The 72,089-nt window shown below is 43.9% G+C and overlaps 1 protein-coding gene across 1 annotated transcript; it reads left to right on the forward strand.

Moving 5' to 3' along the window:
* The first annotated feature begins 9,258 nt into the window (after positions 1–9,258).
* Positions 9,259–57,158, forward strand: LOC122940650 (lysosomal acid lipase/cholesteryl ester hydrolase-like). Its single transcript, XM_044297335.1, has 10 exons — positions 9,259–9,375; positions 11,702–11,843; positions 38,511–38,625; positions 43,580–43,778; positions 47,954–48,063; positions 48,640–48,776; positions 50,162–50,308; positions 50,541–50,612; positions 55,133–55,201; positions 55,439–57,158. Exons 2-10 carry the CDS (start codon positions 11,712–11,714, stop codon positions 55,670–55,672), a joined length of 1,215 nt encoding a protein of 404 aa, XP_044153270.1. The 5' UTR covers positions 9,259–9,375; positions 11,702–11,711; the 3' UTR covers positions 55,673–57,158.
* Positions 57,159–72,089: the final 14,931 nt, after the last annotated feature.

Here is a 72,089-nt window from a genome sequence, read left to right on the forward strand (position 1 = left end):
CGATGTGGATTAATAAATCATTGCCGGGATTTTATTTTTGATTTTTTTTTATATATATATATATATACAAAGTGTTTGCCAAAGCATAGGAACGCCGCCTCCTCCTCAGCTCGTATGCCTCGGCAAACGTATCTGTCACTGCAGAGGAGAAAATCCCGTCTTGCAGCGCCGCATACACCGACTTGCGTGTAATCTGACAGCAGCGCAATGCTTCTGTCAGAATGCACATCGGTGCTGCAGCTGGTCGATCGGTTGGTCCACCTGGAAGGTAAAAAGACAAAAAAAGAAAAAACCAGGCCGCAACGCAATAATTTTATTAACTTTGCAACAGAACATGTAACTTTAACTTTTTGAACTGAACATTAACGTGTTTGCTTACTGGTGTGTTTTTTTTATTTTATTTTATTTTTACCTTTATAGAACAAACCTCTCCTTCCCCATGGGTCAATGTGCAAAGCGCAAATCGCCCAAAGATGTGGACGAAGTGCGTTATGCACTTTGTCCCATGTGAAAGGAGACGTTTGCAGCAGCAGTGAGTGAATGGGCCCTAATAGCCCTGTGTGCCTATCCTGGTGAGATGATCCCTATGCTAATAGTGTACCTGTGAGTGGTACTTCCGGAAACACTCTCCAAAGCATAGGGCAGGGTGGTCAGGACAGTCAGGACAGAAATAGCGGGTGTCACGCCTTATTCCACTCCTGCTACAGACACAACATCTTTTTCGGGGTGACGGTTGGGTTGAGGTACCAGGAACGACATTGGGGAAATGTCGCTCGTGTAGACGGCTAACTACACTGGTGGATGGGGCCACGGAACCTCCTGGGTACAGGAGGTTCTCGATGATCTCTTCCTGAAATTTGAGGAAGGATCCAGTTCTCCCAGCCTTACTGTAGAGAACAAAACTATTGTACAGAGCCAATTGAATTAAATATACAGACACCTTCTTATACCAGCGTCTGGTTCTGCGGGAAACTAAATACGGAGACAACATCTGGTCATTGAAGTCCACCCCTCCCATGTGGATGTTATAGTCGTGGACTGAGAGGGGCTTTTCAATGACACGGGTTGCTCGCTCAATTTGTATTGTCGTGTCTGCGTGAATGGAGGAGAGAATGTAAACGTCACGCTTGTCTCTCCATTTCACCGCGAGCAGTTCTTCGTTACACAGTGCGGCCCTCTGCCCCCTTGCAAGACGGGTGCTAACGAGCCGTTGGGGGAAGCCCGCGCGACTAGTTCGCGCGGTACCACAGGCGCCAATCCGTTCTAGAAACAAATGCCTAAAGAGGGCCACACTTGTGTAAAAATTGTCCACATAAAGATGGTACCCCTTGCCGAATAAGGGTGACACCAAGTCCCAAACTGTCTTCCCACTGCTCCCCAGGTAGTCAGGGCAACCGACCGGCTCCAGGGTCTGATCTTTTCCCTCATAGACACGAAATTTGTGGGTATAGCCTGTGGCCCTTTCACAGAGCTTATACAATTTGACCCCATACCGGGCGCGCTTGCTTGGGATGTATTGTTTGAAGCCAAGGTGCCTGGTAAAATGTATTAGGGACTCGTCTATGCAGATGTTTTGCTCTGGGGTATAAATATCTGCAAATTTCAGGTTGAAATGGTCTATGAGGGGCTGAATTTTGTGGAGCCAGGTCAAAAGCAGGGTGGCCCCTGGGACGGGAGGCGGTGTTGTCACTAAAGTGCAGGAAACGCAGGATGACCTCAAATCGTGTCCTGGACATAGCAGCAGAGAACATGGGCATGTGATGAATCGGGTTCGTGGACCAATATGACCGCAATTCATGCTTTTTTGTCAGGCCCATGTTGAGGAAGAGGCCCAGAAAAGTTTTAATTTCGGAAACTTTTACTGGTTTCCACCGGAAAGGCTGGGCATAATAGCTTCCCGGGTTAGCGGTTATAAATTGTGTGGCATACTGATTTGTTTCTGCCACAACTAAGTCTAAAAGCTCCGCAGTCAAGAACAGCTCAAAAAATCCCAGGGCCGAACCGATCTGAGCTGTCTCAACCCGAACTCCAGACTGGGCGGTGAAAGGGAAAACTACAGGTGCGGCTGAAGTTGGGGACTGCCAATCAGGGTTTGCCAGCACCTCTGGGATTCTAGGGGCTCTACGGGCACGTCTTTGCGGTGGCTGCGACGGGGTCACTACTGCACGTGCCACCGTACCAGCTTCAACTGCCCTTCTGGTGCTCGCTACTTCACCAGGTTGTACGGCAGTGCTGGTACTAGGTCCAGGAAGGGCTGGGCTGCTGGTGTATGCCTCACCACGTAATCCGACAGCACCAGCCCCACTCTGCTGCTCTTGAAGCGGATCCTGCGCAACCTGCGGTCTAGCGACACGGGGCCGGGTACGCCTGGTTCTATCAGGGACCTCAGCCTCCTCGTCCGAACTTTGGGTCAGAGAGCCACTGCTTTCTACAGGTTCGTATTCTGACCCGCTGGATTCATCAGATGAGGGTTCCCACTCCTCATCCGACTGGGTCAGAAGCCTGTAGGCCTCTTCAGAAGAATACACCCTGTTAGACATGTGGGCAACTAAATTTAGGGGTATTCCCTGAGACTACCCAAGAAAAAAAAAGCAAACCTGTCTTACAAAGGGGAGCCTAGCGAAGTACCGGAGGCCGCTGCGGTTGATAAAAAATATCAAAACTGATTTTTTTATCGCCGCAGTGCGTGTAAATTAAATGTGCAGCGATCCCCAAAAAAATTTTTTTTTGTCACTGCGGTGGGGCGGGTGTGGGCGAGCGATCAGACCTGATCGGGCAAACACTGCGTTTTGGGTGGAGGGAGAACTAAAGTGACACTAGTACTATTATAGATCTGACCGTGATCAGTTTTGATCACTTCCAGATACTATAAAAGTACAAATGCTGATTAGCGATACGCTAATCAGCGAATAACGGACTGCGGTGCGGTGGGCTGGGCGCTAACCGATCCCTAAACTACCTAACCAAGGGGCCTAAACTATACTGAAACCTAACGGTCAATACCAGTGGAAAAAAAAAGTGACAGTTTGCACTGATCACTTTTTTCTTTTCACTTGTGATTGACAGGGGCGATCAAAGGGGTGATCAAAGGGTTAATTGGGGTGCAGGGGGGTGATCTGGGGCTAAAGTGTGATGTTTGGTGTACTCACTGTGAAGCCTGCTCCTCTGCTGGATCCAACCGACGAAAAGAACCAGCAGAGGAGCAGGCAGCCATATAACAGATCATATTTACAAATATGATCTGCTATCTGGCACTTTGATTGGATTTTTTAAAAATCAGCAACCTGCCAGCCAATATCACGGCTGGCAGGTTGCTGACGAAATACTCCTGTGCGAAATGCCGGCGCGAACTGCGCATGCGCGCGCGCATATTCGCGTCTCGCGAGATGACGCGTATATGCGTGACTCTGCGCAGCGCTGCCACCTCCGGACCGCACATCTGCGTTAGGCGGTCCGGAGGTGGTTAAAGGAGCTGTCCAAAATGAAAAATAGGATCTGATTGGTTGCTATGGGCAACTAAGCCAGTTCTACTTTACGCCAGTTTGATAAATGACCCCCACTGTGTTTACAAAACAAACCTTGTACTGAATCTGGGGTTTCTGAAGCAGAGCAGCAGGGGCAAAGAGGCCAAACACACTACATTGCAGCAGTATTAGAGTACTTTCACACTTGCGGGAGAGGAGTCTGGCAGGCAGTTCCGTCGCTGGAACTTCCTGCCCGATCCGTCAAAACGTATGCAAACTGATGGCATTTGTCAGACGGATCAGAATCCTGATCCGTCTGACAAATGCATTGAAATGCCGGATCCGTCTCTCTGGTGTCATCCGAAAAAAACGGATCCGGCATTTATTTTTTTCACATTTTATGCGGTCTGAGCATGCGCAGACCGCAAAAACAGATCCGTTTTGGTGGAACACTCGGGGATGGATCCGACATTAATGCATTTCAATGGGAAAAAATGGCAAGTGTTCCGGAATTCTGGACAGAGAAAATACTGCAGCATGCGGGACTGAGCTGATGCATCCTGAACGGATTGCTCTCCATTCAGAATGCATTAGGATAAAACTAGGACGGAACTCAATACCGGAAAACTTTAACACAAGTGTGAAAATACCCTAAGTTTTGTCATCTTGGATTGGTTTATTAATTGCAATTATTGTTATATGTGTATAAGTCTCTCTCTATGTAATATTTATTTATTTTTGTTCCACTGTAACTCCAGGCCATTCAATCATAATTAGGCCTCATGCACACGAACGTATTTAGTTTCTGTGTCGTTCCGTTTTTTTTTGTAAAGATAGGATGCGGACCCATTTATTTCAACCGTGTGCTGTCCGCATCAGTATGTCTGTTCCGTAGCCCCGCAAAAGAAATAGAACATGTCCTATTCTTGTCCGTTTTAGGCATCTGCGCTGTACATGTATGATCAGCAAAAAAACTGACCGCAAAACACATACGGTCGTGTGCATGTAGCCTATACTGTAATATAAATTTTCCGCACTATACAATATATCTTTTTTTTTTTTACACGTTCACTCTTGTGTCTCATTTATTGCATCCAACCTCGAATCAGACCCAGTGAGAGGGTGTATTGTATGTTGTATATATTTAACACCTTCAGGACCCTGCCATTTTTCACCTTAAGGACAGGCCATTTTTTGCTAATCTGACATGTGTCATTTTATGTGGTGAGAACTTTAAAACGCTTTTACTTATCCAGGCTATTCTGAGACAGTTTTCTCATCACATATTGTACTTTATGACAGTCGTAATATTGAGTAAAATTTTTTTTTTTTTTTTATCTTTTTCTTTTTTGTAAATTTGGCAAATTTCAATTTCTCTACTTTTATATCAGATAGTAATACTTCCAAAAATGGTAATTACTTTACATTCCCCATATGTCTACTACATGTTTAGATAATTTTCTGAATGCCATTTTATTTTTTGGGGACGTTAGAAGGCTTAGAAGTTTAGAAGCAAATCATGAAATTTTTTTGAAAAAATCCAAAACCCACTTTTTAAGGATTAGTTCAGCTCTGAAGTCACTTTGTGAGGCTTACATATCGGCCGATATTAAAGATTTTGCACATTATCGGCATCGGCAGCTAACCTTGCCGATAATGCGTATAAAGCGAATACTAGTGAGCACTTATGGAAGCGCTCTCTACTATGCATTGGGTGCTGGGAGCAGGGAAGAAGCGCAGCAAGCGCTTCAGATACTCACCCTCCCTGGTCTTCTTTGATGGGGCCCGCGCTGCATTGTCCTGACTCCGTACAGCGTCAGGATGTAGTGCGCGCACTATGACCTGACAGTGCAGCGCGGGCCAGAGAACACAGGGGAGCGCAATACCGGACCCGGAGATGAAGAGGAGTTTATTTATTTTAGTCATCTGAGGTCTGATAGGGGTTAAAGTCTGATCTGACGTTTGATAGGGGTTAAAGTCTGATCTGACGTCTGATAGGGGTTAATAAAGTCAGTGAGAAGGGGGGGATAGTGTGGAAATTGGCATTTGGCACTAGTATATTATAAATGTAAATTATAAATTGACTACCAACTAAGCGCTGTATTAATAATTTACCGTAAATTTATAATATACTAGTGCCAAATGCAAATTTTCACCACCTCAGTGACTACCAACTAATTATAATATATATTATAATATATAAAATATTGGTATAAATTATCGGCTATCGGACTGAAAGTTCACCGATTATCGGCTCTAAATAAATCTATAAATCGGTCGATCCCTAATATAAACCACCCAAAAATGACCGCATTTTAGAAACTACACCCCTCAAGGTATTCAAAACTGATTTTGAAAACTTTGTTAACCCTTTAGGTGTTCCACAAGAATTAATGGAAAATGGAGATGAAATTTCAAAATTTTACTTTTTTGGCAGATTTTTATTGGCCCGATTCTGTAGTTTACAGAAACACCCCATATGTGGTCGTATACTACGGTACGGGCACACGGCATTGCACAGAAGGAAAGGAACGCCATGTGGTTTTTAGAAAGCCGATTTCACTGGGATAATTTTAAGCTTCCATGTCACATTTGAAGACCCCCTGATGCACCCCTAGAGTAGAAACTCCCAAAAAATTACCCCATTTTAGAAATTACACCCTTCAAGGTATACAAAACAGATCTTACAAACTTTGTTAACCCTTTAGGTGTTTCACATTTAGTGGAAAATAGAGGATGAAATTTCTGAATTTAACTTTTTGGGCAGATTTTCAATTTTAATCCATTTTTTCCAGTTACAAAGCAAGGGTTAACAGCTAAACAAAACTCAATATTTATGGCCCTGATTCTGTAGTATACAGAAACACCCCATATGTGGTCGTAAACTGCTGTACGGGCACACGGCATTGCGCAGAAGGAAAGGAACACCATACGGTTTTTGGACGGCTGATTTTGCTGGACTTTTTCTTGACACCATGTCCCACTTGGAGCGCCCCTGATGCACCACTAGAGTAGAAATTTCAAAAAAGTGACAACATTTTGGAAACTACGGGATAAGGTGGCAGTTTTGTTGGTACTATTTTAGGGTACATATGATTTTTGGTTGCTCTATATTACACTTTTTGTGAGGCAAGGTAACAAGAAATAGCTGTTTTGGCAGTTTTTATTTTTTGTTATTTACAACATTCATCTGACAGGTTAGATCATGTGGTATTTTTATAGAGAAGGTTGTTACGGATGTGACAATACCAAAAATGATTATAGTTTGAATAAAAATGAGTTTTTTTAGCGTTTCCATCAGAAAGCCGTAGTTTTATTTATTGTTTGGGTGACTGTCTTGTGCAGGGGCTCATTTTTTTCGGGATGAGATGACGGTTTGATTAGTACTATTATAGGGTGCATAGGACATTTTGATCCCTTGCTATTACACTTTTTGTGATGTAAGGTGACAAAAAAGGCTTTCACATCCTTTTTATTAGATTTTTTTTTACGGTATTCACTTGAGGGGTTAGGTCCTGTGATATTATTATAGAGCAGGTTATTATGGACGCGGTGATACCTAATATGTCTACTTTTTTTTATTTATGTAAGTTTTACACAATGATTTAATTTTTGAAACAAAAAAAATAATAATCATGTTTTAGTGTCTCCATAGTCTGAGAGCCATAGTTTTTTCAGTTTTTGGGCGATTGTCTTAGGTAGGGTATGATTTTTGCGGGATGAGATGGTTTGATTAGCACTATTTTGGGGTGCATATGACTTTTTTTTATCGCTTGCCATTACACTTTTTGTGATGTAAGGTGGCAATGAAATGGCTTTTTTGACACTGTTGTTATTTTTATTTTTTTTAATATGGTCACCTGAGAGGTTAGGTCATGTGGTTTATAGAGCAGGTTGTTACAGATGCGGCAATACCGAATACGTATACTTTTTTTTATTTATTTAAAGGGAACATGTCACCGGGATTTTGTGCATAGAGCTGAGGACATGGGTTGCTAGATGGCCGCTAGCACATCCGCAATACCCAGTCCCCATAGCTCTGTGTGCTTTTATTGTGTAAAAAAAACGATTTGATACATATGCAAATTAACCTGAGATGAGTCCTATCCCTGACTCATCTCAGGTTAATTTGCATATGTATCAAATCAGTTTTTTTACCTGGAAGGACATCGCATGTGCCACGGTCAGCGCTGACCGTGGCACATCAAGGGTTAATGCGCCGGCATCGGGGATTTCACCGATGCCGGCGCATACAGCATGGGTCCGGCTATCAGTGACTGCCGGACCCCTGCTGCGGATCGGGTGGGCGCATCTCCTGCACCCGCCCGATCACAGCGCCGTACATGTACACTGTACCTTAAGTCACAGACATCTGCGCTGTACACGTACGGTGCAGGTCCTCTATGGGTTAATATATATTTATATATAATCATTTCTTACACTGGGGTCCTGGATTCGAATCCGTGTTTGCGTGGGTTTCCTCCCAAAGACATACTGATAAGGACCTTAGATGTGAGCCGCATTGGGGACTGTTGGATGATAATGTCTGTAAAGCGATGCAGGATAAAGTAGCGCTATATAAGTACATAAAATAAATGTATAAAATATCAGTTAAAACATATGAAATTTACTTATTGTAAAAAAGAATTTGTAAGTCCCAAAACGTAAAATACAAACTTGGTATCGCACAGCACGAATCATAATCATAGAAAAAAAAATAATACATAAAATCTGAATTGGAATTGCTTGTTCTGTGCAATATACACACAACAGTGAAAAACTGACGTGTGATGGATGTTTTTTTTTTTTTACAGCCATCACATGTCCATTTTAGGCTACTTTCACACTAGCGTTTTGTCTGGATCCGGCAGGGTTCAGCAAAAACGCTTCCGTTACTGATAATACAATCGTCTGCATCCGTTATGAACGGATCCGGTTGTATTATCTGTAAAATAGCCAAGACGGATCAGTCATGGACTCCATTGAAAGTCAATGGGAGATGGATCAGTTTTCTATTGTGGAAGAAAAAACGGATCCGCCACCATTGACTTGCATTGTGGGTTATCAGTCTTGCTCCCTATTCCATGTCGGAAAGCAAAACTGTAGCATGCTCTCCGGTATGGGAACGCAACCAAACGGAACAGAATGCATTCTGGTGCCCTCCGTTCAGTTCCGTTCCGTTTTGTCCCCATTGACAATGAATGGGAACAAAACGGAAGTGTTTTTTTTTCCGGTATTCAGACCCTATGATGGATCTCAATACTGGAAAATATTAACGCTAGTGTGGAAGTAGCCTTAACACCAATGGTAGTCTACGGGGTTATTCACACTTTTTTTTTTTTTTTTACAGCCAGTGGATAACGGACGTGAACATAACTGTTTTTCACTGACTGACTGCCCCCACACAATCGAATGGGTCCGTTTTTTACATCAGTTTCACAGAAAGGCATGAGTGGAAAAAAATAAATAAAAAAAAGTCAGCCTAATGCTAATATACACGCCTCCACATACAACTTGTCCAGTAAAAAAAAAACAAAAAAAAAAACCCTAGTACAAAAATAAAGAACAAAAAAAAGTGTTAGGATCCTTGAAGCCTAAAACTGTGTGTAGCTGCACAAAGCAGGACGCCCGGTGTGAGCTCAGCCGTCACAACACCCAACGTCACGTGACCCGGGTCGCCGCTCATTAACAGAATTTATGACACTGTTGTGACACAAAGGACACCGATTGGACCTTTCTCCTACAGGGCTCTCTGATTGGTCGGTTCGGCAGGTACATTCAGACCCCGCCTTTTCAGGGAGGAGTCTATGGGTTGAACTGAGCAGCGGCGCGCGAGGAGAGGCTGAAGTCCTGTCTTTATCAGTGTCCTGGTGGAAGTGCTGCTTCTGTTGCTGCTGCGCCCCCCAGCCTGGTACGTACGAAGCACTGCTTCTGTGTAGTGAGTGATGTATGGATAATGCATAGAGCTCTCCAGCCATTTTTATTGTATTACTTGCATCTTCTGTCTTTTTACTAACAGCTTTGTTGAATTTTTCTGCCATAGTACTTTGGGGATGTGCACAACAATTTGGGGGACACAGTTTTGCTGTTTCTGTAGCAGTCCTCAAAATACTGGATCTATTAATAGAGACCCCAGAAAATGGGTTGTTTTCTAAATACAGTGCATACTGCGAGCATTGATCTGTTATGCAAGTTATATAAAGTGCGTTAGGCACAGTCAATTATACAAAGCGCGTTCTACGTGATCAGCGCAGCTGCAGGGGAAGCTTGTCCACAGTTACATTATCAGTCATGTGACCCTGAAAGTATTACAAACCACTCTCTGTGCCCAGGCATGTGGCCACTTCAGAGGGTGGGGTCACACTGACAGATCAAGGAATCAGTGAGGACTGCATTTCTGTCAGTCACATGCAGTGTAACGCATGGGGGATTCAGTGTTGGGCCCCTTCTGTAATCCATGGTGGACAGTTACCGTAAAGAACTTTCCTCTCTCTACTAGACACCCCTTCTGTTACCGGCGCAGTTCTTAGACTTAGGAAGGAACCCTTAGGGCTGTTTCACACGAGCGGATGCCGTGCGTGGCATCCGCTCCGTGAAAGAGTGCCAAGACCCGAAGCAGACTGCAGAGGCACAGAGCATTAACATGACTGATAATGCTCCGTGCCTCTCTGTGATCTCTTTACTACGAAATCACAGTGACAACTTTATCTCACAGAGAGGCACGGAGCGTTATCAGTCATGTTAATGCTCCGTGCCTCTGCAGTATGCATCGGGTCTTGGCACTTTCACGGAGCGGATGCCACGCACGGCATCCGCTCGTGTGAAACAGCCCTTAGAAGAAAAAAATAATAAGATGTGTTGAAGGAGCTTTCAATTAAAGCATTTAAGATACATTCTGTTGCTCCAAATCAAGGAACCCCAAGGGGTTAAAATCCACACGCGGTAGAGACAGACACAGGTGGGTCAAAGACAATTTCTCTATTACAGTAAGTTTAAGCATCTTATATATCTTCAGGGAGGGGGGGGCGCATTCCTCCACTGAGGCCCATGCATTGTTTCCTTGGCTAAAAAGTTAAGAAAAGAGATAACACTTGGCATCTGCACATTGTGCACTATCCTACTTAGGTATGTGAACTAATGTAAATATCTGTGTGCCAGCGCCATATTGTAATGGCTTCTCACTAATATCAATACTGCATACGTCCTATGTGACACCTCAAGGAGGAGCTTTTATAGGCACTAGAGAGATATATATTATTTATAAATAATCGCTCACTGTAGCACTGTCCACTCACATTGGAGAGCGTCACAGCCAGGGAGGTTTTTTTTTCTCTCTGGTTGTGACGCTCTCCAGTATGATTGGACAGTGCTACAGCCAGGGAGAAGGAGACGCCCACAGAGAAAGACTCAGTCTCCACCTCATTGCTTCGATGCTCAGTATTTGCATACTGAGCAGCGCCATTTTAACAAAACAGGCAGGGTGGCAAGTACAGGTACTTAACTTAATTAATAAAATCCTTCGAAAGGTCCTCTTTAAAAAGGGATCTATAGTTTGTTTTAACTGATCTATCCTCTGGATAGATCATCAGAATCTGACCGGCGGGGGTCCAACACCCAGGACCCCCGCCGATCAGCTGTTTGAGAAGGCAGCGGCACGGCCTTCTCACCGTTTACCGCCGGCCCAGTGACATCACAATGGCCTGGGCGGGGCTAAGCTCCATTCAAGTGAACAGAGCTTAGCCACGCTCAGGCCATTGCTACAAGTCGTGACATCACTGGGCCTGCGGTAAACAGCGAGAAGGCCACGGCACTCCTGGAGCGCCGCTGCCTTCTCAAACAGCTGACCGGCGGGGGTCCCGGGTGTTGGACCCACACCGGTCAGATGCTGATGATCTATCCACAGGATAGCTCAGTTAAAACAAACTATAGAACCCCTTAAGCATTCTTCTACAGTCCATACATCATTCTTGACACTTGTGTGGAGGAGAGGAACCTCTACAGCCTCTTCCCCCCTCCTTTCTCTCTTCAGTGTTGAATTAAACAGGCAGCTTGAAGCAAAGGGGTTAGGGAATGCACTTGTGATATGGAAGAGGCAGTTTCAAGCAGCTATCTAGAAATCATCTGGTTATGTAGTTCTTGGAACATAATGATATTCACATCTCTATCAGATGAAATGTCATCTTGTGTAAGTTCTTTGGTCAGTCCGAGACTATAACGTGTCCATTTCTATTGTTCAGCGGTCCCAGGATGTGGTTGTTGTCTGCAGTAACCATATTGATCTGTGGCCTTGCCACACAGTCACTGGATGTGTCACAGAAATCTAGACGAGATCTTCAGAACATCCGATACACTGGAGACCCTGAAGACAACATGAATATAGTAAGTGACATATGCCATGCACCTTATAAGTGTAATAAGGTTAGGTACTTCTCAGTTATACAGGCATCTGTGCTGGTGGCTGCCATCAAAGAGTGATGGAACAGCCAATGAAGGCCCGAGTGGCGATGTACATAGGTTATCACATTCAAAGAACTTCGTTCTACACAGATGTGGGTATTATGGTAGATGTCCTGAAAATAAGTCCTTTCCCTTTTCGTGCCATCAGTTCGGACTGGGAGATTAAAGTGGCCCCGTTTTGTTGTCAGGTCCACATTGATGGAAGGCAGTGGTAGCAATACCATATTGTGGCACATTATACCATCCCAACAGAGCCAAATACCACAGTCCATCACAAAATACTGCCAGCAGCACAAAACACATCCCCAAAAACTTCTACTGGCCAGCTGTGAGGAGGGACAATGTCATTATCTCCAGTGGTTGATCAGGTGCACTAGAGACAACAAATGCACGTTCCTTTCATACAGTTGCAAGAAAAAGTATGTGAACCCTTTGGAATGATATGGATTTCTGCACAAATTGGTCATAAAATGTGATCTGATCTTCATCTAAGTCACAATAGACAATCACAGTCTGCTTAAACTAATAACAAAGAATTAAATGTTACCATTTTTTATTGAACACCATGTAAACATTCACAGTGCAGGTGGAAAAAGTATGTGAACCCCTAGACTAATGACATCTCCAAAAGCTAATTGGAGTGAGGTGTCAGCCAACTGGAGTCCAATCAATGAGATTGAGGTGTTAGTTACAGCTGCCCTAAAGAAAAAAAAAAAAAACACCAGTTCTGGGTTTGCTTTTCACAAGAAGCACAGGAACATGTGGGGTTTGACAAAGGCCTCATTGAGTAGGCTGAAACGTTGCCTGGGGAATAAAATTTGGGGTCATCACCCTTTCATGCATATTTGGAGTGCTGCCTCATTCTTTAGACAAAGCCACAGGAAGATATCCACTCCAATGGTTTACCCTGACACAGAGACATGATGACAATATGTAATATATTAAAAACACATCCTAATTAGTGTTGAGCGAACTTGTGTTTTAAGTTCAGCGTCTAAAATTTGGGTTCAGGTTATCGAAGTATCCCGTTATGGATTCTAAATTCCGTTATGGTCCGTGGTAGCGGAATCCATAACGGGATACTTCGATAACCCGAACTTTAGGCACCGAACTTAAAACACAAGTTCGCTCAACACTAACACATCCTCCTCTTTGTCATATGCTCCCCAGTGTCCCTCGATGAATGTCGATCTTTGAAAAAACTTTTCTACGAAAAGTCCTGAATCCATAAAACAAAACAGATGGAAAACAGAAAGTCAATCTTGACACGTAGATTTTTTATAGGCAAAAATCAATCTTAAAAACAAATCTCGACTCAGATTCTTTTCTTCTGGAAGTGACTGGTTGCGTTGGTCGCCGGCTGGTTTGGAATCCTCTGCATCTGGTCCATGCTTTGGTCTCCAGGGCATCTCGTCTGTTCAGACTTCGGTAACTCTAGATTAGACATCAGGAACATCTTGTATAGAAGAAATGGAAACAAAAAAACGTAATTAGACTTACCGGTAATTTTGTTTCCTTGAATCCACCATGACAGCTACCATGGAGAGATGACCCTTGACCTCTATAGGGGCAGGAACACAGTTTAAAAGGCCACCACCCACTCTCACCCTCAGTGTTTATAGATTACCAAAGTGGGTGCAGCCTAATGAATATTATAATAGCATATTCAAACCAGTGACTTTTTTTTATTAAAAAAAAAAAAAAAAGTGTATTACTTCATACTCTGATAAAGTTTACTTAGGGTGGGAATATCTGAGCAGTCATGGTGGCTTCAAGGAAACAAAATTACTGGTAATTGTTATTACGGTTTTCCTGATCATCCACCATGACGGCTACCATGGAGAACTACAAGATTACTACTACGTACATCAAGGAGATGGAATTGAGATTTTTCTGGCTGAAGGACATCTACAGGAAAGGATGGTAAAATAATTTCTTTATCTCTGTGGAAGTTTGATACGACCTTGGGGAGAAAACAGGGATCTAATTTTAGAACTATCCTATCTGGAAAGACTGAGAGGTAAGGTTCTTTACATGAGAAGGCCTGGATTTCCCCTAGGCGTCTGGCTGATGTTATGGCGATCAGAAAATCAGCTTTGTATAATTTGATGAGATGTCTGACAAAGGAGTGAATGGGGGTTTTGTTAGTCCTCTTAATACCAGATTTAAGTCCCATTGTGGTACTTTATTCGTAAGGGATGGTCTTATTCTGGAAGCCGCTCTCATGAATCATTTAATCCACCTGTGGTTTGATAGGTCGGAATCATAGAATGCTGCTAGGGCCAATATTTGCACCTTTAATGTGTTAGGTTTAAGCACCTTTAATGTGTTTAAGTTTAAGAAAATCTAGAATTTTCTGGATGCAGAGTGGTGATTTGTTAGTGGTTATCCCCTAGGCAGGAACAGTACCTTATCCATATTTTCATATATATGGCCGTGGTTACTTTTTTATGGCATTGATAACTTTCCCTCAGAGACCTTTACTTTTCAGAATTTCACCCTCAGGATCCAGGCTGACAGACGGAACAGGCTGGGGTTCTGATGATTGATTGGGCCCTGTGACAGCAGGTTCGGATGTTATGGGATTTTCCAAGGTTCCTCTAAGGCTAGGTCTTTCAGGATGGAGAACCAGCTTCCTTTTGGCCAGAACAGGACCACCAGTATTACTGTTGGATCCCTCTAGATTTTTTTTATGTACCCTGGGGATTATGGACCAGGGAGTAAAAGCGTATGCCAAGTTCCATGGCCACCTGGTTGAGTACACATCGATTGCCCACGGTCGGTCTCTGGGATTCAGGGAGCAGAAGCGTTTGACGCGAACAAATCTGCAGAGTTCCCCACTTTTTGCAAATTTTTAGGAAAGCATCCTGGCACAGGGACCACTCTCCCTGATCTATAGTTTTTCTGCTCAGGTAGTCTGCGTCCTTTAAGTGGACCGCCGTTATTGATAGGACATGTTCTTCTGCCCACTGGAAAATTAGTCTGCCAATCGGATTAAACCTTGGGGTTTTAAGTAGGCTACTGTTGTCGTATTGTCCGAAAATACTTTTAGGTGTTTCTTTAGAAGTTGGCTCTGGGCTACTTTTAAGGTTTCCCACACTGTACGCAGTTCTCAGTAATTTGAAGATTTCATACTTACTGCGTCTGACCATTTGCCTTGTCAATTTGAGGAGTCTACTTTGGCACCCCACTGCTTGCATCAGTTATGATTTGGACCTCTGGGGTTGTTTCCCAGGCTACGTGATTTAACAAGTTTTTCCTTACCTTACACCAGTTTAGATCTAATTTTACGTGGTGTAGAATTAATATTCTCCTGCCCAGTGAGGACTGCTTCCTGTCCCAATTTCTTAAGATCCAAGCCTGCATTGTTCTGGAGTGGGCTTGGGCCCAGGCCACCGTAGTGATACAGGATGTCATGGATCCTAAAATGCTCATGGCTTCTCTTATCGATCACTTTTTCTGAGCCTGAAGTTTCTGTACCCTCTCCCTGAAATCCACCAGCTTTTCTAGGGGGAGGGATGATGACTGGGTCAGAGTCCAAAAGTACTCCTAGAAATTTTATTTGGGTATTTGGAGTTAAACATGATTTTTTGACATTTCTTTTAAGACTTAGTTGGTTATATTGTGTGTTTTTGTTGACGAGTCTCCTATTATGAGAAAGTCGTCTAGGTAGGGAACATGTTTTACTTTTAGTCTGATAAAAGCGGTAATTTCTACTACAATTTTCGTAAATACCCTGGGGGCGGAGAAGATGCCAAAGGGTAAAGCTGTAAACTGAAAGTGATTTATTGCGCTTTTTTTGTCTTTCAGGGCGAATCTTAAGTAGGCCTGAGACTGTTGATATATGGGGACGTGATAATATGCATCTTTTAGGTCTATGGACATCATGTATGGACCTTTTTTGATTAGTGGAATGATGGAGGAAATGGACTCCATTTTGAATTTCCTGTATAAGGTGTTGATTTAATCCTTTTAGATTTCTTATAGTACGGGAGGATCTGTCTGGTTTTTGGACCAGAAATAAACTTGATTAAAAACCCCTCCCTCTTTCTGGGGTGGGGACCTCAGTTATTACGCCTGCTGATTTTAAATCTAGGACTCCTTGCCAGATTTTTTTTGCAATGTTTAGAGGTTGTGTGTAGTTGAAACCTTCTTGGGGGGGGGAGGGGAATTGAGGAAAGTTCTATACGATATCATTTCTGGATTAAGTTTATGACCCAAGGATTCTGGGTTACTTCCTGCCAGGGTAACAAAAAAAAAAACGCAATTAGACTTACCGGTAATTACGTTTCCTTGAATCCACCATGACGGCCCACATTGAGATTGACCCTTGACCTCTGTAGGGGCAGGAACACAGAGTTTAAGAACCCCCCACCCCTCCACCTCCTCAGTGCTTTACAGTTACCCGAAAAGGTGGAACAAAAGTAAAAAGGATATTGATTCATACCCTTAAACTCCTATTTATCTTAAAGTATGTATATATGAAAAAAATAAATATATATATATATACACATACATATATACATACATATACATATATACATACATATACATACACACACACATATATACACACATATATATATACATACACCTTTTTTTCTTTTTTTGGGAAGGGGAATAGTATGGGCCGTCATGGTGGATTCAAGGAAACGGAATTACCGGTAAGTCTAATTGCGTTTTTTCCATTTCATCCACCATGACGGCCCACATTGAGATATAACAGATAGCCAAGAGGGTGGGGATAACGCCTGCAAAACCTTCCGGCCGAAAAGAGCTTCATTCGAATCCGGAAGATTAAGACGATGATGTTTTACAAAAGGTATTAGCGCTTGACCAGGTTGCAGCTTTGCAAATCTGGTCCAGCGAGACTCCTCCTTTCTCAGCCCAAGAGGAGGCAGTGGCCCTAGTAGAGTGGGCCTTAACATTATCAGGACTGGGTTTGTTCCGAGTCCTGTAACAGCATTCAATGGTGGATCTGATCCATCTGGCTATGGAAGACCTAGCTAGTTTCTTTCCCTTATTTTTCCCCGAAAACTGAATGAGGAGATGGTTATCAACCCTAAAATCTTTGGTAGAATCCAGGTAATGGATAACTGTATCCCTGACATCTAAGAGATGTAAATTAACGCTAGACCCTGAAAATTCAGATTTGGGGATAGAGGCTAAGAAGATCTCCTGTTCTCGATGAAAGGGGGGAGACTACTTTTGGGAGAAAACCTGGATCGAGAGTTAAACAGATGTGATCTTTGCTGATCTGGAGGTAGGGTTCTCTACAAGAAAGGGCCTAGATCTCTCCAATACATCTGGCTGAGGTGATAGCAATCAGAAAGGCAGTTTTCAGGGAAAGGTGTTTTAAAGAGATTTCTGATAATGGTACAAAGGGAGGTTTTGTTAGGCCCTCTAGGACGATGTTAAGGTCCCAAGTAGGAGCTTTGGATTTCAGAGAGGGTCTCAACCTTGAAACCGCTCTAAAGAACCTCCTGATCCATCTGTGATTAGCTAGGCTGCAGTCATAGAAAGAGCTGAGAGCAGAAACCTGGACTTTCAGAGTACTAGGTCTTAGGCCCAACTCCAAGCCGCACTGCAGAAAGTCCAAGATCCTATTGATGGGAGGGGAGGAGGTGTCTGGGCGCTCAACTCCTAACCAAGAACAGTATCTCTTCCAGATCTTTAGGTAGATGGCGGAAGTCACCTTTTTCCTACTTAGGCCAGATTCCAATTCCAGTGTATTGACAGGGCATCGATTGCCCAGGGTCTGTCCTCTAGGTTTAGGGAGCAGAAGCATTCCACCTGCGCATTTTTTCTGGAGGCGAATAAGTCTACCTCCGGACGGCCCCATCTTTCCGAGATCTTCTGGAAGATATCCCTGTTCAGAGACCATTCTCCTGGATCTATTGTCTCCCTGCTCAGGAAGTCTGCTATCGTGTTTTCGCAGCCCCTTAGGTGGGTGGCGGAGAGAGATAAGACGTTCTCTTCTGCCCAGGAGAAGATTCTTCTTGCTATCGCACCCAGAGGCCGTGACTTTGTCCCTCCTTGATGTCGCAGATAAGCCACCGTTGTGGTTTTGTCGGACATTATTCTTAGGTGTCGCCCTTTTAAAAGACTCTCTCCCCTTAATAACGCTTCCAGGACCGCATACAGCTCTCTGTAGTTTGAGAATCTGACTCTTATCTTGGCTGGCCAGGAGCCCTGCAGAAGATGATCTCCTATCTTTGCACCCCAGCCTCCGAGGCTTGCATCCGTGATTACCTGAACGGCTGGATGGTTCTGCCACTGTAGGCCTCCAAGCAGTCTTCTTTCTTTCCACCAATCTAGGTCTGTCTTTACGGCCTGCGGAATCCGGAAAGTCTTGTCTAGACTTACTTGCTTCCCGTCCCAAATACCTAGGATCCAACTCTGGATCCCCCTTGTGTGGCTTTGGCACCAAGCGACCGAGGGAATGCAGGCGGTTAGGCTTCCCAGGAGACTCATGGCCTTCCGGATGGAGCAACTGCGAGTCCTCTGGAACGCTCAGATCTTTTCTGTCAGTGTAGTTGCCTTGTCCTGAGGGAGGAAAGTTTTCAACAGGGATGAGTCCAATTCCACACCCAGGAACCTTATTCTCCTGGATGGGATTAGGGTGGATTTCTTTAGATTTATGATCCAGCAGAGATTTTTTAAGAATTCCGAGAATCTCTGAGTTGCCAGGAGGTTTTCGGATTCTGTCTTGCCCAGAATCAAGAAGTCGTCGAGATATGGGATGATTGTAACTCCCTCCTGACGAAGATAGGCCACCATCTCTACTACGACCTTTGTGAAGACCCTGGGGGCCGAGGAGATACCGAAGGGAAGGGCCATGTATTGAAAGTGATGGATCGATCCGTCTGGACCCTTTAGAGCGAACCTTAATTACTTCTGAGAAAGCTGATGAATGGGGACATGGTAGTAGGCGTCCTTTAGATCGATTGATGACATGAACGCCCCCTTCTGGATCAGGGGGATTGTGGATGGGATGGTCTCCATCCTGAACCTCCTGTATAGAATATACTTGTTTAGGGGTTTTAGGTTTATAATAGTGCGAAAGGATTGGTCTGGTTTTTTGACAAAAAAAAAAAAGGCTGGAATAAAACCCTCTCCTTTCCTCTGGGCTAGGGACCTTCCGAATCACCCCTAGGTCCAAGAGGTCTTGGACGCCCTGCCAAATTGTCGGCAGTTCTGATCTGCACTGGGGTGAGATACAGAATCTTCTTGGGGGGACTGATGTGAATTCTATCTTGTATCCCTGAGAGATTACATTTAGAATCCAGGGATTTGAGGTTACCTGCTTCAAGGAAGATAGAAAACCCATCAGTCGCCCCCCTACTCTGGCGTCACTGCTGTTTATTTTGTCTATTCTGGGGATTGAGGATGAAGCCTCTTCCTCCTTTGGGATAGCTCCATCGGCCGGTTTTCCCTTTCCCCCTGTAGGATCTCTGCTGAGGCTGGAATTGACGAAAGGGCTTCTTTTTGAATCCTTCTCCTCTGGGAACCACTTTTTCTTGTCTGCTGCCCCCTCTAGGATTTTATCCAGAGTGGGACCAAAGACAAATTCCCCCGAAAAGGGGATGGAGCAAAGTTTGGCCTTGGAAGCCTTGTCCCCGGACCAGGCCTTCATCCATAACTCCCGACGGGCTGCATTAGAAAGAGCCGCATCCTTGGCTGAGAAACGGATCGACTCTGCAGAAGCATCGGCCAAAAATGCTGTGGCGGAGAAGAGGGAGCGAATCCCTGATCTCTTCTCTTGGGGTTTTATTTTTCAGGTGTTCGTCCAACTCTCCTAGCCATATAAACATTGCTCTGGCAACGGAGGAAGAAGCGATATTAGTTTTGACCCCAAACATAGCTGATTCCCAGGATTTTTTTAGGAGCCCATCTGCCTTTCTATCCATAGGATCGCCCAACTGTGAGGAGTCTTCAAAGGGTAGGGCGGTCTTTACTACCTTGGCCACCTGTAGATCCACTTTAGGGGTCCGATTATAAAATTTGCTTTCAGCCGGGTCAAAGCAGAGTCAATAATTTCACTTTCTGACAGACTTTCATCACCCTCTAGGTTCGGAGGGGCCCAAATCCATGTCCTCTGGATCAGAGGAGGGTCGAATTGACATTTTTGGCGGAGGTATGGAAACAGGTTTGAGAGGATAGTGAGGATTTGATTTCATTTTGTATCATTGATTTAACCTCCGTTAGGATGGACAGCTGTTCCTCTTTCATTAGGGCATAAATACATGGCTGGCAGAGTTTTTTAGTTTTAGCCATCTTGCAGCCTTTTAGCACAAGTAGCACATCTTGTGTTTTTGGCTTTGATCTTTGCCCCCTATAAGAGGAGCAGCTATACATTAGCCCACATATAAAGTAAGGATACATTTTGTTTCATGTTCCCCTCAGGGTAACTCACAGTTGGAGTGGCTGAGGGGGGGTTCCGCCTGATCCATGGTGCTTGCTGGGGTGTCCGGAGTAGACATGTTTGTCCGACAGGGAGGGCTCACAGTGGAGGCTGTGTGATTTGAAAGTGCAGCTTTTTAAACCGAGCGGCGTCTGACGTCATCACAGCGCGCCCGGCTGCATGCGCTCCACTGACGTCTAACTCCGCCCCCACCCGGAAGTATCCAAGCGCGCGGCCAGCGGCAATGGTAAAGCCGGCGTGCAACGCTGGATTTGCTGTCAGCTTCCTTGTATTGAAGGGAAGGAAGGAAGAGCCCGGGTTCTTTGTGGAGGGAAAGCAGGCCCCCAAGCGGAGGACGAGTTCCCTCCCGTTGCGCCACCTCTGCCCAGCATTGGAATGAACCACAGGAGGGCAGAGGGAGTTCAGGATAAAATCTTCAGGTGTATCCAGGTACCCCTAACAATACCTCCTTCTGGAGGTGCTCTGTGTAGGTGCTCCATAGGGGCAGGAAAACACTGATAGTGAGAGTGGGTGGTGGTCTTTTAAACTCTGTTCCTGCCCCTATAGAGGTCAAGGGTCATCTCTCCATGGTAGCCGTCATGGTAGATAAGGACACCGTAAGTACATGTCCTATTTCCTTTAGCCCAGATCCAGTGGAAAACCAGTGAGCCTCAAGACCTCCCAATCGGCTGCAATGTAAGATGCAGGGACAAGCTTTACCAGGACACATGAACCTCTGGCATTAGGGGGAATTACCTTATAACTAGCTAACCCGCATAGGAAATAGTACGGACCCGTCAACTCCACAAGTACTTCTGACTGTCACGGACCTCCAGTAATAACTGAATAGACTGGGGATCGCTTCCTCAATCTGAACGTCACACCCTTCTTTCCAGCAGATATAATCTGGTCTGTGTGTTATTAAAGAGATCGGGGGTTTCATTAGTAAGGTTGACCGTTCTACCTTCCTCACAACTGGAGGATTCCACAAACCTATCCTCTTTACCACATCTGCAGGACACCTAGCTGCCCAGACACCCATACAGGATTAACAAGCGAGGAGCCAGAGCTACTATTAAACCTATAGCTGATATTACCCTCTAGGAATATATTGTTATGTGCTATCAACAAATGTCTCCTTGTGGCCCTTGCTAGTTTGAGGTGCGTTTCCCTCCCTAAAAACTAAACTAAACAAACAAAAGATACTCTTCATTCTTTGCCGTAGTTGAGCAGCTTCTTGCAGTGACTGGTGGGGATCCAGTTGTCTTGTCCCTCAAACTTCAGAGAGGTTGGCATCAGCAGCAACACCTGGAATGGCCCAAGATATCTCAGCTCTAGTCCCGTCCTCGGATGTTTCTTTAGCACAACCCAATCACTTGGTTGACTAGAATGAACACTGGTTATAGAGTCTGGGTCTGGAAGAGACTCCCGAACCCATTGGTTATCAGGTGATAACCTGTGGGGCACTCTTTATTGAATAAAGGGCTACAGCGGAACATTCAGGCCATAGATCGGCTGTGATTTTTCTCTTTGCAAAAATCGGACCCAAGTACCGTAAAAGTAAAGGCAGTTGTGATGGTTCTTGACATGATTCCCTACTAGGTTAGAAAATTGATTGACAGTTTAGAGGTTAGAATAGTTAGTAAAAAGTTAGAAAATGGGGCATCATCTCAAGGTTAGATGAGAGGGATGAGAGAGAGAGTTAACTGCATTGATGACAGCAGAGACAGACAAATTACAACAGTCTAGGTGGATCCAGCCTGCCTTAGCAGAGTTAGCTCAAAAAGAGCCTCTTCCGCTTCAGGAACTGGATCACCAATCGCAGCTATCCCCCCCCAGGCCAGGTGTACATAATGCGGTTCCTCCAGACTGAAACTGCCCTCTGTACCCCCTGCTGGTTTACCATTATTGTCTTCTAAAGCCACAGCTGAGCTACATCCTTCCAGAGGGATACCCTAAGCGTTACCCTTGGACCACCTATGCCATTCTTTAAGGGGCTTTGTGGCCTTCACTCCATAACTAGATCTCATGTACTGTGCAGCCGTCTGATCCCTCAAGGGGACTATTCCCCCCCCCCCCCCGAACATGGTTCTGCCACAACACATCCTTGGTTAACCAAGCAGTTACTAATGTTGCCTGCGTCCAGGGACACGCTTTTGACCGCACACGGAGGGTACCGCCCAGCTCCTTCTCACAGTACGTCTGTCTGACTGACTGACTTTTATACAGCCTATGTTGGACAGCTAGAAATCTTGTGCACTGAGAGCGGCCTATTGCTACTCTCAATGCCATTTCCACAGGGCCTTCAAGCCAGAGCTCCTTTTGCTGGATTCCCAGTATGCCTCCTAAAGGGCTATACCCACTGCTGAGCTGCACCTGCGTTTGGCCAGCTGAGGCTACCCAATAAATGAAACCCACTTTTCTCCAGATCAATGCGACTCCTCCAGTAGTTGTTAATGGGGATAGCCTTCTGCTGCCTATTTACTAGTTGTACAATGTCTCAGTACAACACCTGAATCACGGTCACCCAATGAAAATAAACTCCAAAACAAAAAACTAAAATAGTTTGGGCGTAAAAACTAAAAATACTCGCTGCGTAAAGCATCTCTATTCCAATAAAAGTGTTATTCCTGCTTGTACAATCCGCCTATGGAAAGTAAATATAAAAAGAAAGTTTTAAAGCCAAATCCTCTCTTTTATACCGCAAAACCCACAGTAATGAGATGCTATGCAAAACACAGCAAGGTTCTAAAACACAAAACAATGGGGGAGGGGGCATGAATTGTCCTCAAGAATCAAAAATGTCCAAATAACAAAAACAGACCACTGAAGCACATTCTCTCCCCAAAAAAACTTCAGTTACAGGAAGTATTCAGTGAAAAGTAAATTTTTTATTTTTTTAAAACACACCTTTGGAACACATACAATTGTATAGGACTAAACACATCAATGTCTTAGAGGGTTTGCCTGAAACCGTAAACACTGGCAGAATTTCTTCCCTCCCAGTCATTGAAATGCCAATTTGCTCAGCCCCAAACCAACTTCAGATTCATTTTACCAAAGAAGCAGGATTTAACATTACAAGTTCCCCAAAACTAATTTCCAGGAAAAAGGTCAATTTAAATTAGGTCATGAAGTTCCTTTTTTACTGTTTGTATTTAAAAAAATATATAATGGTTTTACAAAGACCTCAATAACATCTCTTAATTTCCTCTTCTCTAGCACACAAAATTAGAAACTGCTGAATTTCAGGAACCGATCTTTCCTCTCACATTTTAACTGTTCATATTGGGATTTTAAATGCTTTCAGGATCCATAACCTTAGCTGTCCCTGGCTTCTATGCCTTTGCAAAGAACCATATATGGGACCAATAAACCACTTTACTTCTAGTTGTGGTTCTGGGGTACTTAACATACCCGTGACTGTTGCAATTAGCGACGTCACAATATCTTGCAATGTGCCCAAATCCCCTGCATGCAAAAAACAGCTTGTCTCCCTGCACAAAACCTCCTCTGGGCACATGTGATCTGCCTTGCTGCACAACATTAACCATTTAAGCATGACTAGATCCCACACTACCATCTGAATTGAGTCCTCTTACCACGGACTCATCCGAGGAATCTTCTGCCATTGTATTAATACAAATTGTCCATCTCCATCCCTGAGTCGGTTTCAGTATCTGACCCACAAGTCCTCAGACTTCCATACTTACAGCCCACACATTACTCTCCAACGGTTGTTTCACTGACTCTAGCTGCGCTAAGCACTGGAAATATTCAACTTCTATCCTCCTGCAGAGAGCAGACAATTCCCTTACAGCACCCTGTGCATGCGTTAGGCTTTCAGACAACCATTCATTTCCTTGCGCAGCTCAGTATTACACCTTACAGTACATTCCTAATTAGCGCTAGCTATTAATCTCTAGGAGTTGTCCCAATACTTTTTGGCACAGAACTACAAGCACCTCCTTTCTACACTGTAAGTGCCTGTATTAACTATGCCAAACAATTCTACAATTCAGTGTAACAGCCACAGTTTTACAAACATTAAAGGGGTTGTCCGGGTTCAGAGCTGAACCCGGACATACCCTTATTTTCACCCCGGCAGCCCCCCTGAGCCTAGCATCGGAGCATCTCATGCTCCGATGCACTCCAGTGCCCTGCGCTAGATCGCGCAGGGCACAGGCTCTTTTGTTTTTAATAACACTGCCGGGCGGTAACTTCCGCCCAGCAGTGTGTTCGGTGACGTCACCAGCTCTGAGGGGCGGGCTTTAGCTCTGCCCTAGCCGTTTTACTGGCTAGGGCAGAGCCAAATCCCGCCCATCAATGCCAGTGACGTCACCGGGGTTCCTGTCAGCCCCATGGAGAGCCCGGTACGTCACCGGAACTCTGAAAAATGCCTTTGCCCTGCGCGATTTAGCGCAGGGCAAAGGAGAGCATCGGAGCATGAACTGCTCCGATGCTCATGTCAGGGGGGCTGCCGGGTTGAAAATGGAGGGCTGTCCAGGTTCAGCTCTGAACCTGGACAACCCCTTTAAGCAGAATCAACTATAGGACAATTTCACCGCTAAACTGCCACTAATGTTCACACAATGATTCCTGTATCAGACTGGTCACTGCACTATACCATCACCGAACACTCAACCAATATCCAGCACAAAACTTACCAAAACAAAATCAAACTGTACATAGAAAGGTTACAAAAAGACAAAATAACTATTCTGGACAAAACTGACATTTGAGGCAAAAAAAAACTAACTAATCGCTTTCCATAGACACCAAAACTAAAAGCTAAAAAGTGAACCAGCTCAAACTAAAATGAATTCCTTGTTAAAACCTGCAGCACCAAACTAACCAAGATGTCTGCCAAAGCCAGATAGTCTTCACACAAAGGAAGTCAAAGATGGCCGACAAAAACCACATGGCTTGACACACAAAGGAAGACAAGATGGTGTCTCCAAAATCCAGCAATAGACAAAAAAACAAATTAAGCAAAAACAGTTTCTCTGTTCCCTGTGCCCCACTCCCGAAACCAGAGCAAACCTCCACTCTGGGGGTGATTTACAGGCTAACAGTATACAAATTAGGGTTGTTTCAATACCAAAATTTTTGATTTAGTTTTGATTCAGTGTACTCTTCTAAGTACAGCGATACCAGATGTGACACTTTTGCAGCCTAGGTGGGCAAATGGGCCCACATTCCAAAGAGCACCTTTCGGATTTCACAGGGCATTTTTTTACAGATTTTGATTTCAAACTACTTATCACGCATTGGGGCCCCTAAAATGCCGGGCAGTATAACTACCCCACAAGTGACCCCATTTTGGAAAGAAGACACCCCAAGGTATTCCGTGAGGGGCATTGTGAGTTCATATAATTTTTTAATTTTTGTCACAAGTTAGCGGAAAATGATTATATTCCACTAACTTGTGACAAAAAATAAAAACTTCCATGAACTCACTATGCCCATCACGAAATACCTTGGGGTGTCTTCTTTCCAAAATGGGGTCACATGGGGTAGTTATACTGCCCTGGCATTTTAGGGGCCCAAATGCGTGAGAAGTAGTTTGAAATCAAAATCTGTAAAAAAAATGGTCTATGAAATCCGAAAGGTGCTCTTTGGAATGTGGGCCCCTTTGCCCACCTAGGCTGCAAAAAAGTGTCACATGTGGTATCGCCGTACTCAGGAGAAGTTGGGGAATGTGTTTTGGGGTGTCATTTTACATATACCCATGCTGGGCGAGATAAATATCTTGGCAAAAGACAACTTTTCCCATTTTTTTTATACAAAGTTGGCATTTGACCAAGATTACCCGTTGAACGAGCAAAACACTTGTTCCTCTGGTAATCCTATAATTTGTGACAAATCGTCACTTGCCAGCAGGAGATTGTGCCATGTACCCACGATAGTCTGCCAGCAAACAATGTGGGGAAGAGCGATGGCTCTGCAGATCACTGCATGTAAATATAGTGGTCTCCTCCACCAGCGTTCAGCAGATTGTAGGGAAGGAACGCTTCCTTCCCAATAATCTGCTGCTCTATTGTCTCATGTAAAGAGACCTTCAGTGATCCCTTACTTCATTCTGAAGAAAAAGTATTTTTTATAAATATGCAAATGAGAAGTTAAATGCACCAAGGACAATCACATGATCGCCGTGTGGTCTCAGGAAAAAATTATACCTGTAGGGGGCTCCTCTGCATGCCACCATGCTGACCCCTTCAGGTAAAAAACTAATGGACAACAAAATACAGAACACAATTTAATCATCTAAAACAGGGATGGCCAACCTGCAACTCTCCAGCTGTTGGAAAACTACAACTCCCAGCATGCCCAGTCTACCTACATCTATTAGCTTACAGCAGGGGATGGTGGGAGTTGTAGTTTTACAACAGCTGGAAAGCCACAGGTTGGCCAGCCCTGATCTAAAACATCCCACCCCACCCAAAAAAATAAAATAAAATCTTAGTCATAAAGTTCATAACTAGAGATAAGCGAATTTCATATTTTTAAATTTGTTCACACTTTGTTGGTAAAAGCTGAATTGCGTTATGGATTCCGTTACCACGGACCATAACAATTCTATGACGGAATGTCTTTAGAAGTCTATGGGCTGCATAACGGATCCATTCCGTTTACGTTATGATGGAGTCCTCCCATGCATAATGGAAACAGGACGGATCAGTTTTGCAGCCCACAGACCATTATGACAGACTGAATAATGGAATGCTTCTAAAGGCATTCCATCAGAATTGCGTTATGGTCCGTGGTAACAACCTATAACGCAACTCACCTTTTGCCAACAAACGAAGTGTGAACTAATTTCATATGCGGAAATTCGCTCTTTATTTATAACATACCAAAAATACTATTTTAGTTATATATTTATATTATAAATAACATTTGTTTATGACAATTTTTCTGAGCATTTCTTTCTATTTTGTAATTTCCTGGTTTAAATAGGGGCAATATCTAATACATAGGTGTTAATCATTTTGATGATCCTTTTAAGTGCGAGTTTGTATATATCATAAATAAGGGCTCATGCACACCACCGAATGTATTTTGCGGTCCGCAAAACATGGATCTGCAAAAAATACAAATGACGTCTGTGTGCATTCCAGATTTTTCAGAACGGAACAGCCGGCCCCTAATAGAACATTCCTATACTTGTCTGTACCCATTGAAATGAATGGTTCTACATACGGTCCACAAAAAAACTGAACGGATACAAAGAAAATGCGTTTAGTGTGTGAGCCCCAAGTCTGCCTTTACAGTTACTGTTTGCTCAGTGATTTCCATCAGCCATTGAGGCAACACCAGGAGCAAGTCAAAAAACAGAACAGGAGCAGATCTTTCCTATATCCCTCTAAGCTCCACTCCGTTTTTTTTCCTCACAGCCACGATGCAAAACACTGGTGCGTGAAAGGAGTACTAAAAATAAAAAGTAATTCAGCAAATAAAAACTAAATCCTCATTCACACGTCCAGATCCAAATCCATAAAAAGGTGGTCAGTGATGCCTTTGTGAAGATGTCCGTGAAGGATCCGCGTGTGGTTCATATGTCTGTTTTTTGCTGTCTGTACTTCATGCACACTGTGCAGATTAAAAATTTTTTTTTTGGTATTATCGCCATAATCGCACTGACCCAGAGAATAAGGCCTCATGCACACAACCTATGTATTTTGCAGTCTGCAAAATATATGGATGGCGTCCGTGTGCATTCCTTATTTTGCGGAACAGCTGGCCTCTAATAGTACAGTGCTATCTTTATCCGTAATGCGGATAATGATAGGACATGTTCTATTTCTTTGCGGAACGGAAATACGAACACAGAATGCACACTGAGTAACTTCCATTATTTTTGCGAACCCATTGAAATGAATGTTCCGCATACGGTCCGCAAAAAAACAAAACAAAACACACACACCGGAATGAAATACGTTCATGTGCATAAGCCCTAAGGACAAAAAGAAAAACCTTGGCGGAATGTTGTGTTTTGTTCAAGGTGGATTTGATTTAAATCAGTTTACTACATAAAGACTAATTCTTGCTGGTATAACTTATAATATGCAAGTATATGAAGATTTTTAGAACAACTTTTCATATTAGTTTGATTAGGTTGATTCTGTATTCATAGGTTTGTAGAAGTTAGGGTACTTTTACACTTGCGGCAGGACGGATCCGACAGGCTGTTCACCATGTCGGATCAGTCCTGCAGCTATTTCGCCGTGCTGCCGGACCGCTGCTCCGTCCCCATTGACTATAATGGGGACGGGGGCGGAGCTCCGGCGGTGCATGGCGAAAGCCGCCGGACTAAAAAGTCTGACATGCAGTACTTTTTAGTCCGGCGGCTTTTGCTGTGCACCGCCGGAGCTCCGCCCCATCCCCATTATAGTCAATGGGGAAGGTCCGGCGAAATAGCCGCAGGACTGATCTGACATGGTGAACAGCCTGTCGGATCCGTCCTGCCGCTAGTGTGAAAGTACCCTTAGGATTAAGGTATTTTTCTCAACTCTGTTCATGTTATAACATTTTTGCTGTAAAGAGGCATGTGATCTCTGCTGAGTCAAATTCAGTTTTGAGAACTGCAAAAGTAAACCAAGCATCTGTGATAATATCTTGTAGGCAGAGAAACTCTGGAAGAGTATGACATTGTGAATTTATTTACCCAAAAATTTAACATATACAGCCTTATTCTACATAATAAAAAAAACTAATTTCATGATGGAATAACCTTTGGATGGTAATATATTTTCCTCAAAAAGCATTTTATATAAAAAAAATCAGATTTAAGTAAAAATAAAAAATCTGATTTTATTTTTTTAATTTATTGATTTTTATCCACCCTGTTTTTTTTATTTTTTTATTTAACTCCACAAAAATATTTCTGTTTTTCAATACAAGATATGGTAGGTTAAATGTTAAGGTATTGTTTTTGTAAGGTAGAAAGGAAAAAAAAATATTGATCCAGCCCATAAGGCTCCATTCACACATCCAAATTCATTCTCTATGGGGACGGAAAGGATGCGGAGAGCACACTATGTGCTCTCTGCATCCGCATTTCCGGAACACGCCTCCGATCTTACAGTCCGCGGCTCCGGAAAAATAAAAAAATAAAACATGTCCTATTCTTGTCCGCAATTGTGGATCCGCAATGCACTATGGACGTCTGAATGGAGCCTAAAGGGGTTTCCCATCATATACAACAGGGGCATATCGCTAGGATATGCCACCATTGTCTGATAGGTGCGGGTCCCAACTCTGGGACCCTCACCTACAATGAGAACGGATCAGGGAAATAACTGCACTGCGCATGCGCCCGTCATTAATTTCAACAGGGCCAACGAAAATAGCCAAGCACCCATAGAAATGAATGGGAGCAGGGGCCGCACGTGCGCTCCTATTCACTTGTATGGGAGCAGCACTTGGTGGTGGACAGACCCTGGGTCCAGCCACAGCTCTCCCCGCTCAGTTCTCCTTGTAGGTGTGGGTCCCAGAGGTAGGACCTGCACCTATCAGACAATGGGGGCATATCCTAGTGATATGCCCCTATTGTATGTGATGGGAATACCCCTTTAAGGGGTTAAATAGTAATTATATAAGTATTTCAATTCAGCTCTTCCGTTTCTTTTTCCAGTTTAGTATCAAATGGCTTCTAGAAAACTTTAGGCTGGAGCACTGGGGGGGGGGGGGGGGGGGGGGGGGGGGGGGGGTCGAAGGCTTTGCATCAGGGAAGAAATACCCAACTTCCTAGAAAACTCTTTCCTACTATCTCCAAAGTAGCGAGTCTCATGTCAGTACTGAAATACCCTCATGTTTTACTTCCCTATAGCCAAAGAAAAAAAAAAAAGTCACAAGACTAACAAGATGTCTAACAAGTTAACCTCTTCCTGTAAAAGTCCAACTGCTGTTTTCATTTTTACCAAATAAGAGAATTCACATCACTGTTATTTTTCTGTTCTTATTTGTCAGAACAGAAAAATAAAGAAACATAGATCCTGTGCACCAGTTAGGCATATTTACATCCGTTTGAGCCTTTAGTTTTTTTTGACGAAAAAAGTCTTTGTCCAAGAAAACACACCTCAGATGGAAATAACTGATGCAAAGGATCCATTCCCCCCCCCCCTCCTTTATTTTTCTGGTCTTCTAATGTGAACTCTCCCTAAACAGTATCTGTCCCGCCACCGCTGCCATCCTGACAGAGACCATCATAGGCCTGCTACCTGCTCAGCCTCTCGCTGGCCACATCAGCTGATCAGTCTCAACCAGTGGGTTCACCATCTTCTCAGTTAAGACAATAGGCTCACCTTACAGAGATGATAAAGCTGGTTGTGGCCAGCTTGCAACCAAATCTACGGTATTCCTCCGGCAGAGGAACAGTATGGCAGAAGACACTGTATCCAGCATAGCAGATACTGCATGACTCCGCCAGAGACCATTGACTATAATGGGCTCCGGAACAGCCTGCCGGAAGAATTTACCGCTAGTGTGTAACTAGCCTAAGAAGCCACTCCAACACCGTAGATTTGGGTGTAAGCTGGCCACAACCAGCAAGACATTGAGCTCTCCACAACAATCAGTGTACATTGCCAACACAAATACTAGGCCGCCTGGCCACCATCTGCACATGACTGTCCCTCACGACCAGGGTCTACCACCCAGTTCCCCAAAACACAAGTCCTACTTCATACTAACTTTACATCTGGTCAGAGGTCTTGTCTCGTCCCTGGGTGACACTTATCACCCATATGCCACTTTGGAACATATCTATACATCAGTGATGAGCGAAACCATTTGTTTAGATCAACAACTGAGTTGTCCATCACCGTACATGTACATTGTATGGGCTCTGCTGAGACTACATTAAGATGACCGCCATTATCGGGAGATTAGTCTTGTGTATGCGCCATTACTGTAAATGGCTGCACCTACATAAATGTATTTCATAACAAATCTGAGCCTGGATTCGTCACGTGCGCTGCAGTCATTAATAAGACCAGGCTTGGATTAGTTACGGAATACATTGATGCATGCACCGCCACATACAGCAACAGCATAGCTGCCAACTGTCCCCGATTTTCAGTCACAGCAAATTTGCGCTGTTCTGGGCCGAAAATGGGTAGGGCTTACATGCTCAGATTTAACAAACTGAAATGCTGGTATGTATGTAACACATGCATAAGACAGTCTCCCTATGACAGCGGCCATCTTAATGTAGTTTCAGAGGGGCCCCTTAGACAACACATGTAAGCATTGTACAGCGATGGAGCGGGAACTCCATTATTGACCTAAACAAATTTGGTTTGCCCAAAGCAGTACAAGCCCGATTCACTCATCTCATATTTAACACTTTCTGGCTCTTAAAATAAATGTTCCCAACCTCTTAATACGGTTCACATCATTTAGGGGTGGGGGGGGGGGGGGTGTCTTATAAAATTTTTTGGGGGGTCTAACCCTCCAATTCATCATAAAAAATTAACCTTAGGGTGCCCTCACACAGATTTTGGCCAGATGCAGACAAGCAAGTTGAGTGCATGTAACTTGCAGAGTGTCAGTGAGAGGATCCGTCCTGGTGTATAGGAGATCTGGCTTAGTTGCCCATAGCAACCAGATTCCACCTTTCATTTTCCATATGAGCAATGAAAATACAAAAAGGTAGGATCTGATTGGTTACTACAGGCAACTAAGTTTTCCTCTACACCAGTTTATCTTCCTGAGGGGGTGATTCCTTTGAAATTACAGACACAAGCCAGTTAGCTAATCTATTACTAGACAGGACAGGGGGCATGGTGACCATCTTGTAGAAGTTCCACCTTATAAATTAGACATTATGGAATGATTATTACATTTACAGGCTGTTGGGATCATCTACTGGCTGTGGGGTCAGCAATGATAGACTCAGATTTCTAAAAGTCCATATGGTGCCTTATTTTTCATCCAGCACAACCAGGTTACCCATGACTTGGGGTGAAGCCACAGCACATGACACAAAATAAACTCCTGCTCTTCTGGGCGCTAACTATACAGAGACCTTTTCTCACCTATCCTTTCAGCAGCCCAGTCCTTACACAGTCACATAACCAGCAGACACTGACTGAGGCTCTGAGGCCTCTATTTATTCCCCAGTAACAATCCCAGTAGCCACACCTGGGATCTCCTCAGGCTCGGTGGAATAGCTGGTCTGGAGTAAGGGTGTGGACTGGTATGTCTCACTGCCAAACCTACCTACCATTCCACAATAATCCAGCCCACAAACAAAACAGCTCCAGCAAACTACAATTTGTGGGAACAAATACAGCTTTGTGGGGCACATTGATCACGCTAGTGCAATTTTACACTGATTTTTGCCCCTGTTTTTCTGTGGGTTGAAAGTTTCAGTTTCTCCTATTTATAATTTGTTTCTATTTGAGTTGATAAATCATTTTTTGCCATTCTTTTTAGGCCTAATGCACACGACTGTTGTTCGGGTCCGCATCCGAGCCACAGTTTTGGCGGCTCGGATGCGGACCCATTCACTTCAATGGGGCAGCAAAAGATGCGGACAGCACTCTTTGTGCTGTCCACATCTGTTGCTCTGTTCCGTGGCCCCGCAAAAAAATAGAACATGTCCTATTCTTGTCCGTTTTGCGGACAAGAATAGGCATGTCTACAATGGGCTGCCCGTTCCGTTCTGCAAATTGCGGAAGGCACACGGGCGGCTTCCGTTTTTTGCGGATCCGCGGTTTGCTGACTGCAAAAAACGGAACAGTTGTGTGCATGAGGGCTTAGGCTGCCTTCACACCCGGCAGATTTTGTGGCAGAAAATTCTGCGACTGAAAATCAGTTTCGGTCACCTAAATGCGGCTTGCAGAAATCCAGGTGCTTCCTGCACTATTCAAGTGAATGGAACTGATTTTCAGTTGCAGAATTTTCTGCCACCAAATCCGCCGCGTGTGAAAGCTCCCTTAGATTGTTTTAGGGGAGTCATATTTTCTAGGTGTTATTTGGTCTGGTCTGGTGTAGCTTTTGAAAATCGCTGATCTAATGGTCTAAAAAGTCGCATTCTCCCCAGAAAAGTCGCAAATATATTTTATAAAGTTGCAGATTAAACTGAAAGTCGCATCCATTAATTTTGCAACTTTTTAACTTCATCAGAGTCCCAAAGATGTGACTAATTGCAGATACATACACCAGCCAGCAGTGGGCGGAGTTTTGCACATGTAAGGGTACTTTCACACTTGCGTTGTTTGATTCCGGCAGGCAGTTCCGTTGCCTGAACTGACTGCCTGATCAGGCAAACTGTATGCAAACGGATGTCATTTTTTCTGACTGATCAGGCATTTTTCTGACTGATCAGGATCCTGATCAGTCAGAAAAATGCCTGATCAGTCAGAAAAATGCCTGATCAGTCAGAAAAATGCATTGCAATACCGGATCCGTTTTTCCGGTGTCATCAGGCAAAACGGATCCGTTTTTTTTTTTTTTTTTCATTTTTAAAGGTCTGCGCATGCGCAGACCGGAATGACGGATCCGGCATTCCGGTATTTTGAATGCCTGATCCGGCACTAATGCATTCCTATGGAAAAAAATGCCTGATCAGGCATTCAGGCAAGTCTTCAGTTTTTTTCGCCGGAGATAAAACCGTAGCATGCTACGGTTTTCTCTTTTGCCTGATCAGTCAAAACAACTGAACTGAAGACATCCTGATGCAAACTGAACGGATTACTCTCCATTCAGAATGCATGGGGATATGCCTGATCAGTTATTTTCCGGTATAGAGCCCCTGTGACGGAACTCTATGCCGGAAAAGAAAAACGCAAGTGTGAAAGTACCCTAAACTAATCAAATTTGGACGTTATAAAGGCGCACTTACATAAATCACACTAGTCCACTGACGAAACAGTTAACTTGAGCTCCGAAACAGAAGGAAAAATGAAAGATACACAAATACGATGTGAAGTCTAAAACAAGACGCAAACAGTAAATGCGATTAAAGGGGTTTTCCTGTCTCTCTTCCTGCTTGACATAGCAACAGCGAACAGGAAGAGAGACAGGAGACGGCACGCGCGTACAGCGCATGTCTTCTTGTCAGAAAGCTGATCGTTGGGGGTGTCAGACCTCTGAGGATCTGATATTGATTAAAAGTTCGGGCAACCCCTTTAAATAGAAAAGTTTGCCTAAGGGCTCATGCACACGACGTGTGCTCGCCAGGCCCGTGCAGCGGAGCGCAAATTGCGGTCTGCAATGCATGGGCGCCGACCGTGGGACAGTGGCATGCAGATCGCAGACCCATTCACTTAAATGGGGTCCACAATCCGCATCCGACGCATCAAGTGAATGGGTCCGCGATCCGTGGTGCGGGGTGCACATGGCCGATACCCGTGTAGTGTGGAAGCCCTGTATGCGGCCCGCAATACGGCCACGGCCGGGCAATGGCTGTGTTCATGAGCCCTAACACAGATAAAATAAGACTGAAACAGGCGCAAAACCTCTTGAGAAATGAGCCCTCCTATATTCTTTTTATCTCACCCAGCTGAGGATTTACCACTCAAACTGTGAAAGGGCTCATGTGCACAACGGTATGTATTTTGCGGTTTGCAAAACCCGAATCCGCAAAAAATACAGATGACGTCCATGTGACATCCATATTGCATACATTTTTTTGCGGATCCATTGTAACAATGCCTAAAACGACAAGAATAGGACATGTTCATTTTTTTTCTGGACATATGGACACAGAATGCACACAAAGTCATTTAAAAAAAAAAAAATGTAAGCCCCATTGAAGTGAATGGTTCTGCATACGGACCTTTAAAAATCGGAACGGAAACGGGGAAAAAAATTTGTTTTGTGCATGAGCCCAAAGAAGTATGTTAGCCCTAAAGTGGAATCATCAGGACTCCTGCACGCGGCTGTTCCTTGCATTGGGGACCGCAATTTGCGGTTCCCAATGCACTGGCAACATCCGCGCAGATTCCGCAGACGGATGCAGACTCATTCAACTTGAATGGGTCTGTGATCCTTCCGCGCTGCAAAAAGATAGAACATGTTCTATTTTTTTGCGGTGCAGAAGCACCGAGAGAACCTACTACTCCGTGCTCCATAGTGCTTTCGTGGGGTTCCTTGCCTCTGTTTTGCGCTGGACCTTCCAGATTGCGGACCCGTTCAAGTGAATGGGTGCTCATGGCCGGTGCCCGCATATTGCAGACCCGCTGTTTGCAGGCCGCAATACGGGAACGGCCGTGTGCATGAGCCCTTAGACTGTTTTTGTGACTAAATGGGGCACCTACATAAATAGATCCGAAAATAGGCTCAAAAGTTAGAAAACTTCTGAATTAATCAGAAGGCATATTTAATACAGTAACAGCAAAGTGAATGCGGCCTGTTTTTGCCCATAAAATTAGACGGGCGTATTTCCTTTGGCTGTCTTTCTTTTGCCATTGATGAATTAGACTAAGTGTATTCTTATTATTCTGACCTTTGGTGGTTGTTTTTCAGTTAGACTGGTTCATATTCACTTAGACTGGTCTAATTTATTTGCACATGAAAAAAGTTGCATCTTTGCGGAGAAAAGTCGCATGTCTTTAAATGCAAAAGTCTCACTTCACCACTCAAAACAGGCGAAGAAAAGTACGCCAGCCCTGGAGTGGAGTAGAAATCAGACTGTTTTTGCAACAAATTCAGGCACAAAAAAAAAAGGCTCACCTACATAACTAGATTTGAAAAAAGTTGCGAAAGTTAGAAAACATCTGAATTAGGCTACAAGCACATGACCGTATGTGTTTTGCGGTCCGCAAATTGCGGATCGACAAGAAAAAACGGATGACATCCGTATGCCATTTATTTTTATTTTTTTGCGGATCCATTGTAACAATCCCTAAAAGGGACAAGAATAGGACATTTTCAATTTTTTTTGCGGGGCTACGGAACGGACATACTGATGCAGACAGCACACGGTGTGCTGTCTGCATATTTTGCAGACCTATTGAAATATATGGGTCCGCATCCTATCCGCAAAAAAAAAAAAGGAACAGACACGGAAACAAAAAACGTTTGTGTGCATGTAGCCTTAGGCTGGTTTCACAGGGGCGTTGTGGGAAAAGGTGCGGGTGCGTTGCGGAAACATGCACAATTTTTCCGCGTGAGTGCAAAACATTGTAATGTGTTTTGCACGCGCGTGAGAAAAATCGGCATATTTTGTACCCGAACTTCTGCACAGAAGTTCGGGTTTGGTTTAGGTATTCTGTAGATTGTATTATTTTAAAATAATAGCATTCTGAATACAGAATGCATAGTACAATAGCACTGGAGGGGTTAAAAAAATAAATAAATAATTTAACTCACCTTAATCCACTTGATCGCGCAGCCCGGCTTCTCTTCTGTCTTCTTCTTTGCTGTGTGGAGGAACAGGACCTGTGGTGACATCACTCCAGTCATCACATGGTCCGTCACATGATCTTTTACCATGGTGATGGATTATGTGATGACCGGAGTGACGTCACCACAGGTCCTTTTCCTGCACACAGCAAAGAAGAAGACAGAAGAGAAGCCGGGCTGCGCGATCAAGTGGATTAAGGTGAGTTAAATTGTTTTTTATAACCATGTTATAAGGGAAAATAATCATGATCGGGTCCCCATTCCGATCGTCTCCTAGCAATTGTGCGTGAAAATCGCACCTCATCCGCACTTGCTTGCGGATGCTTGCGATTTTCACACAGCCCCATTCACTTCTATGGGGCCTGCGTTGCGTGGAAAATGCACAATATAGAACATGCTGCGATTTTCACGCAACGCACAAGTGATGCGTGAAAATCACCTCTCGTGTGCACAGCCCCATAGAAATGAATGGGTCTGGATTCAGTGCGGGTGCAATGCGTTCACTTCACGCATTGTACCCGCGCGGAAAACTCACCCGTGTGAAAGGGGCCTTAGTCTGAAAAAAAAACTAAATAGTTAGAAGCGCAAAAGCCTCCAAAACAGGAGCAATTTCAGTAGTAAATGCAACTAAAAGAATAAGGCTCCTTGCAGACGAGCGTGTCCGTGATAACTGCGCGATTTTGCAGGCAAAGTCATTCAGTTTTGCCTGCGATCGCGTTCAGTTCAGTTTTTATCGTGCGGGTGCAATGCGTCCTGCACGCGCATGATAAAAAACTGAATGTATACAAACAACATTTCTTAGCAACCATCCGTGAAAATATATAACATGCTGCGATTTTCACGCAACGCACAAGTGATGCGTGAAAACCAACGCACATGTACACAGCGCCATTAAAATGAATGGGTCCGGATTCCGAGCGCAAAGCATTCGCATCACGCATTGCACCCGCACAGAAATCTCGCTTGTGTGAAAGGGGTCTAAAACAGCATTTTTTTTACTAAAACAGGCGCAAACAATGAGATTTAAAAAAATGTCATATACACTTTGGGGATTTTTTCCATGCGGAAATTGAGCTGCCATGCGGATTTCCAAACCCACAGCATGTCCGTTATGGTTGTGGTTTTAGCTGTGGAGTTCAAACGAAGCGTGAGAGCTGCAGCAAAACCACATCAAATCTGCACCAAAAGCCGGTGTTAGAAATTGTGGATTTTGGTGCGGATATGGATGGTTCAGGTGCGGTATCCCCATTTAAGCCTCATTCACACGTCAGTATTCGGTCAGTGATTTCCATCAGTGATTGTGAGCCCAAACCTGGTTTGGAGCCTCCACAGACATAAGGTAGAAGGAAAAGATCTGCACCTTCTGCGTTTAGAGAGGCACCTGGTTTTGGCTCAAAATCACTGATGGAAATCACTGACCGAACACTGATGTGTGAATGAGGCTTTATCCGGAGGATAGGTCATCAAGAAAAATATCTCGGAAAACTCCTTTAGGGTCCATTCACACGTCCGCAAAATGGGTCCGCATCCGTTCCGCAATTTTGCAGAACAGGTTCCGTCCATTCATTTTCAATGGGGCCGGAATGTGCTATCCGCATTTGCGGATCCGCACTTCCGCATCCGTGCTTCCGTTTCCATAAAAAAAATTGAGGAATGCACATTGCCAGTATCCGTGTTTTGTGGATCCGCAAAACACTTGTGGACGTGTGAATGGACCCTTAATGCTAGCTTTGATAGAACGATCTGAGAACACACTGTGCCCCGCAGCTTGCTGTGTAGCCGTGTAGTGCACAATTCACTGCAACTTTGCCTTGTCTTATTTCTTGTAGAGTGAACTAATTGAATACAAAGGATATCCCAGCGAGGAATATGATGTGACTACTGAAGACGGCTATATCCTAAATATCAACAGGATACCTTATGGTGTCAAATCTCCATTTACAGGTTTGTGTGGACGTCAAAGCTTGGTATTTTCTCACTTTTTAAGACCAGTTTATGAGTCACTAATGTTAAAGAGGATCTGTATCACTCCTGACATGCCTGTTTTATTAGCTTCATGCATTCCCCGTGTAATAACAATTCTGGAGCATCTGTTCTTATGGCTCTATGTTGTGCCATTCCTTTATTATTTCTACTAGAAGTTATAAATGAATTGCTATTAGCCTTCAGTAAGGGTACAGAGGGTGGTAACCAGTTGGGGGTGTACCTGCACAGTCTGACTTCTATCCAATCAGTGCTGCCATTCTCAGTCTGTGCAGGTACACTCCCCCAACTGGTTACCTCCCCTCTGTACCCTTACTGAAGGCTAATAGCAATTCATTTATAACTTCTAGTAGAAATAATAAAGGAATGGCACAACATACAGACATAAGAATAGAGGCTCCAGAATTGTTATTACATGGGAAATGCATGAAGCTATTAAAATTGGCACGTCAGGAGTGGTGACAGGTCCTCTTTAAGTCACGTCAAATGTTGCATAGAATCCTGTGCTGTATATTTTTTAAGGTAATGTATCTTTAACATATTCTCTTTTTTAATTTACTGTAGAATTTTTTGGTGTAAAGTGCATTTTTTTTTTTAGCAGACTTAGGCCTCTTTCACACGGGCAGATGACAGAACATGACTTTCATTAGAAGACATCGAAGAACGTGCCAAGGTCTACTTCATGGAAATGTGTAGTTCCATTAAATCCCTACTGCTCTATAAATGGCAATGTTGAGCCAATCTGGTATAATAACCAGAATACGCTTTTAGATTTTATGTTCCTCAGGCTCTTGGTTCTTCAATAAGTATCATGAAGCCTTTGAAGGTTGGATATTTTGGAAATGTGTTGTCACTGAGCTTCGTGACTCAAATCTTGGCTTTTCTGATGATTTATATAAAGATGGTAACATGCTTATTCCACATTGTGTCATAGAATGATTTTCTCTAAAGGTTAAGTAAAGATTATTGAGGGTTTTGAGTTCCCTTTTATTCTGTCAGGATGTTAGTGCGCTGACTGAATAAATCCTTTGTTGATGTTTTTCCATTTCATTTTGGATTCATTTGTCGTTACAGTGTTCTTTCATCTAGGGCTGCTTTCATATCTGCATTCGTTGCCAATCTCCTTTGGGGTCTTCCATCACAGAATTCAGTAAGAACGGAAGTAACAAGCGCTCATGTGAAAGCAGCCTAATATGACTCACACTTGGTGTAAGGGTTCATCTAAGAGTTAAAAAAAGCAGACCATGTAATATAGCAAAAACAAACAATATTCACCTCCTAGACCCCTACTGATGCTCCCACCAGTCTCTGTTTACAGGCTGCGGGTAGTGTTGTCACGGGTAGTGGGGACGAGATAACACCAAAATGACACAGAAGGAATAGACCAGATTCTTGGCCTCAAAGCTAAGGGAGAGGGATGGTGACCTCCTAGGAATCCCTAGACCTCTCCCTGACACCTGCCAATATAAGTATATTCTGAAGGTGGAAATACTCATACACCGGAACTTAGACCCTGGAATGCCCTAGGAATGGTGGCAGGGAATGAGACTACTGGTTCCTTCCCAGATGAAGGAACCAGCGTCTCCCTGAGGCCTAGACAACAACACATGCAAGCAAACAACAAAATGCACTTAGCTTAAAGCAGAATGGAGGAGCAGGAGATCCAAAGGAACAACACACCATCTCAACCAACTCCAGCAGGAAATATCAGCCACATGGTAAGCAGTGTGAGTCATTACTAAATAGGGCCTCAGTAATGACTACAAGCAGCACCTGACAAGAGGTGTGGTCATTACCAAACACAACAATGAAAGGAAGAAACAGAGAGACTGTCAGATATCCTCACGTGCCGCCAGTCTCTCAGATCTACTCACCTCTGTCATGGGAGGGAACGTGACAGTTGTCCAGCACATGTCATGTTTACTAGCATCATTGCCGAGCCCTACACGTCAGACTCTTTGACGACTCCCTTTGGGGCACATTCACACACATTTACTAAGATGCACAGTAGAAATCTAAGGCTTACAGTCAGATTTCTGCTGCGGATAATTAGCCCCTTTGTCCCCTGCTTCTCCATGTGAAATAAGTAGCATGCTAATCATTTTTGCATCTGAGTTTTGTGCCATGGCAGCTCAAAAAATCTGCCTGGAAATTTTTTGTTGCCTGCAAACCCATTCACATTGATGAGATGTAGATTAAGAGACATTGACACAAATTGGAATCAATATGGAGATTTAACCCCTTAGTGACTATCCTATTATGGGCCTTACTGACCAAGCGTTTTTCTTCCTTTTTTCATCGTCGCATTCCAAGAGCTATAACTTTTTTATTTTCCCGTCTATATAGCTTTATGAGGGCTTGTTTTTTGTGGGACAAGTTGTAGTTTTTAATGGCACCAATTTAGGATATACATAAATTTCTGATTAACTTTTATTAACTTTCCGGAAGGGAGATGGGAAAATACTGCCACTGCGTTTTTGCGTTATAAACTTTACGGAGTTCATTTTTTCGGTATAAATAACATAATATATTTATTCTCTGAGTCAGTATGATTACAGTGATACCAATACCAAATACGTCTATTTTTTTTTTTTACGTTTTAATCCTTTTTTGCAATAAACCCCCCCTTTTTTAAGAAAAAAATGTTTTTGCATTGCTGCTTCCCAAGACCCATAACTTTTTTATTTTTCTTTATATAGAGTTGTAAGAAAGCTTGATTTTTGGGGGACGACTTGTGTTTTTTATTGGTATCATTTTGAACTAAATGGTGCCTTTTGATCGCTTGTTATTACATTTTTTCAGTGGCAACTAAAAATATTTGAGCAATTCTGTCATTTCTTTTTTTTTTTTTTTTTTACGGCATTCACCGTAGGGGATAATTTACGTGATATTTATGTAGTTTGGGTCGTTACAGACGCGACAATAACAAACATATGAGGAATGTATTGGCTCTGATGAGCCGAAGTTATTACTTTGCGAAGTTTTGCGATACTTCGCATAATAACTTCAGAAATTGATTTACACTTCCAAGGTACCGAACCAGAGTTCAGAAAATTGTTTTTTACAGTACAAATTAATTTATGAAGTTATTGCGCAAAGTCTCGCAAGACTTCGCAAAGTAATAGCTTTGGCTCATCGGAGCCAATACATTCTAATTCTGTACGGAGCTCCGTACAGTATTTGAACAAAGTTTTATGCGAATCGACTTTGGATGTTTCATCCAAAGTGGATTCGCTCATCCCTAGTACAAATCTACTGACAGGTGCCCTTTTAATATAGAAATTAAAAGTGTTATTAAAACAAAATATTTTAGTATACTGTCTTTTTGTCATGAATTGGTAAATACAATGTACAGAATACCGTGGCAGTTACAGTAGTATACAGTAGTATTTCAAAAACCGCATCCTCATGTAGCAGAAAAAATCAGCGCGAAGACCAGATTATGACACAGATTTTCACCACCATGGATTTCACCATGTTCGTATTGTATTTTTAATTTTTTAGCAGAACGAACATACGGATACGGAAAGCACATGGATAATAATTGTTCTTTCTGCATCCGTATGTCAGTTCCGCTAACAGAAAATGCCCTGTATTTTTCAACGGGTCCACATAAAACGCAGATACCAAATCCGCAAAATGGATATGGTCGTGTTCATGGGACCTAACACAAGAAGATTTTGCTATGCTTTTGGCACAGATTTACAGCAAAAAATATCCGACACGTGAACATAGCCTAATAATGGATACTAGCTAAGCTTTTGCCCATGCATGTCTTCATTCTTTTTCCTCTTTATGGTGAGTTATACCACTAAAGGTAAAAGCTGTTTCTCGTTGTTGGTGGTGTGCCTGGGTGTCTGGCATTTCAACACCATAAAAACATTAAGCATACTGTTCATTAAATGTGGACATTTTTACTACACATTGTAAAGCAATATGCCTAAAAATAAGACATCGGCTCCCCTAGTGCCTCATGGTGGTATAGCAGTAAGGGCTTATGCATAGAGAATCTGAATGAGCCCTGCTGTGAATGCCACAGTTTACAGAAACATTACTCTCAACGTAGAAATTGCATCTTTTTAGTTTTGCAACAGATCAATGATGTAAGATGCAGAAGATCAAACACCAAATACCTGTAATTTTTTGGTTCATTTTGAGAAGAAATTAGTCTTGACTTCCCAAAAACCTGCACGTATCTGACTCTCAAACAGTGTACTGTATAAAGCTGTGCTATCAACAATAGAGGGGCAATTTGGCAAAATAAAATAAAACTTTACTTTTAATAAATCGTATCTAAAAAAGACAACAAGTGCACAATAATCAAAAAAATTGGAACAATCCTACCGGTATGCTGATGATGCAGTCAATACATAGATACCGGACTTGCTAGGTGGATGCCGCTGGCGGGAAAAAGGGGAGAAGCGGATTGGGGGCGTTACAGTACACGTATCCTGTCCCTTCCTCGCCCTGTCAGGTCTATTATGCCCCAATGACCTCCTAATACGGAGTAATCGCTTTGACAAGAGCGACCCCATAAAAAACTCTGTTAGGGGAGGTGAATGTATGGATTACCTAGAAATATAAAGATATTCTCAAAATACCAACGTGTTTCATCCAGTTTGGTTCCCTCAGACTTATCAAGGGCCAAAAATCAAACAGTACATCTGAGAACCTATCTGCCGCCCCTATTACACTTAGAGGTAGTAGGGCAATTCACTGGCTCTCCCTCAGTGTTTTATTAAAAGTTAAGTTTTAAGTTTTATTTTATTTTGCCAATTTGCCCCTCTATTGTTGATAGTGTTATATTCCAAAGAGAGCATAGTAGCAGTATACCACCTTTTACTTGTACCTTGACACATGTTTTGAGATTGGACTGTATAAAGCTGTGCCATGTAATATCTGTCTTACATTTCAGGACCCAAGCCTGTGGTGCTCTTACAGCATGGCCTACTTGCAGATGGCAGTAACTGGGTTAGCAATCTTGCCAACAACAGTTTGGGCTTCATCCTGGCAGATGCAGGGTATGATGTGTGGATGGGAAATAGTCGGGGAAATACGTGGTCTCGGAAACACAAGACTCTCTCTCCTTATTCTGAAGAATTTTGGGCTTTCAGGTAATTATGAGCAATGACCATGCACAGCTGTAAGTCATAAAGAGCATCTGTTTTAGGCTGACCTTCCATAGGTGGGGCATAATATGTCTGATTCATCCCTGCCCACCCACAGTGGCCATTGGTCGCACAAATATTGAGGTAATACCGCAATTAACCCTGAAATTTGTGTGGCCATTGGTCATTATTGGTTGGCGGTGTTGCAGCTGTCGTACCACACCCACCCTGTGGAAACCCAACCTTGAGGCCTTGTTCACATTTCTGTGTCAGTGTCACCTCTGTGAAAAAAAGCGTACGTGTTTCATTCGTGAAGCTGTCCATGAAGGATCTGTGGTTGGTCCTTGTGTCCGTTTTTACCATCCGTGTGTCATCCGTAATTCACAGAAGTTGCTCAGCTGAAAATTAATTTTAAAAGAATCTCCTATTAGACTTCAGTGAAAAAAAGGATGCAACATGAACACAACACGGATGTGTGTCAGTGATTTTCACGGACCCATAGACTTCAATGGGCTTGGTCTGCATCACAGATGAAAGTAGTGTATATCCCTGTGATTTTTTTACTGACCCACGGTCTATAAAAAAATAGTGAAATGTGAACAAACATATTTAAATAAATGGGTACATGTGCTGTCCGCAGAAAATGCGGACAGCATGCGTCAGTGAAAAACAGAAATGTGAACGAGACCTAAGTTGTGCACACTTTTAAAGGGAAACTGTCATGAACTTTATGCTGTCCTCAGTGACGCTGTATGTCAATTATCTGATGATGTAAATCGGTGTTCAAGAACGTTCATGTTTATTGCTGGTCCGGCTTATTCGTGACCTGTTTGCTCCCCCACCCATCTTTCGAGGATTGACAGTTTTCTCCTAGGGAAAGGCTCTGGTGGGGGAGTGGGAGCTCATGCATCTCTAAAAACATAACTTAGTTTTTATGTGGCAGTGGACACTTGGGGGGTTATTTATTAAAGGGGTTCTCCGGGAATTAAGAAAATGAAAATAGTTAAATATTAAATTTAGTATAAATATTTTCCCAAATGCATTTCATTAGCTATAATGGTTCATTTTGTCTAAAAATCACGTGTTGATCACGGCACTCTATCTGAGGCTGATAGGTTTAGGGTGCGCGTCTAGGTGCGTTCCTTGCTCCACCTCTCGGAACTAGTAAATATTTCAAATAATTTAGACAGCACTCCAGTATGCGGTTAATGCTTTTTATTTGCCGGACATAAGGGTCCTTTTAGGAACTGAGGCAACGTTTCGGGCAAAACACATCCCCTTCATCAGTCTAGTTGCGTGCATGAATGCATGGAGGGCTGGTTCATTTTGTCTAGGGAGCAATCATTAGGAGAAATAAAATGGCCGCCGTCCTATTAGCACACACAAAACCTATCCTAATCACACAGCAGGACAAGTTACTTTACAACACTGAGCTAAAGAGCTGCCTCATCCTCCTCTCTGATCTACTTGTCAGGGATTATGATCCTGAATACAGGTGATAAGATCTTCAGCTGAATCTCTGTAGGAATGGAGTTCATGAGGAGACATGAAGTACAGAGAGGATGGACAGGACAGGCTGTGGTAATGGAGACTGTATACAAGTGCTGCTGCTAATTATCTACACCCCCACTATCCTCTCTGTTTCCTAAGCATCTCCATTCCTACAGAGATTCATCTGAAGATCATATTAAACTGTATTCAGGATCTTAATCCCTGACAAGTAAGAGAGGAAGATGGCACAGCTCTTTAACTTGTCCTCCTCTGTGGTTAGGACAGGTTTTGTGTGGACTAGTAGGATGGCGGCCATTTTATTTTTCCTTACGATAGCTCCCTGGACAAACCGAACCATTATAAATAATGAAAGGTATTTGGTAATATATTTATAATGAAGTAATATTTGAGAATTTAAATTTTTTTTTTATTCCCGGAGAACCCCTTTAAACAGAAATACACCTAAATTAGGGCTATTTGTGGCACAGAGGTCCTTTGCTTCGCAATCTGCGACTGCTCCCTGCTCACGCCAGGTCAAAAAAAGTGGGCGGGGAAGGGGACGGACCAGCAGCCCCGTCTCATTTTATACGCCTGTTTTCGGCACAGAAAATGGTCTAAATGTAAGACAGCTAGGGAAGCTGTCTTATATTTAGAAGCAGCGGTGGATCTGCCGAAGTTATGTAGAGGCCGGCGCTTCTACATAACTTCGGTGGATCCACCGCCAGTGCAGGGCTTAAACTCTGGTCTTAATAAATGTGCCCCTTAGTTTCCCCTACGTCAGATTAAATATTGTACAGGCATTGATCTAGTAAGCAGTGAAGAGATTTCAGCTCTGAAGCCTGCTAGAATTGTAAATGCAACCCTGGACTATAACATCTGTTGTGAGTAAGGATGGGTACCAAAGAGAACCTGTCATGTCCTCCAACAGCTTCACCTCGCCCTACCACAATGGCTGAGCAATAGGTGGCATTATTTTCAGCCCTCAATATACTTATGGGGCCATGTACTATCAAGGGGGTGGTCACTGGCTCTGAGGTCCGTATGGGGCATGAACCTGAATGCTCAGACACTGTCCAGTCGGAGCTGACAGTCTCAGAGCAGCTCTTGCTGTGTGATTTCAGTGACAATGACTGAGATTAGTTGATGGAAGACAAGTCAGATACTCTTTTTAAAGATGTTGTCCATAATCTGAAAAACATTTCTACTTTCAAAAAAGCCATTTTTTGTCACCTTACATCACAAAAAGTGTAATACCAAGCGATCAAAAAGTCATACACACTCCAAAATTGTACAAATAAAACCATCATCTCATTCCGCAAAAAATGAGACCCTACATAAGACAGTCGCCCAAAAATAAATAAAAAACTAGGGCTTTCAGAATATGGAGACACTAAAAAATAATAAAATAAAAAAAATGCTCTATTATGTAAAACTTAAACATACAACCAAAAATAGTAGTCATATTTGGTATTGTCGCATCCGTAACAACCTGCTCTATAAAAATACCACATGATCTAACCTGTCAGATGAACATTGTAAATAACAAAAATAAAAATGGTTCCAAAACAGCTATTTTTTGTTACCTTGCCTCACAAAAAGTGTAATATAAAGCAACCAAAAATCATATGTGCCCTAAAATAATACCAACAAAGCTGCCACCTTATCCTGTAGTTTCCAAAATGGGGTCATTTTTGGGAGTTTCTACTCTAGGGGTGCATCAGGGGGTCTTCAAATGTGACATGGCCCTCCAAAAACCATATGGCATTTCTTTCCTTCTGCGCCCTGCCGTGTGCCCGTACAGCAGTTTACAATCCCAAATGGGGTGTTTCTGTAATCTACAGAATCAGAGTAATAAATATTGAGTTTTGTTTGGCTGTTAACCCTTGCTTTGTTACTGGAAAAAATGAATTAAAATGGAAAATCTGCCAAAAAATATCAGAAATTTCATCTCCATTTTCCATTAATTCTTGTGGAACACCTAAAGGGTTAACAAAGTTAGTAAAACCAGTTTTGAATACCTTGAGGGTGTAGTTTCTCTAAAATGGGGTCATTTTTGGGTGGTTTCTATTATGTAGGCCTCACAAAGTGACTTCAGACCTGAACTGGTCCTTAAAAAGTTTTTGGGGGAATTTTTCTAAAAAATGTCAAGATTTGCTTCTAAACCTTCTAACTTCCCGAAAAAATAAAATGGCATTCACAAAATGATCCGAACATGAAGTAGACATATGGGGAATGTAAAGTAATAACCAACCATTTTTGGAGGTATTACTGTCTATTATAAAAGTAGAGAAATGGAAATTTGCAAATTTTTCAAAATTTTGGTTCAATTTGGAATTTTCTTTTATAAATAAAAATTTGACTCAATTTTACCACTATCATGAAGTACAATATGTGATGAGAAAACAATCTCAGAATGGCCTGGATAAGTTAAAGCGTTTTAAAGTTATCACCACATAAAGTGACACATGTCGGATTTGCTAAAAATGGCCTGGTCCTGAAGGTAAAAACTAGCTTGATCTTGAAGGGGTTAAAAACTGGCCACAAAACACTGAAAAAGCCATACGATCGTGTGAACAAGCTCTAAAGAAATGCATTGACAGAGTTACACAGTATGATCTCCATAATGATGTGCAGAGGTTTTAATTGTGTAACTAATATCTTTGTATGTTTTATATTGTGCTTTCTTCCAGCTATGATGAGATGGCTTTACTTGATCTTCCTGCAGTCATAAACTTTATATTACAAAAAACCGGACAGGAGCAAATTTTTTACATTGGACATTCTCAGGGAACCACTATAGGTATGTACTACTAAAAAACTGAGTAATGAAGCAAACAGGAGGAAATGCTATAAAAAAGAGGGACATTTATCAAGACGGGTATTTTACACGCCAGTCTCAAGTCCCTCTGAGCAGCTGGAGGAAGCGCCAACCTTTAGTAGAGGGGCAATCTACTATATAAGTTTGGGGCTTTGTATGACAAGCTGTGCGACATACTTAACTCTACGCAAGTCCTATTTCTAGAGAAGTGCATTTTCCACCTAAAAAAAACTGGTGAGGAAAATGATTGATGAGCCAACTCTGCCCACTTCCCGGCCACTCCCTCTTCGGAGTGGTGAGACGCTCCAGTGGTCTCTGGTAGTCCTTGTTTTATTGCAGTGGTGATGTGCCCCAGTGAGTGGAAGATCACCTTTGGATCCCATTAATAATCAATAGGCGCATGGCGGTCATCTGTAGAATCTGGCAACGCCATATCCAGTGAACTCTGGCAGTCTGCTGGAAACGTTCACTGGAGATGTGAATGTGGCCTTATTGCTGTTAGTATATACTTGGACAATGACTGACCTAATTGTTGCATACTGCATGTTTATGCCTTAGGATTTATCGCGTTTTCAAGTTTGCCCCAGCTGGCGAAAAAAGTGAAAATGTTTTTTGGTCTGGCTCCTGTGGCTACAGTCAAGTTCTCCACCAGTCCATTGGCAAAGTTAGGCCTTTTTCCAGAATTCTTTTTCAAGGTATGCTCCATATGACCAGTATAATAAATTGACAGATTTATGAAAAGGTCTAAAAGAGAAACGCTTTCAACTGGGATCTGGCGGTGAGTGGCGAGTGGAGGGGTGACTGTTCATGATTTACTTGATTATTTTTGGAAATCCCATACCGGTGAATGGAGAGGACACTGCGCATGTGCAGTGTGCTGTCTATTCACTTTGGGGATTCTGTTTTGGAGACAGGAGCAGACATTTATGGTATATCCTAGCAATATGCCATAAATGTCCCAGATGGGACAGCCCTTATGAAAGGGAATCTGTCATCCATTTTATACTGTCATTTTAATGATGACTGTGTGCTCCGGATAGGAGTGCTGCAGCCTTTCCATAGAAGAAAGCTGGACTCTTCTCTGGTGCGCACCACCAGCATTATACAGCAAGATCTCCACAATTTACCCCTAGAGGGAACTTAACACATACATTTTACATTAAAGGAGTTATCCAAGAGTCGGAGAGACTTCTCAGAGTGGCCGACCCACGGTGGAGATGAGACTCACCAGGGTGGGTTTTTCCTCTCCCTGCTGCATTGACATAAGCATCCATTGATGGACGGGACACGTCCCCCTCTCCCCCATCAATGGATGTTGATCTCAGCACGGCAAGGAGATGAAAGGCTAGCCCTGCAGCATTAGACACGGTACCCATTGACAGGGACTGGGTAAGTATGAATTCCACCGCGGGTCTGCCACCCTAGGAGGTTTGTCTGACTCTTAGATAACCTCTTTAAAGAATGTGTAGACAATCAGAAAAACATGATATATTTGTCTGATTCATAAAAGACCACATAACCCCTTTAAACATCTTTATTAGGGCTAGTTCACACCAACATTTTTAGCGTTCCATATACGGGCCGTTTTCTTTGTTCCGTATACGGAACCATTCGTTTCAATGGTTCCACAAATAAAACGGAATGTACTCCGTATGCATTCCGTTTCCGTATTTCCGTTTTTCTGTTCCGTTCAAGGATAGAACATGTCCTATTATTGCCTGCAAATCACGTTCCGTGGCTCCATTCAAGTCAATGGGTCCACAAAAAAAAACCGGAACACATAAGGAATGTACTCCGTATGTCTTCCGTATCCGTTCCGTTTTTGCGTAACCGTCTATTGAAAATGTTATGCCCAGCCCAATTTTTTCTATATAATTACTGTATACTGTATATGCTATACAGAAAAACGGAATGGAACCGGAAACACTATTGAAACAAAAAACGGAAAAATTGATCCGTTAAAAACGGACTGCAAAACACCGAAAACAAGCCCTTATTTAGGAAAATGTAGGAATCCTGGGCTTTGTATGAACATGCTCCTTATAAGTAGCGGACACCTGACTTCTTTCTTCTTGTTTAGGTGGCGTTTGGGAAAAGGGATTTTTTCCCCCAGTCATACTTCATTAAATGGCTTGCCACTGACGTCTGCGACAAAATATTCATTAAGGAAATATGTGGCAATTTGTTCTTTATTATAAGTGGATTCAACGAAAAGAACCTCAACATGGTAAGTTAAAGATTAACTTTCTCTTAAATAGTATATATTTTTTTCAATTGGCCTTTGTGCTGACATGTGGGATGGATGTGCTGCTTGGTGTAAGCATCCAGGGAGTAGCTCTCTTCCAAATGCAGAGCTGGCTAGTTGGCTTAATGTTGGTATCTGTGGGGGAAAAAATATCCAGCCTTGGTAGACAAAAATGTATTAAAATTGAACTTGTTTTATATCTTCCTCCTTTTAGAGCCGGGTAAATGTATATGCATCCCATTGTCCCGCAGGAACATCTGTGAAAAATATGATCCACTGGGCCCAGGTAAGGATGGGATTTACAGCAGCAATGTGAACTTTATCAATGAACATTAGGACCTTGACCACACAAAGTTTTCTGTGTGTGCTTCTTGATGCAGATTCTGCTCCACAACCCGCCTCCCATAGTCAGGTACGGACTAGGAACTTATGTGGGATAGATGTGCTGCTTGGTGGCCCTGTAAAAGTGGCCCTGTAAAAATGTAAATAAATAAAAGTGGCACTATGTTATAGGTGGGTCCAAATTGACAGAAAGCAGGGCCAATATAAATAGTCAGGGTCAAAAATACTGTAGTTCAGCACAAACTACTGCCCCAGCAGAACCAAATACACAGTGCCGCAACACTGAACTCTGTCACCGTCCTGAGGATGGCAATACAGATGAATGCAGGAGGGCACTTTCTTCTGCCAGCCAAGTGCATAGGTAGCAGATTCTCCAAGCAGTAACACTGAGAGCGTCAGATCTCTATGTACCCGACTGGCGGCCATGAGGAAGGCTTGGGCGGCCCCCTGGGCACGGGCCCACCCCTGCCCATAGTTTTCCATGGGAGACCACACTGCCATTCATGTGACCATGGTTTATTTCTGCGTAGTTTTTACCATGGTTCCCATGCGAACACCTCTGGTGGGTAACCACTCACCTATCGGCCTCGCTGAATAGGGATAAAGGCGTGGCTGGATGCACCTAATTCTAAACTGTTTTCACTCTTCACCCATAGTAATGAATGAGTCAGTTTGAAATCCGCAAAAAATGCGGATTGGATGAGGACCAAACATACGGTCGTGTGAATGGGGTCTTAAACAGGTCACAAAATGTTTAAAAAAATCATTACTCACCTCCACAATACACCACCACTGCTGATCTGACCCTGATGCCCTACACTTTCTGTCCTGGCTCAACCCTCTGGAAATGGAGGTGGCCCACCTCAGCCACTGATTCTCTAAGCAGGCCTTTTCTGGGGTGTAGGGCAACAAGGACTGGAGCAGCGCAGGAAGAGGCGTTGTGGTAGTGGTATTTTTATTAATAGTATTGATATTTGCTGTAGTGGTGCATGGTGTAGTAATGGTGATATCTGTTGTAGTAGTAGTAGAGATAGTATTTGTAATACCATTGGCTGAGCGGGCCTTTCCTGGCATTTCTAATGCTGAGAACAGAGAGTAGCAGGGGCGTACATAGAAATCACTGGGCCCCATAGCAAGCATCTGAATTGGGCCCCCTAACCCCGCCCATTACCCACCCCTGGCCCGTCCCACCTCCTGTCCTGGCTCCTCCCATGCCACACCCCCATTAAAGAATCCCTAATGCCCCCCAAAATGCCCGGGGGGAGGAGTAGGAGAGCACACTGTCCACTATGAGCCCCCCAAAATGCTCAGGACAGTGTGCTTTCCTTCTACTCATCTCCCCCCTGGGCATTTTGCTGTAATGGGGGCATTAGGGGTTGGGAGGCAGGAGGCTCATAGAGGACTCGGGGGGGGGGGGGGGGGGCGGAGAGACTCAGAACAGTGTGCTTGTCTCCTACTCCTCCTTCCCCCTGGGCATTTTGGGGTAATGGGGGCATAAGGGGGGCTCATAGAGGATTCAGGGGGGGGGGAGGCTCATACAGGACAGAGTAGGAGGAAAGCAGACTGTCCTTTGAGCCCCCAAACCCTTAATGCCCCCCAAAATGCTCAGGACAGTGTGCTTTCCTTCTACTCCTCTCCCCCTGGCATTTTGGGGGGCATTAGGGGTTGGGGGCTCATAGAGGACTCAGGGGAGGGGGCTCATAGAGGACAGTGTGCTTTCCTCCTACAGTGCCTGGAGTGGACAGATAGAAAGGGAAGGAGGCGGAGCGGAGCCAGAGGAGACCCCCAAACATAGAGGGGCCCCCCCCCCAGACTGTGACTTACTTCTTCAGGCCAGCCAGCCAGGGACACGGACGGTGCACACTGCTCAGTCACCCTCCTCAAGTCACTTCAGATTCAGAATCTTCCGTACTTCCTCCTTCTCCTTCTGGCTCAGTCAGCACTCAGCTCGTCTCTCCTCAGCTCAGGGGGCAGGGCAGGCACTGACTCTGGTGGGGTGACAGCCGTCGCCGTCTGCGAATTTCGAGTCGATTCTCCCGCCCGCCCCCTTGCGCCGCCCACTGGCCAATCAGCAGTTGCCTCAACAGAGAGTTGCCTTGTGCTGATTGGCCAGCGGCTCGAGCGCCGGGTCAGGAGGAGGGTCAGGTCACGTCTGAGACAGTCTCAGGTCAAGGGGGGGCCCGGGGGGGTGTCTGTACTCTGTGCAGAAGATAAGATGAGTTGAGAAAAGCAGCCGGTCATGAGTGGGCGGGGCCAAATAGGATGGGCGGGGCTTCCTCTGCGCTACGGGCCCCCCAGTGCCGCGGGCCCCATAGCAGTGGCGTGGTCTGCCTCTATGGGCGGTACGGCACTGGAGAGTAGAATATATGTAGTAGTATCAGATGTTGTGTAGTAATTGTAGTGGTATATGCTGTTATTGTAGTAGTCAATCAAAACAATAGCTGATCTTAGGGAGACCAACTACAGAAAACACAGTGGAGTCCCAGTAATGGGTCTTCAACACAGTGAAAGCCAGATATCCCTCAAAGGAAGGAAAAATGGGCAAAGGGGTGTCCCCATTACAGAGATCACCAGATCCACCATATTAAGTGATCCCTATGTCAATATCCTGTTCTTTTACAAGCCTTAAAGAGGACCTTTCACCAGAAAAAAGTATCTAAACTGACTATACAGAAGTGTAGAGCGGCGCCCAGGGATCCCCCTGCACTTACTGTTATCCCCGGGCGCCGCTCCGTTCTCTGGTTATAGCCTCCGGTATGTTCCTAGTTAGGCTCCACCCAGGGGAACCTGCCGCCGTCTTTCTCCTATGCTGTAGCGCTGCGATTGGCCAGCGCTACAGCATAGGAGAAGGAGACCGCGGCAGGTTCCCCTGGGTGGAGCCTAACTAGGAACATACCGGAGGCTATAACCAGAGAACGGAGCGGCGCCCAGGTATAACAGTAAGTGCAGGGGGATCCCTGGGCGCCGCTCTACACTTCTGTATAGTCAGTTTAGATACTTTTTTCTGGTGAAAGGTCCTCTTTAAGGCTTGTAAAAGAACAGGATATTGACATAGGGATCACTTTGTAGTATCAGTATCCAAATGGACGTCATGTCAACTAGGTCAGAGGAAGACGTGCTATTTTTCAGTTCATTCAAGGAGACAAAAGTGCCAAAGGAACTGCCAATATGATCAATTGCTGCTTTATTGTGGCACACCTAAGCAAAACCAGCAACCTTTTTGCACTTAGGCATTCCTGAGGCTCGAGTAGTAGTTGTTTTAGTAGATGTAGCTACGGCGGTGGTCGTGCTTGCACACTATTGGAAAAAGTGTTGACTTCTCTGGTGAGTAACATAGTACATAAGGCCGAAAAAAGACATTTGTCCATCCAGTTCGGCCTGTCATCCTGCAAGTTGATCCAGAGGAAGGCAAAAAAACCCTGTGAGGTAGAAGCCAATTTTCCTCACTTTAGGGGAATAAAAATTCCTTCCCGACTCCAATCAGGCAATCAGAATAAATCCCTGGATCAACGATCCCTCTCTAGTAGCTATAGCCTGTAATATTATTACGCTCCAGAAATACATCCAGGCCCCTCTTGAATTCCTTTATTGTACTCACCATCACCACCTCCTCAGGCAGAGAGCTTCCATAGTCTCACTGCTCTTACCGTAAAGAATCCTCTTCTATGTTTGTGTACAAACCTTCTTTCCTCCAGACGCAGAGGATGTCCCCTCGTCACAGTCACCGTCCTGGGAATGAATAGATGATGGGATAGATCTCTGTACTGGCCCTGATATATTTATACATATTAATTAGATCTCCTCTCAGTCGTCTTTTTTCTAAAGTGAATAACCCTAATTTTGATAATCTTTCAGGGTACTGTAGTTGCCCCATTCCAGTTATTACTTCATGACAGTTGGGGTGGAAAACAAAACTCACAGTACAGACTGTAACCGCTCAGAGGGTAATATAAGTCGTGATGGTCTAATGAGGTTAAGTATAATGACAGATGACCGTCCTTTAAAACTTAGCCTTTATTAATATTAATATATAAAAATAAAAAAGCACATAAGATACCCCTAATAGACTAATAAATACAAAGCAAAAAACTAAAGAAAATTACTCTTGTGAAAGAGACAATCCTCACAATGGTGGACGGAATAATGGCAGGGACTGTGGAAGCGTACATAGGCTGGTTCTTTTTCCTATAATCTGCAAGCATGGCCACCCATGATGGATTGCAGGGTGTTCGTAACCCCTGGATATAAGCAATGTATAATGTGATGGAAAAATATGGACAATCACAATACATTAGTAAGTTGCTTGTATTAACTTTCTCTACATAATAAATGCTATTTGCCGATTCTAGACAATCCCTTTAACTTTATCTACATGATAAATACCATTTGCTCAAACTGAGACAATCCTCATTGTTTAGCTTTTTGTATCTAAGGTGACAACATTTTTACCCCTTGATTTTTCAGGCAGTAAAGACTGGAGAACTGAAGGCATTTGACTATGGAACAAAGGGCAATATTTTTCATTACAACCAGGTAATAAAACTCTATTATCCAGGTACAGACAGTGACGCCATTATGTCAAATGTATCTATGGGTCTATGAATACGGTCGCTCTATGTATCTATGGGTCTTCTGAAACTAGTGCATATGGCTGCCTATAGTTGCCCACCGGGTAATATGAAGGTCACTGAGGACTATGCCATTGTTGTTCTTTGGACTCTTTTTTATAAAGTTGTAACTCCTCTTAATTTGTGGACTATTGTTTTCTAGACTACGGCTCCTTTATACAGTGTGAAGGATATGAAAATTCCCACAGCCTTATGGAGTGGGGGCCACGACTGGTTGGCTGATCGCAACGATGTATCTTTATTACTTAGGCAAATCAGTAATTTGGTATACCACAAAGAGCTGCCAGACTGGGAACATCTGGATTTTATCTGGGGCTTGGATGCTGCAGAGCGCATGTACGGTGAAATCATTCACTTCATGAAGATGTTCTCCTAAACTCTGGTTTCGGGTGTTTAAAGAAACCGTGTGCAGAGCCTGGAAAAGAAAAATGTTACCTTATTGACAACTTGATGAAAACTTGATATGAACTGTAGCCATACTATATACATTACTATGCAATTCATAGGTGCCTCATTTACATGCAGGAATTTCATATCTTTTTTTACAAGTGAAAAAGCTTTGCGTTTCTTACCAAATAATGAACATTTCTTAACAGGTAATTGTAACCCCTTAGTGACATCAATACGTCTTTTTATGGTGGTCACTGAGGGGCCTTAGGCTAGGCTGCTGCCTCTTTACTGCGGCCTAGTCTAAACGCTGCACGGGTCTCCTATGCAGAGGAGAGCGGGGGCTCTGGTCTCACATGAGAGTTGGGCTCCTGCTCTAATGGCCTGGACCATCAGAAGCACTGCTCCTGGCCATTTAAGCCCTTTGATGCCGCTGTCAATAGAGGCTTCAGCATCTAAGTGGTTTAGAAGGAAGGAGCTTCCATCTGTATCCCACAATTGAGATGTCGGGGTCCCGATGTCTTTGCTTGGCAGCCTGGAGCCTAATGGACGCCCCAGGCCTGGCTGCATTGTATGCCTAGCAGCTGTGCCTCTCTGGTGCAGCCTGCTGGTGACTGTCAGTAAAGCACTGACAGTATAGTACATTGTACTGCATAAGCAGTACAGACGTATTATAAAAGCCACGTAAAAGGTATCGCCGTGTCATTAATGACCCTCTCTACACAATTATTTAATTTATAATCTACGATAAATGCTGTAAAAAAAAACTGTAACAGAATTGCTGTTTTTTACTTATTAGCTAACAAAAAAAAGAAACAAAAAGCGATGAAAAAGATTTGTGTACCCCAAAATGATACCAGTAAAAAGTACAAATTGTCCTGCAAAAATTAAGCCCTCACACATAAAGAAAAAAAGTTATCAATTTTGGGATGCAGCGATGAAAAAACATTTTCTTTTTTTTTTAAACATTTTATTGTGCATAAGTAGTAAAATGTAAAAAACCTAAATGAATGCCACAAAATTTATATTGTAAAAGCTCAGTGGCAGTATTGCAGTTTTTCCCAAATTCCCCCTCCTTAAAAGAAAGTTAATCAGTAAGTTATGGGTACTCCGAAATGGTGCAATTACAAACTTTAACTTGTTCTGCAAAAAAACAAGCCCTTATACGGCAAAATCAACATAAAAATTTAAAAAAGTTGTTCCTCTAAGAATGTGACTATGAAAAAAAAAATTGCTCGGTCACTAAGGCCCAAAACAGGCTGGTCACTTAAGGTACTTTCACACTTGCGGCAGAGGATTCCGGCAGGCAGTTCCGTTGCCGGAAGTGCCTGCTGGACCCGTCAAAACGTGGGCAAACTGATGGCATTTGTCAGACAGATCAGGATCCTGAATCCATCTGACAAATGCATTGAGATGCCGGAACCATCTCTTCGGTGTCATCTGGAAAAACGGATTCGGCATTTATTTTTTTCACATTTTTGCAGTCTGAGCATGCGCAGACAGCAAAAATGGATCCGTTTTGCCGGAACACTTGGGGCCGGATCCGGCATTAATAGATGTCAATGGGAAAAAAATGCTGGATCCAGCATTCCCGCAAGTGTTCTGGAATTTTGGACCGAGATAAAACCGCAGCATGCTGCGGTATTGTCTTCGTCCTGAAAAGTCAAAAAGACTGAACTGATGCATCCTGAACGAATTGCTCTCCATTCAGAATGCATTAGGATAAAACTGATCAGTTTTTTTCTGGTATAGAGCCCCTAGGACGGAACTCAGTGCTGGAAAAGAAAAACGCTAGGAGTTATTATATGACTATATTCAGCAATGTAAATATCACTCCTAAAAGGCACCCCTTAAAGGGGATGTCTGCTTCTTGAAGCCCCTTATATGTCTTAATAGACATTGTTGAGTTCTCTTAACCCCTTGTTTGGACTGTAGGAGGCCAATGTAGTGGACCTCAGGACCGCCGCTGGCCTCTATTGAAAGAATTAAATGTCCATTGATTTCAATGTAAACCATCTGAATGCTGATTGAAGGGGCTCCCAGAAGTGCCACTGGTGCTTGGTTAGTTTGTCTCAGGGGACCAGCAATCTAAGCTGGTTATTTTTTACCAAACCAGACAGGCCCTTTAAATCGACAAGCTTTTACATTGATATTATCAGTTACTTTCCCCTAATACAATCAATGCATTATTGAGAATGCAGTTGTATAGCGCTTCTTTTCCTAACATGAGTTGAGCAGTGGTTCAGAATCACTTTGCCGTGTTCCAATATGAAGACATCTTCCCCAATGTGTGGCGAATTAGACCAGTGGTGCCTCCTGGCCCTAATAATTCTCAAATTGTCATTTCTAAAAAATATTTGTAGGTGAAGAACCTCTTTATACTTTTAGGTTAAAGGGGTTATCCAATCTTTTTACATTTTTATTTCATGTCCCCTCAACCCAATTAGAGTAAAATCTCTTTCTTTGGTACTTATGAAAAGTTACTTAGGCCCCTATCACACGGGCTCTCTCGTGAGGTGAACGCATTGCACGCGCACTGAATCCGGACCCATTCACTTCAATGGGGCTGTGCAGATGAGCGGTGATTTTCACGCATCACTTGTGCGTTTCATGAACATTGCAGCATGTTCTATATTCTGCGTTTTTTACACAACGCAGGCCCCATAGAAATGAATGGGGATGCATGAAAATCACATAGCACCCGCAAGCAAGTGCGGATGCAATGCGATTTTCACGCATGGTTGCTAGGAGACGATGTTAGTAAATTAATAAAAGTCAATTTACTGTATTATTTTCCTTTATAACACGGTTATAAGGGAAAATAATATCATCTTTAATACAGAATGCTTAGTAAAGTGTTGCTTGAGGGGTTAAAAAATAAAAAAAATTAATTCACCTCATCCACTTGGTCGCGCAGCCAGCATTGTCTTCTTTCTTCTTCTTTCAGGACTATTTTTTAACCCCTCAAGCAACACTTTACTAAGCATTCTGTGTTAAGAATGCTATTATTTTCCTTTGTAACCATGTTATAAGGGAAAATAATAAAATTAATAGAAAACCTAACCCAAACCCGAACTTCAGTGAAGAAGTCCGGGTTCGGGTCTGGGTACCACATTCAGTTTTTTCTCACACGCCTGCAAAACGCATTGCACTCGCGCTGAAAAAAAAAACTGACTGCAATTGTGTGCCTACTCACGCGGTTTTCCCGCAATGCACACGTGACGCATCCGGAGCAAATCCGGGACGCCCGTGTGAAAGAGGCCTTAAAGAGCCAGTGCTTCCCTCCCAGTCCATTTATATGCTCCTGGCACTTCTGGGATCACTCACCGTACATTGTGATCCTAACTTACCCATGATCCTAGCCTGGTGACAACCCACAGTGCATGCTAGTGTGGCGGCGGGAGATTCATTCTGACGCCTGCGCTGTGGATTGTAGCCAGGCTAGGGTCATGTGTACGATGTACAGCACGTGATCCCGGAAGTGCCAGGAGAATATAAATGGATCAGGAGCTCAACCCTGGTCCAGTAAGCAACTTTTAATAAGTGCCAATGAAATATATTTAAATGTAGGGGGGGCCTCTGAATACTACTCAGGAAATTACCTTTAGCACATCATATCATAGGATTTTAACTCGCTTTTACAGTATGAGAGTGTGCATTATACATACAGTATACCTATTACAAAGAACTGTATTTTAAGTATGATTATTTTTGATACACCGTTGTAGGCTAGAAATTTAAATCAGTGTTATAACCACATCTGTATTGACTACTTGCAGCAAGTCGTTAATCCCAGACTTAATTGCCTGTATGGATGTATCCTCAAAGCGGTTGTCCGGGGCATTGTCCCCCACTTACCTGCACCCTGCCGCTCCACAGCTCCCAGTTTTTATTACTGGACTTACAGTCGTTAGCGGCAGGCCGATGTAACCTGAGAGGAAGCTGAGCTTGCTGTGTTATCTGTTTCGGTAACTCTCATTCACTTGTATGGAGTTCAGGGTGTAGTACAGCCTGATCAGCTGGTTCCGTCACTCCGGCCACATCTGGATGCCGCTAATAAGGGTTACTCCGATCTCAGCCATTAGAAGCTGAGGTGGGAGTAACCCTTTTACCTGCATTAAGTTTTCAGGGTCCTTGATTTTTTAGATTTCTATTTCTTTTATAATACATCAGATTTTATTTCCATCTTTGTACGTATTCTGTCCTGTATATTGTTCAAAAGACTATTTTGTCATTGTAAAATTTCATTACTAAATCTTGTTCTAGGCAAGAGCATTTTACCAGGTAGTTTTGCCAAAACTTTGCCAGTCATGGTGGTTTAATTTTATCTGTTTTATATATTGTAACTATACCAATACCAATCGATGGTCTGATAGCCTACATATATATTGTAAAATAGAAAAGAGTAATTGAAGCTGCACAGTGAGGTAGAAACCCCCCCTAGAAAATTAGTAATAATTAACAAAAAGAAAGGAAAACGGGTGCACGCCCTCAGGGAGATAGAAACCTCATCAGTCCATACAGAAGGAAGGCAGCACTCCAATTAATATTCAGGCTTTTATTCACCCAGAGTTTGCAACGTTTCAGCTGCTAAATGCTTGAAAATGGCTGCATTAAGCTCTGGGCGAATAAAAACCTGAATTTTCATTGGAGACGGAGTGCTGCCTTCCTTGTGCTTTTATATTGTAAAATAAATATGAAATTGATGAGATTATCTAAAACTATGCTGTGACACCATAAGTACAAGAATCACAGTGTGCCTTTATGGTTTTCAGATTATTGCACTAAACATTTTTACCACTATGTGATGCTAAAGCGTGCTGATCTATACTGAACAGTGGTGCTTTGGACACTGTTTCTTAACAGCACACCCTGTGGTTAGCCAAGGTATTACATTTTAAATTTAAGCAGCACAACATGAGGTATGCAGGAACTGCACAAAGTGACTATATCTACAGTTATGTAACATTTTCTTGTTACTGCATGTGGCATGAGTACTTAAAGCGGTTGTCCGGGCTTTTATTATTGATGACCTATCCTTATAATAGGTCATCAACATCAGATCGGCAGGGGCCCTACACCCGGCACCTCCACCGATCAGCTGTATGAGGAGATGGTGTTCGCATACCGTCTCCCTTCTCTCTTCCTGTTCACTGCTGCTGTCTATGGCAAAGACCATAGACAGCAGAAGTGCTGTCTCCCTTCTGTCTTCCTGTCCGCCTCTGCTGTCTATTTTCTTTTCCATAAACAGCAGCGGTGAACATGAAGAGAGAATGGAGACGGCACGTGCACACTCCATGCACCATCTCCTCATACAGCTGATCGCTGGGGGTGTCGGGTGTCGGACCCCCGCCGATGTGATATTGATGACCTATCCTGAGGATAGGTCATCAATTGTAAAAGCCCAGCGAACCTCTTTAATGTTACATATCTTATGTGCTTCACATTTTCTGTGAGATTTCTGTGCCACTACCAATGCCTGTACTTTCTGTGAATATGATCTTTTCATGTATTTTCAGATTTCATATGGCCTTTTCTATAAAACACATGCTGGGTTTTATCTGTATTACCGTATATGCAGGTCTATGGTCAGGATCCAAAAATGTAATAACATTTAAATAATAAAATGTGATTGTATATGGTATTTATTTTGTTGGTGTGGCATTCATATAAATAAGAACTAACAGTATTTCTGCTGACTGCTATAATGCAATTCCTGCACTTGTCACATTGGTGTATTGCTTTGTTATGAAGTAGAACATATTTTATATTAAAGGGTTTCTGTCACCAGAATTAACCCTATTAAACTAGCTGACATTAGTGATGTGCTCCCACCTCTGGCCACGACCTGCTACACTAGATTGACAGGGCCAGGCAGCGTCGTCTCATTCAGTATTCGGCTCAGACGCAGTGAGTGAAGGGTGCTCGATGGCTGCCGGCTTCCTCACTGCACTGAATACTGGACGGCGCGAGATTTCCCCAGCCACAGGGCCCCGGCAGTTGGAGGTAAAGGATGCCTGCCCCAGTCAATCTAGTGTAACAGGGCATGGCCAGAGGTGGGAGAACGGCGCCTCTAGGAGCAGGGTCAACGACCCCCCCCCCTGCTCCTAGAGGTTTATTAGCATATTCTAAAAGTTATATTTATGGAGTAACGGGGGCATAGATAAAAGTAGGAATAGGCTAGTTAGGTTTAGCTGACATTAGCACATCGCTAAGGTCAGCTGGTTTAATAGGGTTAATTCTGGTGACAGAAACCCTTTAAAGGGGTATTCCAGTCTTCGACTTAGAAGGCTGAAGAAAAATAAGACCACTTTCCGGCGCTGTAGACCGCATCGATCCGCACGTTGGCTTGGATGTTTTATTCTTTTTTATTTAATGATCATAAAGCTGTCTACGCGTTTCAAGGGTGTACAGCCCTCTTCCTGAGGACAGTATGCTTTACAGAGTGTTGATAAGAACATGCATTGTATTTAAAACCGTTTTGGCGCCCTGCAGGAGAAATAGGGGGCGTGAGTAATTTTTTTACTCTTTGCTCCACTGCTCCAGTAAGGAGGAAGACTCGCCTATGTTTTATGTTTCAATGATGTTTATTAAAGTTTTTCACAATAATAGGGCACACAGTACTTTGTGCACAAAATAAAGGACGCAGCGTCCAGTCAAGTAGGTATAAGCAAATAATACAGAAAACAGAAAGACAAAGAAACAATTAATCAAAATTAAAGAAAATGTCAAGAAGTCAGGGGTAGCAGTCATGCAGTTCAAAATTGCGTAAGTTAAGTCTCAAATGGCGATCAACGAGAAGAAGACCCATAATTACTTCCAACCCATAATTGCTTATGTGATATACCGCAACCTATCAAAGCGCAGAATAGAGCGAAAGGTTGGCAGAGTGAGGAGAAGATGACCAAGGTTCCCAGACATTCTCAAATAAGGGAAATGTATCGGAGCGGATAGCTGACATCCGTTCGTATTGGTAGATCCTGTTAACCCTATCAATCACCGTTTGGTAGCTCAAATTTGAGGTACGCCACTGGGAGGCAATATGTATCCTTGAAGCAAGCAAGATGAACTGGGTTAACTTGAACCTAGCATTCGGTAGTTTAGATGGCTTGTCTCCAAGCAAAAACACCGGGGGTGTAAGGGGGAGGGTGTGCCCCAACAAGGATGAGAGCAGATCACGAATGCGACCCCATAGTCTGGATACCATGGGACACGTCCACCATGTGTGGAACATCGTGCCCTCCTCCCCACAACCCCGGAAACAAGTAGAGGGGACCTCTGGGTAGAAGTGGTGCAATTTGGCAGGAACCAAATATGTCCGGTGGAGAATTTTAATAGAGGTTTCTGCCAGGGTAGTCTGCCACGACCCCTTAGAGAGAGTCTGGGAACGCTGGTGCCACCTGGATACGCTGAATTCCTCCGATAGATCTGCCTCCCATTCCAACATATAGCGAAGCTTAGAATCCTCTGGAGGTGCAGTGAGAGCCGAGTAAATCCGGGACAGTAAACCCTGCTTATATAGAGAGAAGGACATTAGTCTCTCAAAAGGAGTATAATCAATAGCATGTGAACCACTTTTAAGGGAGTGTAGAAAGGAGAACACTCTCCGGACATTGAATTGCTCACGAGCCGGAGGTGTAAATTTTTCAAGACTCGCCTATGTTTTAGACTTGTACATAAAATATATAGATAAACAAGTAAATAAATATATGCATACATACCATAGGTTTAGACATAGCAGTAAAATTGAGGACAAATAGAAGTAAAAAATTAATAATAAAAAAGATAAAATGACAACAAGAATAAAATCCATATAGAGGCTCACACCTGCTTAGTTAGGCAGATGGAAACCTTACAGACGAAGGGGGGGGGGTTATGGAAAGCGTATTTTTAGTATGTTAATCAGACCGATAAAATAGTAGAATTACATTAGTGGATGCCTATGTGTTAAAAATAGAACAAGTATGTATGCTTCATACCCGAAAATCCATGTAATAGTTTTGAGAACCTACAGAAAAGAGAAGTTTATAGCATATTCCAGCTAGACACGCTCACTCCACATGGTCTTAACGAAATAACTGAGACCATTCTATAACAACTTCAACAGTACCAGTCCACCAAAGAGACGATCTTCCTTTCCTAATAATTTCCTCCAACAGCGGCAATCTATGAAAATAAGAAATCTACCATTACACTGTTCCCAGATACACTCCCATAATTCATTACGATGCTTCGACCCAAACTCAATGCCCTTCTCTAGCAACACCGCATAGGGTGTAACAACCAATAAGCCTTCAAGCCAGCGATTGGTAGCAGCACCCCTATACTGTGCACCATAAGTGCTGCTAGTTTAGTGTACACGCTATACATACTTGTTCTATTTTCAACACATAGGCATCCACTAATGTAATTCTAATATTTTATCGGTCTGATTAAAATACTAAAAATACGCTTTCCATAACCCCCTTCCCCCACCTACGTCTGTAAGGTTTCCGCCTGCCTAACTAAGCAGGTGTGAACCTCTATATGGATTTTATTCTTGTTTTCATTTTATCTTTTTTATTATACATTTTTTACTCCTATTTGTCCTAAATTTGACTGCTATTTCTAAACCTATGGTATGTATGCATAGATTTATTTACTTGTTTATCTATACATTTTATGTACAAGTCTAAAACTTAGGCGAGTCTTCCTCCTTACTTGTCACGAGGGTGTCAAGAGCCACGCCTGACTCCGTTGTACCCGGGGTCAGGAGGTCGCAGCGGTTGGCTGCACGCTCTATGTCAGATAGGGAAGTTTCCTTATTGTAGCTTTCTGGGTTTGCTTTACAAACCCTTTTGGCTCACTCAGGGATCCGTAGCTCCTTCTCCTCAGCTGTTCCTTGTCCAGCACTCCCAATCCTCCTTATATTCCCCTCTCACACTTCTCTGGTTGCCAGATATAGAGCTTCCTGCCTGGACATCTATTCTGACCCACTGGAGCTGTGTTGCTGCGTTCTCTGAGTGTTGCCTTAGAACGCTACCCTCCGGATCCCTGTTGGACCTTTGTGGACAATTGTTGCCGTCCACCTGGGTGTTTGTATTTGTCTGTGTTTGTCTGTCCTCTCCCTGGTGTTTCCCTCTTAGTGCAGTGGTGAGGACTAGCGATCCCACCGGCCCGTTCATTATCTAGGGCTCATTTCAGGGAAAGCCAGGGTTTAGGCACGTGATCGCCGCACGGGTGAGGAACCCGTCTAGGGACGTCAGGGCAGGCAGGTGCCAGCTGCAAGGTGAGTTAGGGGTCACCACCTTTCCCTCTCCCTTGGGCAGGGCTTTCCCTGTTTTCCTCCCTGTGCGTGTTGCCGGTCATTACATTATATCTGGCCCTTATTTTTGTGTAGGTAAAAATTATTATTATTTTTTTTATCTACTTAGAATCCAGTATGGATCCAATTGCTGCTCTGTCCGAACAATTTCATGGCATGTCTTTGGAGGTGGTAGGATTGAAGGCGTCGGTCCTCCAGCAACAGCAGCAATTACAACAGACCGCAAGCCCAGCGGTTGCTACTGGTAACCAGGTTGTTGCGGAACCCAAGGTCCCTCTCCCTGACAGATTTTCTGGGGGAAGGGACAAGTTTTTGATGTTCCGTGAGGCCTGTAAACTATACTTTAAACTGCGTCCTTACTCCTCTGGTAATGAAGAACAGCGGGTGGGTGTTGTTATTTCCCTGCTGCAGGGGGACCCGCAGTCCTGGGCGTTCTCTTTACCTACTGATTCCCAGGCTCTTCGGTCAGTGGATGAGTTTTTCGGGGCCTTGGGTCTCATATATGACGACCCTGACCGAGTCGCACTGGCTGAATCAAAATTACGGAGACTCCTACAAGGAGAGCGGCCGGTAGAGGAGTATTGCTCTGACTTCCGTAGGTGGGCTACGGATACCCAATGGAACGACCCGGCTCTCAGGAGTCAGTTCTGCTCTGGGTTATCCGAAAGGGTTAAGGATGCGCTTGCATTGTATGAGACCCCCTTTTCCCTTGATGCAGTTATGTCCCTTTCTATCCGTATAGATAGACGCCTTAGGGACAGGTTGAAAAAACCGGAGCCATTGGTAACCCCTCCCAAGCAGCAGTTAGTCTGTACGGACATAGACGAGCCTATGCAGCTAGGAGGAACTACTCGTCAGGTCCGTCCTCCTGAGGTTCGCCGTAGGCGTGGGGGTTGTTTTTTTTTGTGGGGAGAGGGGTCATTTCATTAACGTCTGTCCTTCTTTTCTCAGAAACAAACAAACTGTCGGAAAACTACTAACCCCAGGCTGTGTGGAGGATGTCAGCCGGGGGGTATACGTTTCCTCCATACGTATATCGCAATTTGTGTTGCCAGCGGTTATTGTTTTTGGTGATAAGACAGAGACTGTTTCTTTCTTTCTAGACAGTGGAGCAGGGGTAAATTTGATAGATGCCCATTTTGCCCGCACTATGGGTTTGTCTCTCTGTACGTTACAGAGACCTATTCCCATATTTGCTATAGATTCTGCTCCTCTGTCTCAGAGAAACCTCACCCACATTGTTCATAATTTACACCTTCGGGTAGGGGACCACCATAACGAGATGCTCTCATGTTATGTTCTGGAGGGGCTTCCCACTCCGGTGGTGCTGGGCCTTCCCTGGTTGGTAGCGCACAATCCAGTGGTGGATTGGCAGGCCAGGGAGATATTGGAGTGGAGTGAGCCGTGCAGAGAAAATTGCTTAAATAGCAATTGCTTAGTCGCCTCCATAACTACCCTACCTACATTTGTTTCGGACTTTGAGGACGTTTTTTCTGAAAAGGGTTGTCAGAAGTTACCACCTCATCGTCCTTATGATTGCCCGGTTAACCTTATTCCCGGCGCAAAATTACCCAAGACCAGGTTATATAATCTTTCAGGTCCAGAGAGACAAGCCATGAAGGATTATATCTCCGAGAGTTTGGCTAAGGGACACATCAGACCCTCTTCTTCACCCGTGGCTGCAGGGTTTTCCTTTGTTAAAAAGAAAGATGGGGGCCTGCGTCCTTGCCTAGATTTTCGTGAATTAAATCGGATAACCATCCGAGACCCATACCCTCTTCCTCTCATTCCTGACCTGTTTAACCAGATTGCGGGTGCTAGGTGGTTCTCCAAACTCGATCTTAGGGGGGCCTACAATCTGATTCGTATTAAAGAGGGGGATGAGTGGAAAACAGCTTTTAACACCCCTGAGGGGCATTATGAAAATCTAGTTATGCCTTTCGGCCTGACCAATGCTCCTGCCGTCTTTCAACATTTCGTTAATTACATTTTTAGTCATCTAATAGGCAGGTTTGTGGTAATATACCTAGATGATATCTTAATTTATTCGTCTGATCTGAAAACACATGAGGAGCATGTCAGACAAGTACTACAGGTCCTACGGACGAATGAATTATATGCTAAAATTGAAAAATGTGTTTTTGCCGTTCAGGAGATACAATTCCTAGGTTATTATTTATCTGCGTCAGGTTTCCGTATGGATCCTAGGAAGGTCCAGGCAATTTTGGATTGGGATCTTCCTGAGAACCTCAAAGCACTACAACGGTTCTTGGGCTTCGCGAATTTCTACAGGAAATTCATTAAAAATTATTCGGTGATCGTAAAACCCCTTACTGACATGACTAGGAAGGGGACTGATTTTTCTAAATGGTCTGACGCCGCTAAAGTTGCTTTTTCCTCTCTAAAAGAGAGGTTTACCTCAGCACCTGTACTAGTCCAACCTGATGTCTCTCAGCCTTATATTGTTGAAGTCGATGCATCAGAGGTGGGAGTGGGGGCTGTGCTGTCTCAGGGTCCGTCTCCTGGCAAATGGCGTCCTTGTGCTTTCTTTTCTAAAAAACTATCTGCAGCAGAACAGAACTACGATATTGGCAATAGGGAACTGTTAGCTATTAAACTTGCGTTTGAGGAGTGGCGTCACTTTTTAGAGGGGGCAGTCCACCCGTCACTGTGTTTACGGACCACAAAAATCTGCTGTACCTCGAATCAGCTAAGCGTCTCACCCCTAGACAGGCTAGGTGGTCGCTATTTTTTACCAGGTTTAACTTTGTGATTACCTATCGTCCTGGGGTAAAGAATACCAAGGCTGATGCACTATCTCGTTGTTTCCCTGGAGGGGGTAATGTGAGTGATCCGGTACCCATTCTACAAAGAGGAGTAGTTGTCTCTGCGGTACACTCTGCTTTGGAGGGGAAGGTGTTAGAGGCCCAGGGGGACGCCCCGGTCTCTTGCCCCTCAGAGAAATTGTTTGTACCGTTGAACCTACGTCTCGAATTATTAAAGGAACATCATAATTCGGCACTTGCTGGGCACCCGGGTAGTAAAGCAACCTTAGAGCTATTGTCTCGTCGTTTTTGGTGGCCAAGGTTGCGTCAGGATGTATTGGATTTTGTGTCTTCTTGTTCTACCTGTGCGCGCGCAAAAGTTTCACATACACGTCCTGCAGGGTCTCTATTACCACTCGTCATTCCCAATAGACCATGGACACATCTGTCTATGGATTTTATCACTGACTTACCTTTGTCTGCGGGTAAAACTGTGATTTTGGTAGTAGTGGACAGGTTTAGCAAAATGGCACACTTTATTGCGTTACCCGCACTACCTAATGCTAAAACTCTTGCTCAGGTATTCGTCAGTGAGATCGTGAAGCTTCACGGGGTCCCCTCCGATGTTGTTTCGGATCGGGGAACCCAGTTTATTTCTAAATTTTGGAAAGCTTTTTGTTCCCGTTTGGGGGTTCACTTGTCCTTTTCCTCAGCTTTCCATCCTCAGTCGAATGGACAGACTGAGCGTACCAACCAAAACCTGGAGACATATCTAAGATGTTTTGTGTCTGAAAACCAAGAGTTGTGGTCGTCATATTTACCGTTAGCTGAGTTTGCCATAAATAATCGCCGTCAGGAATCCACTGGCAAGTCACCTTTTCTTGGTGCATATGGTTTTCATCCCCAATTCTGTACTTTCAAAGAGGGGGGGTCTTCTGGGGTTCCCGAAGAGGAACGGTTTTCGTCATCTCTTTCATCAGTATGGCAGAAGGTGCAAGCTAACTTGAAAAATATGGGAGGTAAATACAAATGCATGGCTGATAAGAGACGGTCGCCAGGTCCGGACCTAGGAGTGAATGACTATGTGCGGTTGTCTACTAGGAATATCAAGTTGAAGGTTCCCTCTTGGAAACTGGGTCCTAGGTTTATTGGTCCTTACAAGATTGTAGCCATCATCAACCCCGTGGCTTTTCGCCTTGAGTTACCTCAGACTTTTAAAATCCATAATGTCTTTCATAAGTCGTTACTCAAAAAATATGTTCCACCTCTAGAACCGTCACCGCTGCCACCCCCTCCTGTTGTCGTGGATGGTAGTTTGGAATTTCAGATATCCAAAATTGTTAATTCTCGTCGGGTCCGCCGCTCTCTCCAATATCTGGTGCACTGGAGAGGTTACGGTCCCGAGGAAAGAATGTGGGTTCCTGCGTCTGAGGTAAACGCCGACAGGCTAGTCCGGATTTTTCATGCCTCTCATCCTGAGAGACCTGGTCCTGAGTGTCCGGAGGCCCCTCGTAGAGAGGGGGGTACTGTCACGAGGGTGTCAAGAGCCACGCCTGACTCCGTTGTACCCGGGGTCAGGAGGTCGCAGCGGTTGGCTGCACGCTCTATGTCAGATAGGGAAGTTTCCTTATTGTAGCTTTCTGGGTTTGCTTTACAAACCCTTTTGGCTCACTCAGGGATCCGTAGCTCCTTCTCTCAGCTGTTCCTTGTCCAGCACTCCCAATCCTCCTTATATTCCCCTCTCACACTTCTCTGGTTGCCAGATATAGAGCTTCCTGCCTGGACATCTATTCTGACCCACTGGAGCTGTGTTGCTGCGTTCTCTGAGTGTTGCCTTAGAACGCTACCCTCCGGATCCCTGTTGGACCTTTGTGGACAATTGTTGCCGTCCACCTGGGTGTTTGTATTTGTCTGTGTTTGTCTGTCCTCTCCCTGGTGTTTCCCTCTTAGTGCAGTGGTGAGGACTGGCGATCCCACCGGCCCGTTCATTATCTAGGGCTCATTTCAGGGAAAGCCAGGGTTTAGGCACGTGATCGCCGCACGGGTGAGGAACCCGTCTAGGGACGTCAGGGCAGGCAGGTGCCAGCTGCAAGGTGAGTTAGGGGTCACCACCTTTCCCTCTCCCTTGGGCAGGGCTTTCCCTGTTTTCCTCCCTGTGCGTGTTGCCGGTCATTACATTACTGGAGCGAGTGCCCGTTGTTGATAAGGCTGTAAACATTTTTGCCACGCCCCTTTTTCTCCTGCAGGGCGCTAAATCTGTTTTAAATACAATACATATTCTTATCAACACTGTAGAGCATACTGTCCTGAGGAAGAGGGCTGTATGCCCTTGAAACACGTAGACAGCTTTATTATCAATAAATAAAAAGAAAAAACATCCAAGCCATCGCGCGGATCAATTTATATGCCTACATTACCGGAAAGTGGTCCTATTTTTCTTCAACCTTCAAATCGACTACCCCTGAAGCTTGTGGCAACGAGACAGGACGGGACCAGGCAGCAGCAAGGCATCCCCTTAAGCCTGTGAGGGCAAACACCAGCAAGGCTTCTATAGCTGTTGTGACTCCTCACAACAGGATCCGGCAAGCGCAATACGCACCATTTCCTATTATTTTTAGTCCAGACGTACTGCACATGAGGCATGTTTTTTGTCTTTTTTTGTTTCTGTATATATAGTCTTGGACGTAGGAGGTATATCGCTAGGATATGTCCCCAATGTCTATTAGGTGCGAGTCCCACCTCTGGGACCTGCACCTATACTTAGACTGGAGCCCACAAAGCCCCGGAGTGCGCACTGCGCATGCATGGCCGCCCTCCATTCATTCCTATGGGAGCACCGAAAATGTTTCGGAAGTCCCATTGAAATGAATGAGAAGCACACAATGCAACCGCGGCCACCGCTCTATTCACTTCTATGGGGCTTCTATAGCACTCGGCTATTTTTGCCGCTCCTATAGGAATGAATGGAGGGCAGAAGCGCATGCGTGGTCTGCCCTTCGGGACCTTGCAGGCTGCGTTCTAAGTATAGACCCGCACCTATCAGACATTGGGGGCATATCCTAGCGATATGCCACCAGTGTCGGAGATGGGAATACCCCTGTGCTATAATAAAAGGACAAATATGCATCTGTGGATGAAAAAATATTCTGTACCTGCTATTGCTGTGTTGTGCCCAGTGATTACAAGCAAAGCCGCTAACTGTGGGGGGAGCTGCAGTGTGATTGACAGCAGTGTATAGTATGTGCTGATGGTGACAATGCTGCAGGCTGCTTGGATCTTCCAGCCGGGCAGCGCAGTTAGGCCTCTTTCAGAGGGGTGTCCCGGATTTGCTCCGGATGCGTCTTGGGTGCATTGCGGGAAACCCGCGCGAGTGCGCACACAATTTCAGTCAGTTTTGACTGCGATTGCGTTGCATTGTTCAGTTTTTATCGCGCGGGTGCAATGTGTTTTGCACTCGCGTGATAAAAAACTGAATGTGGTTCCTAGACCCGAACTTCTTCACTGAAGTTCAGGTTTGGGTTCGGTGCTGTGTAGATGTTATTTTCCCTTATAACATGGTTATAAGGGAAAATAATAGCATTCTTAATACAGAATGCTTACTAAAATGTTGCTTATGGGGTTAAAAAATTAAAGAAATTACTCACCTCATCCACTTGTTCGTGCTGCAGGCATCGTTTTCTTTCTTCTTCTTTCAGGACCTACAAAAGGATCTTTGATGACGTGACGTCAGCGCAAGTCCTTCTGAATAAAGATAGATAGAAGGAACGCCCACTAGAGAAGCTGATGTCGCCTCCCCATCGCTCCGATAGTAGTAATTAGCATACGGAGCAGGAGACTGTAACTGGGGCACAGCGGGTGAACGGAGCGGCGCCCAGGAATAATAGTAGGTGCAGGGAGATCCCTGGGCACCGCTCTTTGTAGCCTAATACTTAACTAAGTCTGAACCCACGAAATATAGTCTTTAACTTTTAATTCAGGAGGCGGGTGCCGGCAGCAGAATCACATAGCCGGCACCCTGCCTCTGACAGGGTGTTGCGATCAGTGCGGCACCTGAGGGGTTAACTATCTCTGATTTGCTGTCAGTACCCGCCTCCTGTATTAAAGGTTAATTATCATTGGTGGCGCAGCGCCCCCTCCCCCCTTCAACCCCCCCAGTATTAAAATCATTGGTGACAGGGTCCCCTGTCCCCTCCTCATTGGTGGCAGTGGCAGCTGATCGGAGCCCCAGCAGTGTAATCCTGGGGCTCTGATCGGTTACCGTGGCAGCCAGGGCGCTACTGAAGTCCTGGCTGCCATGGTAACATTCCTGATGCTGTGTGCACAAAGCACAGAGCAGC

This window comes from Bufo gargarizans, chromosome 6, assembly GCF_014858855.1.
Source record: "Bufo gargarizans isolate SCDJY-AF-19 chromosome 6, ASM1485885v1, whole genome shotgun sequence".
NCBI classification, from domain to species: domain Eukaryota; kingdom Metazoa; phylum Chordata; class Amphibia; order Anura; family Bufonidae; genus Bufo; species Bufo gargarizans.

Excerpts from the sequence above, each read along its gene's own strand:
- LOC122940650 (XM_044297335.1), top strand. The coding sequence starts at position 11,712 with ATGTGGTTGTTGTCTGCAGTAACCATATTGATCTGTGGCCTTGCCACA. Across the intron at positions 38,626-43,579 it reads TGTCAAATCTCCATTTACAG|GACCCAAGCCTGTGGTGCTC; the intron begins GTTTGTGTGGAC and ends CTTACATTTCAG. Across the intron at positions 48,777-50,161 it reads TTCCAGAATTCTTTTTCAAG|GTGGCGTTTGGGAAAAGGGA; the intron begins GTATGCTCCATA and ends CTTCTTGTTTAG.